Source organism: Oryctolagus cuniculus, unplaced genomic scaffold, assembly GCF_964237555.1.
Source record: "Oryctolagus cuniculus unplaced genomic scaffold, mOryCun1.1 SCAFFOLD_175, whole genome shotgun sequence".
Classification (NCBI taxonomy): domain Eukaryota; kingdom Metazoa; phylum Chordata; class Mammalia; order Lagomorpha; family Leporidae; genus Oryctolagus; species Oryctolagus cuniculus.
In genome coordinates this window covers 20500-82079 of record NW_027208209.1, presented here as the reverse complement: position 1 = coordinate 82079, position 61580 = coordinate 20500, and the positions used below count along the sequence as shown (strand labels likewise).

General features: G+C 49.2%; 1 protein-coding gene and 1 pseudogene across 1 annotated transcript; both read right to left on the bottom strand.

Moving 5' to 3' along the window:
• Window positions 1-863: 863 nt before the first annotated feature.
• Window positions 864-30328, bottom strand: LOC138847926 (collagen alpha-1(I) chain-like; the record flags this gene model as incomplete). The annotated part of the gene is made up of 29 exons (XM_070067674.1): window positions 30194-30328; window positions 28123-28243; window positions 27774-27927; window positions 26048-26167; window positions 25734-25866; window positions 23971-24092; window positions 23657-23789; window positions 21903-22015; window positions 21589-21721; window positions 19835-19947; window positions 19521-19653; window positions 17767-17879; window positions 17453-17585; window positions 15699-15811; window positions 15385-15517; window positions 13631-13743; window positions 13317-13449; window positions 11563-11675; window positions 11249-11381; window positions 9494-9606; window positions 9180-9312; window positions 7426-7538; window positions 7112-7244; window positions 5358-5470; window positions 5044-5176; window positions 3281-3402; window positions 2967-3099; window positions 1213-1325; window positions 864-1031 (listed from the first exon to the last, which is right to left on the bottom strand). Coding segments are annotated over exons 1-29 (3668 nt in total), but the record flags the coding sequence as incomplete, so codon positions are not given.
• Window positions 30329-50018: 19690 nt separating this feature from the next.
• LOC138847925 (nucleus accumbens-associated protein 1 pseudogene) lies at window positions 50019-61510 on the bottom strand (annotated as a pseudogene).
• Between the last annotated feature and the right edge of the window lie 70 nt (window positions 61511-61580).

The window sequence follows — 61580 nt, the reverse complement described above, 5'->3', positions numbered from 1 at the left end:
AGCCAGAGACTGGCGGACACCAGGTACAGAACAGTGTTTTGGGCTGGCACCGCTGCTCACAAGGCTAATCCTCCGCCTGCGATCAGTGCGGTGCACCGGCTGCAGCGGCCATTGGGGGGTGAACCAACGGCAAAGGAAGACCTTTCTCTCTATCTCTCTCTCTCACTGTCCACTCTGCCTGTCAAAAAAAAAAAAAAAAAAACAACATAATTTAAAGGAAAAAAATCAGGCTTATGGAGTCAGGCAAAGTCTTTACAATGTTGCAACTGTCTGTAAAAAGATACTATGTAATTTGATTAATTCTTAAAATTTTGGAACTTCCTTAAAAAAATCAGGTTGCTTACTCTATCAATAGAATCCTGACAACCCTGGAAACATGAATGAAATGACAGCATAGAAACATGAATGAAAGGTCTAAAGATTTTTAGATGACTGTTCTCTTTTATAAAGCCACACTCACAATGAGAGTGAATTAGGAACCGACTCATGCAGTTAGGGGAATGATGCAGATCTGAGACAGAATCCGAGGTCCATGGGTGACTGGCACCCAACCATCCATTTGGGGGGTCCCAGTAAAATGTACTGAGTAGGATGACCTTCAGGGAAAGCTTAATTAGCTGCAGATGCCGGAAGACCCGGAGACCAAGCAACGGCCGCGAGCAGGAACGTCCTGGCTGAGCAAGTGACTAGAACCATTTTTTACAACTCTTGTCCACTAAGTACAACCGTAACCCGCCGAAATACCACGGACACACCAAAATAAGAACACTGGCATGTGGTAGGACCCGTAGTACAATGGCAGGGCACCTTGTTCCCACCCACCAACAGGAGGAGGAGACCAACTTGTGGGACCCCCCACCTACCGCCACGAAGGTGCTTCCTCCGGGATCCGCCTGACCACACCAGGCGCCCTCAGCGTCCGCGCCCCGCGGGCACCGCCGGGACCCCGGGCCACCAGGGGCCGCGCCGCTCCCTCCTCAGAGGCCGAGGCCGCCGGGCGGCGTCTCCGCAGGAGCCCTGCCCGGCCGGGGCTGACCGAGAGGAGCCACGCGGACGCCGGGTCCTCGCTCTCCCTTCCCGGCTCCCGCTCCGGGACGGGGTCAGGGCCGACGGCGCCGCTCCGGCCGCGGACACCGGGACTCGCCAGGCCTGAGGAGCCGGCGCCGCGCAGACGCGGGAAAGCTCTCCGCCCGGCCGAACCCGCGCCCTCACCTGGCGCACGGCTGCGCTGCGGGCCCGCCCTTCCCGCCGGCGTCCGCCGCTGCCCCTCGCTCGCCGCCCTGTCCGGGATCGGGGCTGGGGCTCCGACGGCCCTCGGGCTGTAACTGAAAACAGCACCCGAACCGTCGCTTGAAGTCAAACGGCGGTTGCAACGCTAAGTAGCCTATTTATAGACTCACTATTCAAATGAGGGCTCCAGAGAGGGAGTCAGATTGGATGGAACGAAACAGTACCAACCAATCAGAAAGCAAAGGTTGCGCCTATGCAAATGTGGACCATCGCTGGTCTGCTCTGCTGCCCCTTGTGGCCAAGTACAGAAATGCAGAGCTGAGCCCCTTGCGCCTGCGCCTTGTGGCCACCAGAGTCTGGTGCTCGCAGGTGCGGTCCCTTCAAGTAGAGTGATGTGCAGGATCTTGCTGTCAGCATCACTGAAGACGTGCTGCCTTCCAAAGCCCAAGGACACGGGGCCCTAGGCAGTGGCGTCACCCAGATCTTGTTTTAAGAGCCAGTTTTCCATCCAGCACTGTGGCGTGGCAGGTTCGAGTCCCACCTGCTCCACTTCCCATCCAGCATGCTGCTAATGGCCTGAGAAAAACAGAGGAAGATATCCCAAATATTGGGGTCCCTGCCACCCACGTGGGAGACCCAGAAGCTCCTGGCTTCTGTCTGGCCCAGACCAGGGCCATTGCAGCCATTTTGGGAGTGAAGCAGAGGATGGAAGCTCTCTCTCACTCCCTCTCTCTCTCTCTTGCTCTCTCTCTCTCTCTCTTCCTCCCTCCCTCCCTCCCTCCCCCCTTTCTGTCTCTGCAACTCTTTTAAATAAAAAAAAAGACACAGTTCCCAACTGAGCCAGAGACTGGCGGACACCAGGTACAGAACAGTGTTTTGGGCTGGCACCGCTGCTCACAAGGCTAATCCTCCGCCTGCGATCAGTGCGGTGCACCGGCTGCAGCGGCCATTGGGGGGTGAACCAACGGCAAAGGAAGACCTTTCTCTCTATCTCTCTCTCTCACTGTCCACTCTGCCTGTCAAAAAAAAAAAAAAAAAAACAACATAATTTAAAGGAAAAAAATCAGGCTTATGGAGTCAGGCAAAGTCTTTACAATGTTGCAACTGTCTGTAAAAAGATACTATGTAATTTGATTAATTCTTAAAATTTTGGAACTTCCTTAAAAAAATCAGGTTGCTTACTCTATCAATAGAATCCTGACAACCCTGGAAACATGAATGAAATGACAGCATAGAAACATGAATGAAAGGTCTAAAGATTTTTAGATGACTGTTCTCTTTTATAAAGCCACACTCACAATGAGAGTGAATTAGGAACCGACTCATGCAGTTAGGGGAATGATGCAGATCTGAGACAGAATCCGAGGTCCATGGGTGACTGGCACCCAACCATCCATTTGGGGGGTCCCAGTAAAATGTACTGAGTAGGATGACCTTCAGGGAAAGCTTAATTAGCTGCAGATGCCGGAAGACCCGGAGACCAAGCAACGGCCGCGAGCAGGAACGTCCTGGCTGAGCAAGTGACTAGAACCATTTTTTACAACTCTTGTCCACTAAGTACAACCGTAACCCGCCGAAATACCACGGACACACCAAAATAAGAACACTGGCATGTGGTAGGACCCGTAGTACAATGGCAGGGCACCTTGTTCCCACCCACCAACAGGAGGAGGAGACCAACTTGTGGGACCCCCCACCTACCGCCACGAAGGTGCTTCCTCCGGGATCCGCCTGACCACACCAGGCGCCCTCAGCGTCCGCGCCCCGCGGGCACCGCCGGGACCCCGGGCCACCAGGGGCCGCGCCGCTCCCTCCTCAGAGGCCGAGGCCGCCGGGCGGCGTCTCCGCAGGAGCCCTGCCCGGCCGGGGCTGACCGAGAGGAGCCACGCGGACGCCGGGTCCTCGCTCTCCCTTCCCGGCTCCCGCTCCGGGACGGGGTCAGGGCCGACGGCGCCGCTCCGGCCGCGGACACCGGGACTCGCCAGGCCTGAGGAGCCGGCGCCGCGCAGACGCGGGAAAGCTCTCCGCCCGGCCGAACCCGCGCCCTCACCTGGCGCACGGCTGCGCTGCGGGCCCGCCCTTCCCGCCGGCGTCCGCCGCTGCCCCTCGCTCGCCGCCCTGTCCGGGATCGGGGCTGGGGCTCCGACGGCCCTGACGGCCCTCGGGCTGTAACTGAAAACAGCACCCGAACCGTCGCTTGAAGTCAAACGGCGGTTGCAACGCTAAGTAGCCTATTTATAGACTCACTATTCAAATGAGGGCTCCAGAGAGGGAGTCAGATTGGATGGAACGAAACAGTACCAACCAATCAGAAAGCAAAGGTTGCGCCTATGCAAATGTGGACCATCGCTGGTCTGCTCTGCTGCCCCTTGTGGCCAAGTACAGAAATGCAGAGCTGAGCCCCTTGCGCCTGCGCCTTGTGGCCACCAGAGTCTGGTGCTCGCAGGTGCGGTCCCTTCAAGTAGAGTGATGTGCAGGATCTTGCTGTCAGCATCACTGAAGACGTGCTGCCTTCCAAAGCCCAAGGACACGGGGCCCTAGGCAGTGGCGTCACCCAGATCTTGTTTTAAGAGCCAGTTTTCCATCCAGCACTGTGGCGTGGCAGGTTCGAGTCCCACCTGCTCCACTTCCCATCCAGCATGCTGCTAATGGCCTGAGAAAAACAGAGGAAGATATCCCAAATATTGGGGTCCCTGCCACCCACGTGGGAGACCCAGAAGCTCCTGGCTTCTGTCTGGCCCAGACCAGGGCCATTGCAGCCATTTTGGGAGTGAAGCAGAGGATGGAAGCTCTCTCTCACTCCCTCTCTCTCTCTCTTGCTCTCTCTCTCTCTCTCTTCCTCCCTCCCTCCCTCCCTCCCCCCTTTCTGTCTCTGCAACTCTTTTAAATAAAAAAAAAGACACAGTTCCCAACTGAGCCAGAGACTGGCGGACACCAGGTACAGAACAGTGTTTTGGGCTGGCACCGCTGCTCACAAGGCTAATCCTCCGCCTGCGATCAGTGCGGTGCACCGGCTGCAGCGGCCATTGGGGGGTGAACCAACGGCAAAGGAAGACCTTTCTCTCTATCTCTCTCTCTCACTGTCCACTCTGCCTGTCAAAAAAAAAAAAAAAAAAACAACATAATTTAAAGGAAAAAAATCAGGCTTATGGAGTCAGGCAAAGTCTTTACAATGTTGCAACTGTCTGTAAAAAGATACTATGTAATTTGATTAATTCTTAAAATTTTGGAACTTCCTTAAAAAAATCAGGTTGCTTACTCTATCAATAGAATCCTGACAACCCTGGAAACATGAATGAAATGACAGCATAGAAACATGAATGAAAGGTCTAAAGATTTTTAGATGACTGTTCTCTTTTATAAAGCCACACTCACAATGAGAGTGAATTAGGAACCGACTCATGCAGTTAGGGGAATGATGCAGATCTGAGACAGAATCCGAGGTCCATGGGTGACTGGCACCCAACCATCCATTTGGGGGGTCCCAGTAAAATGTACTGAGTAGGATGACCTTCAGGGAAAGCTTAATTAGCTGCAGATGCCGGAAGACCCGGAGACCAAGCAACGGCCGCGAGCAGGAACGTCCTGGCTGAGCAAGTGACTAGAACCATTTTTTACAACTCTTGTCCACTAAGTACAACCGTAACCCGCCGAAATACCACGGACACACCAAAATAAGAACACTGGCATGTGGTAGGACCCGTAGTACAATGGCAGGGCACCTTGTTCCCACCCACCAACAGGAGGAGGAGACCAACTTGTGGGACCCCCCACCTACCGCCACGAAGGTGCTTCCTCCGGGATCCGCCTGACCACACCAGGCGCCCTCAGCGTCCGCGCCCCGCGGGCACCGCCGGGACCCCGGGCCACCAGGGGCCGCGCCGCTCCCTCCTCAGAGGCCGAGGCCGCCGGGCGGCGTCTCCGCAGGAGCCCTGCCCGGCCGGGGCTGACCGAGAGGAGCCACGCGGACGCCGGGTCCTCGCTCTCCCTTCCCGGCTCCCGCTCCGGGACGGGGTCAGGGCCGACGGCGCCGCTCCGGCCGCGGACACCGGGACTCGCCAGGCCTGAGGAGCCGGCGCCGCGCAGACGCGGGAAAGCTCTCCGCCCGGCCGAACCCGCGCCCTCACCTGGCGCACGGCTGCGCTGCGGGCCCGCCCTTCCCGCCGGCGTCCGCCGCTGCCCCTCGCTCGCCGCCCTGTCCGGGATCGGGGCTGGGGCTCCGACGGCCCTCGGGCTGTAACTGAAAACAGCACCCGAACCGTCGCTTGAAGTCAAACGGCGGTTGCAACGCTAAGTAGCCTATTTATAGACTCACTATTCAAATGAGGGCTCCAGAGAGGGAGTCAGATTGGATGGAACGAAACAGTACCAACCAATCAGAAAGCAAAGGTTGCGCCTATGCAAATGTGGACCATCGCTGGTCTGCTCTGCTGCCCCTTGTGGCCAAGTACAGAAATGCAGAGCTGAGCCCCTTGCGCCTGCGCCTTGTGGCCACCAGAGTCTGGTGCTCGCAGGTGCGGTCCCTTCAAGTAGAGTGATGTGCAGGATCTTGCTGTCAGCATCACTGAAGACGTGCTGCCTTCCAAAGCCCAAGGACACGGGGCCCTAGGCAGTGGCGTCACCCAGATCTTGTTTTAAGAGCCAGTTTTCCATCCAGCACTGTGGCGTGGCAGGTTCGAGTCCCACCTGCTCCACTTCCCATCCAGCATGCTGCTAATGGCCTGAGAAAAACAGAGGAAGATATCCCAAATATTGGGGTCCCTGCCACCCACGTGGGAGACCCAGAAGCTCCTGGCTTCTGTCTGGCCCAGACCAGGGCCATTGCAGCCATTTTGGGAGTGAAGCAGAGGATGGAAGCTCTCTCTCACTCCCTCTCTCTCTCTCTTGCTCTCTCTCTCTCTCTCTTCCTCCCTCCCTCCCTCCCTCCCCCCTTTCTGTCTCTGCAACTCTTTTAAATAAAAAAAAAGACACAGTTCCCAACTGAGCCAGAGACTGGCGGACACCAGGTACAGAACAGTGTTTTGGGCTGGCACCGCTGCTCACAAGGCTAATCCTCCGCCTGCGATCAGTGCGGTGCACCGGCTGCAGCGGCCATTGGGGGGTGAACCAACGGCAAAGGAAGACCTTTCTCTCTATCTCTCTCTCTCACTGTCCACTCTGCCTGTCAAAAAAAAAAAAAAAAAAACAACATAATTTAAAGGAAAAAAATCAGGCTTATGGAGTCAGGCAAAGTCTTTACAATGTTGCAACTGTCTGTAAAAAGATACTATGTAATTTGATTAATTCTTAAAATTTTGGAACTTCCTTAAAAAAATCAGGTTGCTTACTCTATCAATAGAATCCTGACAACCCTGGAAACATGAATGAAATGACAGCATAGAAACATGAATGAAAGGTCTAAAGATTTTTAGATGACTGTTCTCTTTTATAAAGCCACACTCACAATGAGAGTGAATTAGGAACCGACTCATGCAGTTAGGGGAATGATGCAGATCTGAGACAGAATCCGAGGTCCATGGGTGACTGGCACCCAACCATCCATTTGGGGGGTCCCAGTAAAATGTACTGAGTAGGATGACCTTCAGGGAAAGCTTAATTAGCTGCAGATGCCGGAAGACCCGGAGACCAAGCAACGGCCGCGAGCAGGAACGTCCTGGCTGAGCAAGTGACTAGAACCATTTTTTACAACTCTTGTCCACTAAGTACAACCGTAACCCGCCGAAATACCACGGACACACCAAAATAAGAACACTGGCATGTGGTAGGACCCGTAGTACAATGGCAGGGCACCTTGTTCCCACCCACCAACAGGAGGAGGAGACCAACTTGTGGGACCCCCCACCTACCGCCACGAAGGTGCTTCCTCCGGGATCCGCCTGACCACACCAGGCGCCCTCAGCGTCCGCGCCCCGCGGGCACCGCCGGGACCCCGGGCCACCAGGGGCCGCGCCGCTCCCTCCTCAGAGGCCGAGGCCGCCGGGCGGCGTCTCCGCAGGAGCCCTGCCCGGCCGGGGCTGACCGAGAGGAGCCACGCGGACGCCGGGTCCTCGCTCTCCCTTCCCGGCTCCCGCTCCGGGACGGGGTCAGGGCCGACGGCGCCGCTCCGGCCGCGGACACCGGGACTCGCCAGGCCTGAGGAGCCGGCGCCGCGCAGACGCGGGAAAGCTCTCCGCCCGGCCGAACCCGCGCCCTCACCTGGCGCACGGCTGCGCTGCGGGCCCGCCCTTCCCGCCGGCGTCCGCCGCTGCCCCTCGCTCGCCGCCCTGTCCGGGATCGGGGCTGGGGCTCCGACGGCCCTCGGGCTGTAACTGAAAACAGCACCCGAACCGTCGCTTGAAGTCAAACGGCGGTTGCAACGCTAAGTAGCCTATTTATAGACTCACTATTCAAATGAGGGCTCCAGAGAGGGAGTCAGATTGGATGGAACGAAACAGTACCAACCAATCAGAAAGCAAAGGTTGCGCCTATGCAAATGTGGACCATCGCTGGTCTGCTCTGCTGCCCCTTGTGGCCAAGTACAGAAATGCAGAGCTGAGCCCCTTGCGCCTGCGCCTTGTGGCCACCAGAGTCTGGTGCTCGCAGGTGCGGTCCCTTCAAGTAGAGTGATGTGCAGGATCTTGCTGTCAGCATCACTGAAGACGTGCTGCCTTCCAAAGCCCAAGGACACGGGGCCCTAGGCAGTGGCGTCACCCAGATCTTGTTTTAAGAGCCAGTTTTCCATCCAGCACTGTGGCGTGGCAGGTTCGAGTCCCACCTGCTCCACTTCCCATCCAGCATGCTGCTAATGGCCTGAGAAAAACAGAGGAAGATATCCCAAATATTGGGGTCCCTGCCACCCACGTGGGAGACCCAGAAGCTCCTGGCTTCTGTCTGGCCCAGACCAGGGCCATTGCAGCCATTTTGGGAGTGAAGCAGAGGATGGAAGCTCTCTCTCACTCCCTCTCTCTCTCTCTTGCTCTCTCTCTCTCTCTCTTCCTCCCTCCCTCCCTCCCTCCCCCCTTTCTGTCTCTGCAACTCTTTTAAATAAAAAAAAAGACACAGTTCCCAACTGAGCCAGAGACTGGCGGACACCAGGTACAGAACAGTGTTTTGGGCTGGCACCGCTGCTCACAAGGCTAATCCTCCGCCTGCGATCAGTGCGGTGCACCGGCTGCAGCGGCCATTGGGGGGTGAACCAACGGCAAAGGAAGACCTTTCTCTCTATCTCTCTCTCTCACTGTCCACTCTGCCTGTCAAAAAAAAAAAAAAAAAAACAACATAATTTAAAGGAAAAAAATCAGGCTTATGGAGTCAGGCAAAGTCTTTACAATGTTGCAACTGTCTGTAAAAAGATACTATGTAATTTGATTAATTCTTAAAATTTTGGAACTTCCTTAAAAAAATCAGGTTGCTTACTCTATCAATAGAATCCTGACAACCCTGGAAACATGAATGAAATGACAGCATAGAAACATGAATGAAAGGTCTAAAGATTTTTAGATGACTGTTCTCTTTTATAAAGCCACACTCACAATGAGAGTGAATTAGGAACCGACTCATGCAGTTAGGGGAATGATGCAGATCTGAGACAGAATCCGAGGTCCATGGGTGACTGGCACCCAACCATCCATTTGGGGGGTCCCAGTAAAATGTACTGAGTAGGATGACCTTCAGGGAAAGCTTAATTAGCTGCAGATGCCGGAAGACCCGGAGACCAAGCAACGGCCGCGAGCAGGAACGTCCTGGCTGAGCAAGTGACTAGAACCATTTTTTACAACTCTTGTCCACTAAGTACAACCGTAACCCGCCGAAATACCACGGACACACCAAAATAAGAACACTGGCATGTGGTAGGACCCGTAGTACAATGGCAGGGCACCTTGTTCCCACCCACCAACAGGAGGAGGAGACCAACTTGTGGGACCCCCCACCTACCGCCACGAAGGTGCTTCCTCCGGGATCCGCCTGACCACACCAGGCGCCCTCAGCGTCCGCGCCCCGCGGGCACCGCCGGGACCCCGGGCCACCAGGGGCCGCGCCGCTCCCTCCTCAGAGGCCGAGGCCGCCGGGCGGCGTCTCCGCAGGAGCCCTGCCCGGCCGGGGCTGACCGAGAGGAGCCACGCGGACGCCGGGTCCTCGCTCTCCCTTCCCGGCTCCCGCTCCGGGACGGGGTCAGGGCCGACGGCGCCGCTCCGGCCGCGGACACCGGGACTCGCCAGGCCTGAGGAGCCGGCGCCGCGCAGACGCGGGAAAGCTCTCCGCCCGGCCGAACCCGCGCCCTCACCTGGCGCACGGCTGCGCTGCGGGCCCGCCCTTCCCGCCGGCGTCCGCCGCTGCCCCTCGCTCGCCGCCCTGTCCGGGATCGGGGCTGGGGCTCCGACGGCCCTCGGGCTGTAACTGAAAACAGCACCCGAACCGTCGCTTGAAGTCAAACGGCGGTTGCAACGCTAAGTAGCCTATTTATAGACTCACTATTCAAATGAGGGCTCCAGAGAGGGAGTCAGATTGGATGGAACGAAACAGTACCAACCAATCAGAAAGCAAAGGTTGCGCCTATGCAAATGTGGACCATCGCTGGTCTGCTCTGCTGCCCCTTGTGGCCAAGTACAGAAATGCAGAGCTGAGCCCCTTGCGCCTGCGCCTTGTGGCCACCAGAGTCTGGTGCTCGCAGGTGCGGTCCCTTCAAGTAGAGTGATGTGCAGGATCTTGCTGTCAGCATCACTGAAGACGTGCTGCCTTCCAAAGCCCAAGGACACGGGGCCCTAGGCAGTGGCGTCACCCAGATCTTGTTTTAAGAGCCAGTTTTCCATCCAGCACTGTGGCGTGGCAGGTTCGAGTCCCACCTGCTCCACTTCCCATCCAGCATGCTGCTAATGGCCTGAGAAAAACAGAGGAAGATATCCCAAATATTGGGGTCCCTGCCACCCACGTGGGAGACCCAGAAGCTCCTGGCTTCTGTCTGGCCCAGACCAGGGCCATTGCAGCCATTTTGGGAGTGAAGCAGAGGATGGAAGCTCTCTCTCACTCCCTCTCTCTCTCTCTTGCTCTCTCTCTCTCTCTCTTCCTCCCTCCCTCCCTCCCTCCCCCCTTTCTGTCTCTGCAACTCTTTTAAATAAAAAAAAAGACACAGTTCCCAACTGAGCCAGAGACTGGCGGACACCAGGTACAGAACAGTGTTTTGGGCTGGCACCGCTGCTCACAAGGCTAATCCTCCGCCTGCGATCAGTGCGGTGCACCGGCTGCAGCGGCCATTGGGGGGTGAACCAACGGCAAAGGAAGACCTTTCTCTCTATCTCTCTCTCTCACTGTCCACTCTGCCTGTCAAAAAAAAAAAAAAAAAAAACAACATAATTTAAAGGAAAAAAATCAGGCTTATGGAGTCAGGCAAAGTCTTTACAATGTTGCAACTGTCTGTAAAAAGATACTATGTAATTTGATTAATTCTTAAAATTTTGGAACTTCCTTAAAAAAATCAGGTTGCTTACTCTATCAATAGAATCCTGACAACCCTGGAAACATGAATGAAATGACAGCATAGAAACATGAATGAAAGGTCTAAAGATTTTTAGATGACTGTTCTCTTTTATAAAGCCACACTCACAATGAGAGTGAATTAGGAACCGACTCATGCAGTTAGGGGAATGATGCAGATCTGAGACAGAATCCGAGGTCCATGGGTGACTGGCACCCAACCATCCATTTGGGGGGTCCCAGTAAAATGTACTGAGTAGGATGACCTTCAGGGAAAGCTTAATTAGCTGCAGATGCCGGAAGACCCGGAGACCAAGCAACGGCCGCGAGCAGGAACGTCCTGGCTGAGCAAGTGACTAGAACCATTTTTTACAACTCTTGTCCACTAAGTACAACCGTAACCCGCCGAAATACCACGGACACACCAAAATAAGAACACTGGCATGTGGTAGGACCCGTAGTACAATGGCAGGGCACCTTGTTCCCACCCACCAACAGGAGGAGGAGACCAACTTGTGGGACCCCCCACCTACCGCCACGAAGGTGCTTCCTCCGGGATCCGCCTGACCACACCAGGCGCCCTCAGCGTCCGCGCCCCGCGGGCACCGCCGGGACCCCGGGCCACCAGGGGCCGCGCCGCTCCCTCCTCAGAGGCCGAGGCCGCCGGGCGGCGTCTCCGCAGGAGCCCTGCCCGGCCGGGGCTGACCGAGAGGAGCCACGCGGACGCCGGGTCCTCGCTCTCCCTTCCCGGCTCCCGCTCCGGGACGGGGTCAGGGCCGACGGCGCCGCTCCGGCCGCGGACACCGGGACTCGCCAGGCCTGAGGAGCCGGCGCCGCGCAGACGCGGGAAAGCTCTCCGCCCGGCCGAACCCGCGCCCTCACCTGGCGCACGGCTGCGCTGCGGGCCCGCCCTTCCCGCCGGCGTCCGCCGCTGCCCCTCGCTCGCCGCCCTGTCCGGGATCGGGGCTGGGGCTCCGACGGCCCTCGGGCTGTAACTGAAAACAGCACCCGAACCGTCGCTTGAAGTCAAACGGCGGTTGCAACGCTAAGTAGCCTATTTATAGACTCACTATTCAAATGAGGGCTCCAGAGAGGGAGTCAGATTGGATGGAACGAAACAGTACCAACCAATCAGAAAGCAAAGGTTGCGCCTATGCAAATGTGGACCATCGCTGGTCTGCTCTGCTGCCCCTTGTGGCCAAGTACAGAAATGCAGAGCTGAGCCCCTTGCGCCTGCGCCTTGTGGCCACCAGAGTCTGGTGCTCGCAGGTGCGGTCCCTTCAAGTAGAGTGATGTGCAGGATCTTGCTGTCAGCATCACTGAAGACGTGCTGCCTTCCAAAGCCCAAGGACACGGGGCCCTAGGCAGTGGCGTCACCCAGATCTTGTTTTAAGAGCCAGTTTTCCATCCAGCACTGTGGCGTGGCAGGTTCGAGTCCCACCTGCTCCACTTCCCATCCAGCATGCTGCTAATGGCCTGAGAAAAACAGAGGAAGATATCCCAAATATTGGGGTCCCTGCCACCCACGTGGGAGACCCAGAAGCTCCTGGCTTCTGTCTGGCCCAGACCAGGGCCATTGCAGCCATTTTGGGAGTGAAGCAGAGGATGGAAGCTCTCTCTCACTCCCTCTCTCTCTCTCTTGCTCTCTCTCTCTCTCTCTTCCTCCCTCCCTCCCTCCCTCCCCCCTTTCTGTCTCTGCAACTCTTTTAAATAAAAAAAAAGACACAGTTCCCAACTGAGCCAGAGACTGGCGGACACCAGGTACAGAACAGTGTTTTGGGCTGGCACCGCTGCTCACAAGGCTAATCCTCCGCCTGCGATCAGTGCGGTGCACCGGCTGCAGCGGCCATTGGGGGGTGAACCAACGGCAAAGGAAGACCTTTCTCTCTATCTCTCTCTCTCACTGTCCACTCTGCCTGTCAAAAAAAAAAAAAAAAAAACAACATAATTTAAAGGAAAAAAATCAGGCTTATGGAGTCAGGCAAAGTCTTTACAATGTTGCAACTGTCTGTAAAAAGATACTATGTAATTTGATTAATTCTTAAAATTTTGGAACTTCCTTAAAAAAATCAGGTTGCTTACTCTATCAATAGAATCCTGACAACCCTGGAAACATGAATGAAATGACAGCATAGAAACATGAATGAAAGGTCTAAAGATTTTTAGATGACTGTTCTCTTTTATAAAGCCACACTCACAATGAGAGTGAATTAGGAACCGACTCATGCAGTTAGGGGAATGATGCAGATCTGAGACAGAATCCGAGGTCCATGGGTGACTGGCACCCAACCATCCATTTGGGGGGTCCCAGTAAAATGTACTGAGTAGGATGACCTTCAGGGAAAGCTTAATTAGCTGCAGATGCCGGAAGACCCGGAGACCAAGCAACGGCCGCGAGCAGGAACGTCCTGGCTGAGCAAGTGACTAGAACCATTTTTTACAACTCTTGTCCACTAAGTACAACCGTAACCCGCCGAAATACCACGGACACACCAAAATAAGAACACTGGCATGTGGTAGGACCCGTAGTACAATGGCAGGGCACCTTGTTCCCACCCACCAACAGGAGGAGGAGACCAACTTGTGGGACCCCCCACCTACCGCCACGAAGGTGCTTCCTCCGGGATCCGCCTGACCACACCAGGCGCCCTCAGCGTCCGCGCCCCGCGGGCACCGCCGGGACCCCGGGCCACCAGGGGCCGCGCCGCTCCCTCCTCAGAGGCCGAGGCCGCCGGGCGGCGTCTCCGCAGGAGCCCTGCCCGGCCGGGGCTGACCGAGAGGAGCCACGCGGACGCCGGGTCCTCGCTCTCCCTTCCCGGCTCCCGCTCCGGGACGGGGTCAGGGCCGACGGCGCCGCTCCGGCCGCGGACACCGGGACTCGCCAGGCCTGAGGAGCCGGCGCCGCGCAGACGCGGGAAAGCTCTCCGCCCGGCCGAACCCGCGCCCTCACCTGGCGCACGGCTGCGCTGCGGGCCCGCCCTTCCCGCCGGCGTCCGCCGCTGCCCCTCGCTCGCCGCCCTGTCCGGGATCGGGGCTGGGGCTCCGACGGCCCTCGGGCTGTAACTGAAAACAGCACCCGAACCGTCGCTTGAAGTCAAACGGCGGTTGCAACGCTAAGTAGCCTATTTATAGACTCACTATTCAAATGAGGGCTCCAGAGAGGGAGTCAGATTGGATGGAACGAAACAGTACCAACCAATCAGAAAGCAAAGGTTGCGCCTATGCAAATGTGGACCATCGCTGGTCTGCTCTGCTGCCCCTTGTGGCCAAGTACAGAAATGCAGAGCTGAGCCCCTTGCGCCTGCGCCTTGTGGCCACCAGAGTCTGGTGCTCGCAGGTGCGGTCCCTTCAAGTAGAGTGATGTGCAGGATCTTGCTGTCAGCATCACTGAAGACGTGCTGCCTTCCAAAGCCCAAGGACACGGGGCCCTAGGCAGTGGCGTCACCCAGATCTTGTTTTAAGAGCCAGTTTTCCATCCAGCACTGTGGCGTGGCAGGTTCGAGTCCCACCTGCTCCACTTCCCATCCAGCATGCTGCTAATGGCCTGAGAAAAACAGAGGAAGATATCCCAAATATTGGGGTCCCTGCCACCCACGTGGGAGACCCAGAAGCTCCTGGCTTCTGTCTGGCCCAGACCAGGGCCATTGCAGCCATTTTGGGAGTGAAGCAGAGGATGGAAGCTCTCTCTCACTCCCTCTCTCTCTCTCTTGCTCTCTCTCTCTCTCTCTTCCTCCCTCCCTCCCTCCCTCCCCCCTTTCTGTCTCTGCAACTCTTTTAAATAAAAAAAAAGACACAGTTCCCAACTGAGCCAGAGACTGGCGGACACCAGGTACAGAACAGTGTTTTGGGCTGGCACCGCTGCTCACAAGGCTAATCCTCCGCCTGCGATCAGTGCGGTGCACCGGCTGCAGCGGCCATTGGGGGGTGAACCAACGGCAAAGGAAGACCTTTCTCTCTATCTCTCTCTCTCACTGTCCACTCTGCCTGTCAAAAAAAAAAAAAAAAAAACAACATAATTTAAAGGAAAAAAATCAGGCTTATGGAGTCAGGCAAAGTCTTTACAATGTTGCAACTGTCTGTAAAAAGATACTATGTAATTTGATTAATTCTTAAAATTTTGGAACTTCCTTAAAAAAATCAGGTTGCTTACTCTATCAATAGAATCCTGACAACCCTGGAAACATGAATGAAATGACAGCATAGAAACATGAATGAAAGGTCTAAAGATTTTTAGATGACTGTTCTCTTTTATAAAGCCACACTCACAATGAGAGTGAATTAGGAACCGACTCATGCAGTTAGGGGAATGATGCAGATCTGAGACAGAATCCGAGGTCCATGGGTGACTGGCACCCAACCATCCATTTGGGGGGTCCCAGTAAAATGTACTGAGTAGGATGACCTTCAGGGAAAGCTTAATTAGCTGCAGATGCCGGAAGACCCGGAGACCAAGCAACGGCCGCGAGCAGGAACGTCCTGGCTGAGCAAGTGACTAGAACCATTTTTTACAACTCTTGTCCACTAAGTACAACCGTAACCCGCCGAAATACCACGGACACACCAAAATAAGAACACTGGCATGTGGTAGGACCCGTAGTACAATGGCAGGGCACCTTGTTCCCACCCACCAACAGGAGGAGGAGACCAACTTGTGGGACCCCCCACCTACCGCCACGAAGGTGCTTCCTCCGGGATCCGCCTGACCACACCAGGCGCCCTCAGCGTCCGCGCCCCGCGGGCACCGCCGGGACCCCGGGCCACCAGGGGCCGCGCCGCTCCCTCCTCAGAGGCCGAGGCCGCCGGGCGGCGTCTCCGCAGGAGCCCTGCCCGGCCGGGGCTGACCGAGAGGAGCCACGCGGACGCCGGGTCCTCGCTCTCCCTTCCCGGCTCCCGCTCCGGGACGGGGTCAGGGCCGACGGCGCCGCTCCGGCCGCGGACACCGGGACTCGCCAGGCCTGAGGAGCCGGCGCCGCGCAGACGCGGGAAAGCTCTCCGCCCGGCCGAACCCGCGCCCTCACCTGGCGCACGGCTGCGCTGCGGGCCCGCCCTTCCCGCCGGCGTCCGCCGCTGCCCCTCGCTCGCCGCCCTGTCCGGGATCGGGGCTGGGGCTCCGACGGCCCTCGGGCTGTAACTGAAAACAGCACCCGAACCGTCGCTTGAAGTCAAACGGCGGTTGCAACGCTAAGTAGCCTATTTATAGACTCACTATTCAAATGAGGGCTCCAGAGAGGGAGTCAGATTGGATGGAACGAAACAGTACCAACCAATCAGAAAGCAAAGGTTGCGCCTATGCAAATGTGGACCATCGCTGGTCTGCTCTGCTGCCCCTTGTGGCCAAGTACAGAAATGCAGAGCTGAGCCCCTTGCGCCTGCGCCTTGTGGCCACCAGAGTCTGGTGCTCGCAGGTGCGGTCCCTTCAAGTAGAGTGATGTGCAGGATCTTGCTGTCAGCATCACTGAAGACGTGCTGCCTTCCAAAGCCCAAGGACACGGGGCCCTAGGCAGTGGCGTCACCCAGATCTTGTTTTAAGAGCCAGTTTTCCATCCAGCACTGTGGCGTGGCAGGTTCGAGTCCCACCTGCTCCACTTCCCATCCAGCATGCTGCTAATGGCCTGAGAAAAACAGAGGAAGATATCCCAAATATTGGGGTCCCTGCCACCCACGTGGGAGACCCAGAAGCTCCTGGCTTCTGTCTGGCCCAGACCAGGGCCATTGCAGCCATTTTGGGAGTGAAGCAGAGGATGGAAGCTCTCTCTCACTCCCTCTCTCTCTCTCTTGCTCTCTCTCTCTCTCTCTTCCTCCCTCCCTCCCTCCCTCCCCCCTTTCTGTCTCTGCAACTCTTTTAAATAAAAAAAAAGACACAGTTCCCAACTGAGCCAGAGACTGGCGGACACCAGGTACAGAACAGTGTTTTGGGCTGGCACCGCTGCTCACAAGGCTAATCCTCCGCCTGCGATCAGTGCGGTGCACCGGCTGCAGCGGCCATTGGGGGGTGAACCAACGGCAAAGGAAGACCTTTCTCTCTATCTCTCTCTCTCACTGTCCACTCTGCCTGTCAAAAAAAAAAAAAAAAAAAAAACATAATTTAAAGGAAAAAAATCAGGCTTATGGAGTCAGGCAAAGTCTTTACAATGTTGCAACTGTCTGTAAAAAGATACTATGTAATTTGATTAATTCTTAAAATTTTGGAACTTCCTTAAAAAAATCAGGTTGCTTACTCTATCAATAGAATCCTGACAACCCTGGAAACATGAATGAAATGACAGCATAGAAACATGAATGAAAGGTCTAAAGATTTTTAGATGACTGTTCTCTTTTATAAAGCCACACTCACAATGAGAGTGAATTAGGAACCGACTCATGCAGTTAGGGGAATGATGCAGATCTGAGACAGAATCCGAGGTCCATGGGTGACTGGCACCCAACCATCCATTTGGGGGGTCCCAGTAAAATGTACTGAGTAGGATGACCTTCAGGGAAAGCTTAATTAGCTGCAGATGCCGGAAGACCCGGAGACCAAGCAACGGCCGCGAGCAGGAACGTCCTGGCTGAGCAAGTGACTAGAACCATTTTTTACAACTCTTGTCCACTAAGTACAACCGTAACCCGCCGAAATACCACGGACACACCAAAATAAGAACACTGGCATGTGGTAGGACCCGTAGTACAATGGCAGGGCACCTTGTTCCCACCCACCAACAGGAGGAGGAGACCAACTTGTGGGACCCCCCACCTACCGCCACGAAGGTGCTTCCTCCGGGATCCGCCTGACCACACCAGGCGCCCTCAGCGTCCGCGCCCCGCGGGCACCGCCGGGACCCCGGGCCACCAGGGGCCGCGCCGCTCCCTCCTCAGAGGCCGAGGCCGCCGGGCGGCGTCTCCGCAGGAGCCCTGCCCGGCCGGGGCTGACCGAGAGGAGCCACGCGGACGCCGGGTCCTCGCTCTCCCTTCCCGGCTCCCGCTCCGGGACGGGGTCAGGGCCGACGGCGCCGCTCCGGCCGCGGACACCGGGACTCGCCAGGCCTGAGGAGCCGGCGCCGCGCAGACGCGGGAAAGCTCTCCGCCCGGCCGAACCCGCGCCCTCACCTGGCGCACGGCTGCGCTGCGGGCCCGCCCTTCCCGCCGGCGTCCGCCGCTGCCCCTCGCTCGCCGCCCTGTCCGGGATCGGGGCTGGGGCTCCGACGGCCCTCGGGCTGTAACTGAAAACAGCACCCGAACCGTCGCTTGAAGTCAAACGGCGGTTGCAACGCTAAGTAGCCTATTTATAGACTCACTATTCAAATGAGGGCTCCAGAGAGGGAGTCAGATTGGATGGAACGAAACAGTACCAACCAATCAGAAAGCAAAGGTTGCGCCTATGCAAATGTGGACCATCGCTGGTCTGCTCTGCTGCCCCTTGTGGCCAAGTACAGAAATGCAGAGCTGAGCCCCTTGCGCCTGCGCCTTGTGGCCACCAGAGTCTGGTGCTCGCAGGTGCGGTCCCTTCAAGTAGAGTGATGTGCAGGATCTTGCTGTCAGCATCACTGAAGACGTGCTGCCTTCCAAAGCCCAAGGACACGGGGCCCTAGGCAGTGGCGTCACCCAGATCTTGTTTTAAGAGCCAGTTTTCCATCCAGCACTGTGGCGTGGCAGGTTCGAGTCCCACCTGCTCCACTTCCCATCCAGCATGCTGCTAATGGCCTGAGAAAAACAGAGGAAGATATCCCAAATATTGGGGTCCCTGCCACCCACGTGGGAGACCCAGAAGCTCCTGGCTTCTGTCTGGCCCAGACCAGGGCCATTGCAGCCATTTTGGGAGTGAAGCAGAGGATGGAAGCTCTCTCTCACTCCCTCTCTCTCTCTCTTGCTCTCTCTCTCTCTCTCTTCCTCCCTCCCTCCCTCCCTCCCCCCTTTCTGTCTCTGCAACTCTTTTAAATAAAAAAAAAGACACAGTTCCCAACTGAGCCAGAGACTGGCGGACACCAGGTACAGAACAGTGTTTTGGGCTGGCACCGCTGCTCACAAGGCTAATCCTCCGCCTGCGATCAGTGCGGTGCACCGGCTGCAGCGGCCATTGGGGGGTGAACCAACGGCAAAGGAAGACCTTTCTCTCTATCTCTCTCTCTCACTGTCCACTCTGCCTGTCAAAAAAAAAAAAAAAAAAACAACATAATTTAAAGGAAAAAAATCAGGCTTATGGAGTCAGGCAAAGTCTTTACAATGTTGCAACTGTCTGTAAAAAGATACTATGTAATTTGATTAATTCTTAAAATTTTGGAACTTCCTTAAAAAAATCAGGTTGCTTACTCTATCAATAGAATCCTGACAACCCTGGAAACATGAATGAAATGACAGCATAGAAACATGAATGAAAGGTCTAAAGATTTTTAGATGACTGTTCTCTTTTATAAAGCCACACTCACAATGAGAGTGAATTAGGAACCGACTCATGCAGTTAGGGGAATGATGCAGATCTGAGACAGAATCCGAGGTCCATGGGTGACTGGCACCCAACCATCCATTTGGGGGGTCCCAGTAAAATGTACTGAGTAGGATGACCTTCAGGGAAAGCTTAATTAGCTGCAGATGCCGGAAGACCCGGAGACCAAGCAACGGCCGCGAGCAGGAACGTCCTGGCTGAGCAAGTGACTAGAACCATTTTTTACAACTCTTGTCCACTAAGTACAACCGTAACCCGCCGAAATACCACGGACACACCAAAATAAGAACACTGGCATGTGGTAGGACCCGTAGTACAATGGCAGGGCACCTTGTTCCCACCCACCAACAGGAGGAGGAGACCAACTTGTGGGACCCCCCACCTACCGCCACGAAGGTGCTTCCTCCGGGATCCGCCTGACCACACCAGGCGCCCTCAGCGTCCGCGCCCCGCGGGCACCGCCGGGACCCCGGGCCACCAGGGGCCGCGCCGCTCCCTCCTCAGAGGCCGAGGCCGCCGGGCGGCGTCTCCGCAGGAGCCCTGCCCGGCCGGGGCTGACCGAGAGGAGCCACGCGGACGCCGGGTCCTCGCTCTCCCTTCCCGGCTCCCGCTCCGGGACGGGGTCAGGGCCGACGGCGCCGCTCCGGCCGCGGACACCGGGACTCGCCAGGCCTGAGGAGCCGGCGCCGCGCAGACGCGGGAAAGCTCTCCGCCCGGCCGAACCCGCGCCCTCACCTGGCGCACGGCTGCGCTGCGGGCCCGCCCTTCCCGCCGGCGTCCGCCGCTGCCCCTCGCTCGCCGCCCTGTCCGGGATCGGGGCTGGGGCTCCGACGGCCCTCGGGCTGTAACTGAAAACAGCACCCGAACCGTCGCTTGAAGTCAAACGGCGGTTGCAACGCTAAGTAGCCTATTTATAGACTCACTATTCAAATGAGGGCTCCAGAGAGGGAGTCAGATTGGATGGAACGAAACAGTACCAACCAATCAGAAAGCAAAGGTTGCGCCTATGCAAATGTGGACCATCGCTGGTCTGCTCTGCTGCCCCTTGTGGCCAAGTACAGAAATGCAGAGCTGAGCCCCTTGCGCCTGCGCCTTGTGGCCACCAGAGTCTGGTGCTCGCAGGTGCGGTCCCTTCAAGTAGAGTGATGTGCAGGATCTTGCTGTCAGCATCACTGAAGACGTGCTGCCTTCCAAAGCCCAAGGACACGGGGCCCTAGGCAGTGGCGTCACCCAGATCTTGTTTTAAGAGCCAGTTTTCCATCCAGCACTGTGGCGTGGCAGGTTCGAGTCCCACCTGCTCCACTTCCCATCCAGCATGCTGCTAATGGCCTGAGAAAAACAGAGGAAGATATCCCAAATATTGGGGTCCCTGCCACCCACGTGGGAGACCCAGAAGCTCCTGGCTTCTGTCTGGCCCAGACCAGGGCCATTGCAGCCATTTTGGGAGTGAAGCAGAGGATGGAAGCTCTCTCTCACTCCCTCTCTCTCTCTCTTGCTCTCTCTCTCTCTCTCTTCCTCCCTCCCTCCCTCCCTCCCCCCTTTCTGTCTCTGCAACTCTTTTAAATAAAAAAAAAGACACAGTTCCCAACTGAGCCAGAGACTGGCGGACACCAGGTACAGAACAGTGTTTTGGGCTGGCACCGCTGCTCACAAGGCTAATCCTCCGCCTGCGATCAGTGCGGTGCACCGGCTGCAGCGGCCATTGGGGGGTGAACCAACGGCAAAGGAAGACCTTTCTCTCTATCTCTCTCTCTCACTGTCCACTCTGCCTGTCAAAAAAAAAAAAAAAAAAAAAACATAATTTAAAGGAAAAAAATCAGGCTTATGGAGTCAGGCAAAGTCTTTACAATGTTGCAACTGTCTGTAAAAAGATACTATGTAATTTGATTAATTCTTAAAATTTTGGAACTTCCTTAAAAAAATCAGGTTGCTTACTCTATCAATAGAATCCTGACAACCCTGGAAACATGAATGAAATGACAGCATAGAAACATGAATGAAAGGTCTAAAGATTTTTAGATGACTGTTCTCTTTTATAAAGCCACACTCACAATGAGAGTGAATTAGGAACCGACTCATGCAGTTAGGGGAATGATGCAGATCTGAGACAGAATCCGAGGTCCATGGGTGACTGGCACCCAACCATCCATTTGGGGGGTCCCAGTAAAATGTACTGAGTAGGATGACCTTCAGGGAAAGCTTAATTAGCTGCAGATGCCGGAAGACCCGGAGACCAAGCAACGGCCGCGAGCAGGAACGTCCTGGCTGAGCAAGTGACTAGAACCATTTTTTACAACTCTTGTCCACTAAGTACAACCGTAACCCGCCGAAATACCACGGACACACCAAAATAAGAACACTGGCATGTGGTAGGACCCGTAGTACAATGGCAGGGCACCTTGTTCCCACCCACCAACAGGAGGAGGAGACCAACTTGTGGGACCCCCCACCTACCGCCACGAAGGTGCTTCCTCCGGGATCCGCCTGACCACACCAGGCGCCCTCAGCGTCCGCGCCCCGCGGGCACCGCCGGGACCCCGGGCCACCAGGGGCCGCGCCGCTCCCTCCTCAGAGGCCGAGGCCGCCGGGCGGCGTCTCCGCAGGAGCCCTGCCCGGCCGGGGCTGACCGAGAGGAGCCACGCGGACGCCGGGTCCTCGCTCTCCCTTCCCGGCTCCCGCTCCGGGACGGGGTCAGGGCCGACGGCGCCGCTCCGGCCGCGGACACCGGGACTCGCCAGGCCTGAGGAGCCGGCGCCGCGCAGACGCGGGAAAGCTCTCCGCCCGGCCGAACCCGCGCCCTCACCTGGCGCACGGCTGCGCTGCGGGCCCGCCCTTCCCGCCGGCGTCCGCCGCTGCCCCTCGCTCGCCGCCCTGTCCGGGATCGGGGCTGGGGCTCCGACGGCCCTCGGGCTGTAACTGAAAACAGCACCCGAACCGTCGCTTGAAGTCAAACGGCGGTTGCAACGCTAAGTAGCCTATTTATAGACTCACTATTCAAATGAGGGCTCCAGAGAGGGAGTCAGATTGGATGGAACGAAACAGTACCAACCAATCAGAAAGCAAAGGTTGCGCCTATGCAAATGTGGACCATCGCTGGTCTGCTCTGCTGCCCCTTGTGGCCAAGTACAGAAATGCAGAGCTGAGCCCCTTGCGCCTGCGCCTTGTGGCCACCAGAGTCTGGTGCTCGCAGGTGCGGTCCCTTCAAGTAGAGTGATGTGCAGGATCTTGCTGTCAGCATCACTGAAGACGTGCTGCCTTCCAAAGCCCAAGGACACGGGGCCCTAGGCAGTGGCGTCACCCAGATCTTGTTTTAAGAGCCAGTTTTCCATCCAGCACTGTGGCGTGGCAGGTTCGAGTCCCACCTGCTCCACTTCCCATCCAGCATGCTGCTAATGGCCTGAGAAAAACAGAGGAAGATATCCCAAATATTGGGGTCCCTGCCACCCACGTGGGAGACCCAGAAGCTCCTGGCTTCTGTCTGGCCCAGACCAGGGCCATTGCAGCCATTTTGGGAGTGAAGCAGAGGATGGAAGCTCTCTCTCACTCCCTCTCTCTCTCTCTTGCTCTCTCTCTCTCTCTCTTCCTCCCTCCCTCCCTCCCTCCCCCCTTTCTGTCTCTGCAACTCTTTTAAATAAAAAAAAAGACACAGTTCCCAACTGAGCCAGAGACTGGCGGACACCAGGTACAGAACAGTGTTTTGGGCTGGCACCGCTGCTCACAAGGCTAATCCTCCGCCTGCGATCAGTGCGGTGCACCGGCTGCAGCGGCCATTGGGGGGTGAACCAACGGCAAAGGAAGACCTTTCTCTCTATCTCTCTCTCTCACTGTCCACTCTGCCTGTCAAAAAAAAAAAAAAAAAAACAACATAATTTAAAGGAAAAAAATCAGGCTTATGGAGTCAGGCAAAGTCTTTACAATGTTGCAACTGTCTGTAAAAAGATACTATGTAATTTGATTAATTCTTAAAATTTTGGAACTTCCTTAAAAAAATCAGGTTGCTTACTCTATCAATAGAATCCTGACAACCCTGGAAACATGAATGAAATGACAGCATAGAAACATGAATGAAAGGTCTAAAGATTTTTAGATGACTGTTCTCTTTTATAAAGCCACACTCACAATGAGAGTGAATTAGGAACCGACTCATGCAGTTAGGGGAATGATGCAGATCTGAGACAGAATCCGAGGTCCATGGGTGACTGGCACCCAACCATCCATTTGGGGGGTCCCAGTAAAATGTACTGAGTAGGATGACCTTCAGGGAAAGCTTAATTAGCTGCAGATGCCGGAAGACCCGGAGACCAAGCAACGGCCGCGAGCAGGAACGTCCTGGCTGAGCAAGTGACTAGAACCATTTTTTACAACTCTTGTCCACTAAGTACAACCGTAACCCGCCGAAATACCACGGACACACCAAAATAAGAACACTGGCATGTGGTAGGACCCGTAGTACAATGGCAGGGCACCTTGTTCCCACCCACCAACAGGAGGAGGAGACCAACTTGTGGGACCCCCCACCTACCGCCACGAAGGTGCTTCCTCCGGGATCCGCCTGACCACACCAGGCGCCCTCAGCGTCCGCGCCCCGCGGGCACCGCCGGGACCCCGGGCCACCAGGGGCCGCGCCGCTCCCTCCTCAGAGGCCGAGGCCGCCGGGCGGCGTCTCCGCAGGAGCCCTGCCCGGCCGGGGCTGACCGAGAGGAGCCACGCGGACGCCGGGTCCTCGCTCTCCCTTCCCGGCTCCCGCTCCGGGACGGGGTCAGGGCCGACGGCGCCGCTCCGGCCGCGGACACCGGGACTCGCCAGGCCTGAGGAGCCGGCGCCGCGCAGACGCGGGAAAGCTCTCCGCCCGGCCGAACCCGCGCCCTCACCTGGCGCACGGCTGCGCTGCGGGCCCGCCCTTCCCGCCGGCGTCCGCCGCTGCCCCTCGCTCGCCGCCCTGTCCGGGATCGGGGCTGGGGCTCCGACGGCCCTGACGGCCCTCGGGCTGTAACTGAAAACAGCACCCGAACCGTCGCTTGAAGTCAAACGGCGGTTGCAACGCTAAGTAGCCTATTTATAGACTCACTATTCAAATGAGGGCTCCAGAGAGGGAGTCAGATTGGATGGAACGAAACAGTACCAACCAATCAGAAAGCAAAGGTTGCGCCTATGCAAATGTGGACCATCGCTGGTCTGCTCTGCTGCCCCTTGTGGCCAAGTACAGAAATGCAGAGCTGAGCCCCTTGCGCCTGCGCCTTGTGGCCACCAGAGTCTGGTGCTCGCAGGTGCGGTCCCTTCAAGTAGAGTGATGTGCAGGATCTTGCTGTCAGCATCACTGAAGACGTGCTGCCTTCCAAAGCCCAAGGACACGGGGCCCTAGGCAGTGGCGTCACCCAGATCTTGTTTTAAGAGCCAGTTTTCCATCCAGCACTGTGGCGTGGCAGGTTCGAGTCCCACCTGCTCCACTTCCCATCCAGCATGCTGCTAATGGCCTGAGAAAAACAGAGGAAGATATCCCAAATATTGGGGTCCCTGCCACCCACGTGGGAGACCCAGAAGCTCCTGGCTTCTGTCTGGCCCAGACCAGGGCCATTGCAGCCATTTTGGGAGTGAAGCAGAGGATGGAAGCTCTCTCTCACTCCCTCTCTCTCTCTCTTGCTCTCTCTCTCTCTCTCTTCCTCCCTCCCTCCCTCCCTCCCCCCTTTCTGTCTCTGCAACTCTTTTAAATAAAAAAAAAGACACAGTTCCCAACTGAGCCAGAGACTGGCGGACACCAGGTACAGAACAGTGTTTTGGGCTGGCACCGCTGCTCACAAGGCTAATCCTCCGCCTGCGATCAGTGCGGTGCACCGGCTGCAGCGGCCATTGGGGGGTGAACCAACGGCAAAGGAAGACCTTTCTCTCTATCTCTCTCTCTCACTGTCCACTCTGCCTGTCAAAAAAAAAAAAAAAAAAACAACATAATTTAAAGGAAAAAAATCAGGCTTATGGAGTCAGGCAAAGTCTTTACAATGTTGCAACTGTCTGTAAAAAGATACTATGTAATTTGATTAATTCTTAAAATTTTGGAACTTCCTTAAAAAAATCAGGTTGCTTACTCTATCAATAGAATCCTGACAACCCTGGAAACATGAATGAAATGACAGCATAGAAACATGAATGAAAGGTCTAAAGATTTTTAGATGACTGTTCTCTTTTATAAAGCCACACTCACAATGAGAGTGAATTAGGAACCGACTCATGCAGTTAGGGGAATGATGCAGATCTGAGACAGAATCCGAGGTCCATGGGTGACTGGCACCCAACCATCCATTTGGGGGGTCCCAGTAAAATGTACTGAGTAGGATGACCTTCAGGGAAAGCTTAATTAGCTGCAGATGCCGGAAGACCCGGAGACCAAGCAACGGCCGCGAGCAGGAACGTCCTGGCTGAGCAAGTGACTAGAACCATTTTTTACAACTCTTGTCCACTAAGTACAACCGTAACCCGCCGAAATACCACGGACACACCAAAATAAGAACACTGGCATGTGGTAGGACCCGTAGTACAATGGCAGGGCACCTTGTTCCCACCCACCAACAGGAGGAGGAGACCAACTTGTGGGACCCCCCACCTACCGCCACGAAGGTGCTTCCTCCGGGATCCGCCTGACCACACCAGGCGCCCTCAGCGTCCGCGCCCCGCGGGCACCGCCGGGACCCCGGGCCACCAGGGGCCGCGCCGCTCCCTCCTCAGAGGCCGAGGCCGCCGGGCGGCGTCTCCGCAGGAGCCCTGCCCGGCCGGGGCTGACCGAGAGGAGCCACGCGGACGCCGGGTCCTCGCTCTCCCTTCCCGGCTCCCGCTCCGGGACGGGGTCAGGGCCGACGGCGCCGCTCCGGCCGCGGACACCGGGACTCGCCAGGCCTGAGGAGCCGGCGCCGCGCAGACGCGGGAAAGCTCTCCGCCCGGCCGAACCCGCGCCCTCACCTGGCGCACGGCTGCGCTGCGGGCCCGCCCTTCCCGCCGGCGTCCGCCGCTGCCCCTCGCTCGCCGCCCTGTCCGGGATCGGGGCTGGGGCTCCGACCCCTGACGGCCCTCGGGCTGTAACTGAAAACAGCACCCGAACCGTCGCTTGAAGTCAAACGGCGGTTGCAACGCTAAGTAGCCTATTTATAGACTCACTATTCAAATGAGGGCTCCAGAGAGGGAGTCAGATTGGATGGAACGAAACAGTACCAACCAATCAGAAAGCAAAGGTTGCGCCTATGCAAATGTGGACCATCGCTGGTCTGCTCTGCTGCCCCTTGTGGCCAAGTACAGAAATGCAGAGCTGAGCCCCTTGCGCCTGCGCCTTGTGGCCACCAGAGTCTGGTGCTCGCAGGTGCGGTCCCTTCAAGTAGAGTGATGTGCAGGATCTTGCTGTCAGCATCACTGAAGACGTGCTGCCTTCCAAAGCCCAAGGACACGGGGCCCTAGGCAGTGGCGTCACCCAGATCTTGTTTTAAGAGCCAGTTTTCCATCCAGCACTGTGGCGTGGCAGGTTCGAGTCCCACCTGCTCCACTTCCCATCCAGCATGCTGCTAATGGCCTGAGAAAAACAGAGGAAGATATCCCAAATATTGGGGTCCCTGCCACCCACGTGGGAGACCCAGAAGCTCCTGGCTTCTGTCTGGCCCAGACCAGGGCCATTGCAGCCATTTTGGGAGTGAAGCAGAGGATGGAAGCTCTCTCTCACTCCCTCTCTCTCTCTCTTGCTCTCTCTCTCTCTCTCTTCCTCCCTCCCTCCCTCCCTCCCCCCTTTCTGTCTCTGCAACTCTTTTAAATAAAAAAAAAGACACAGTTCCCAACTGAGCCAGAGACTGGCGGACACCAGGTACAGAACAGTGTTTTGGGCTGGCACCGCTGCTCACAAGGCTAATCCTCCGCCTGCGATCAGTGCGGTGCACCGGCTGCAGCGGCCATTGGGGGGTGAACCAACGGCAAAGGAAGACCTTTCTCTCTATCTCTCTCTCTCACTGTCCACTCTGCCTGTCAAAAAAAAAAAAAAAAAAACAACATAATTTAAAGGAAAAAAATCAGGCTTATGGAGTCAGGCAAAGTCTTTACAATGTTGCAACTGTCTGTAAAAAGATACTATGTAATTTGATTAATTCTTAAAATTTTGGAACTTCCTTAAAAAAATCAGGTTGCTTACTCTATCAATAGAATCCTGACAACCCTGGAAACATGAATGAAATGACAGCATAGAAACATGAATGAAAGGTCTAAAGATTTTTAGATGACTGTTCTCTTTTATAAAGCCACACTCACAATGAGAGTGAATTAGGAACCGACTCATGCAGTTAGGGGAATGATGCAGATCTGAGACAGAATCCGAGGTCCATGGGTGACTGGCACCCAACCATCCATTTGGGGGGTCCCAGTAAAATGTACTGAGTAGGATGACCTTCAGGGAAAGCTTAATTAGCTGCAGATGCCGGAAGACCCGGAGACCAAGCAACGGCCGCGAGCAGGAACGTCCTGGCTGAGCAAGTGACTAGAACCATTTTTTACAACTCTTGTCCACTAAGTACAACCGTAACCCGCCGAAATACCACGGACACACCAAAATAAGAACACTGGCATGTGGTAGGACCCGTAGTACAATGGCAGGGCACCTTGTTCCCACCCACCAACAGGAGGAGGAGACCAACTTGTGGGACCCCCCACCTACCGCCACGAAGGTGCTTCCTCCGGGATCCGCCTGACCACACCAGGCGCCCTCAGCGTCCGCGCCCCGCGGGCACCGCCGGGACCCCGGGCCACCAGGGGCCGCGCCGCTCCCTCCTCAGAGGCCGAGGCCGCCGGGCGGCGTCTCCGCAGGAGCCCTGCCCGGCCGGGGCTGACCGAGAGGAGCCACGCGGACGCCGGGTCCTCGCTCTCCCTTCCCGGCTCCCGCTCCGGGACGGGGTCAGGGCCGACGGCGCCGCTCCGGCCGCGGACACCGGGACTCGCCAGGCCTGAGGAGCCGGCGCCGCGCAGACGCGGGAAAGCTCTCCGCCCGGCCGAACCCGCGCCCTCACCTGGCGCACGGCTGCGCTGCGGGCCCGCCCTTCCCGCCGGCGTCCGCCGCTGCCCCTCGCTCGCCGCCCTGTCCGGGATCGGGGCTGGGGCTCCGACGCCCTGACGGCCCTCGGGCTGTAACTGAAAACAGCACCCGAACCGTCGCTTGAAGTCAAACGGCGGTTGCAACGCTAAGTAGCCTATTTATAGACTCACTATTCAAATGAGGGCTCCAGAGAGGGAGTCAGATTGGATGGAACGAAACAGTACCAACCAATCAGAAAGCAAAGGTTGCGCCTATGCAAATGTGGACCATCGCTGGTCTGCTCTGCTGCCCCTTGTGGCCAAGTACAGAAATGCAGAGCTGAGCCCCTTGCGCCTGCGCCTTGTGGCCACCAGAGTCTGGTGCTCGCAGGTGCGGTCCCTTCAAGTAGAGTGATGTGCAGGATCTTGCTGTCAGCATCACTGAAGACGTGCTGCCTTCCAAAGCCCAAGGACACGGGGCCCTAGGCAGTGGCGTCACCCAGATCTTGTTTTAAGAGCCAGTTTTCCATCCAGCACTGTGGCGTGGCAGGTTCGAGTCCCACCTGCTCCACTTCCCATCCAGCATGCTGCTAATGGCCTGAGAAAAACAGAGGAAGATATCCCAAATATTGGGGTCCCTGCCACCCACGTGGGAGACCCAGAAGCTCCTGGCTTCTGTCTGGCCCAGACCAGGGCCATTGCAGCCATTTTGGGAGTGAAGCAGAGGATGGAAGCTCTCTCTCACTCCCTCTCTCTCTCTCTTGCTCTCTCTCTCTCTCTCTTCCTCCCTCCCTCCCTCCCTCCCCCCTTTCTGTCTCTGCAACTCTTTTAAATAAAAAAAAAGACACAGTTCCCAACTGAGCCAGAGACTGGCGGACACCAGGTACAGAACAGTGTTTTGGGCTGGCACCGCTGCTCACAAGGCTAATCCTCCGCCTGCGATCAGTGCGGTGCACCGGCTGCAGCGGCCATTGGGGGGTGAACCAACGGCAAAGGAAGACCTTTCTCTCTATCTCTCTCTCTCACTGTCCACTCTGCCTGTCAAAAAAAAAAAAAAAAACATAATTTAAAGGAAAAAAATCAGGCTTATGGAGTCAGGCAAAGTCTTTACAATGTTGCAACTGTCTGTAAAAAGATACTATGTAATTTGATTAATTCTTAAAATTTTGGAACTTCCTTAAAAAAATCAGGTTGCTTACTCTATCAATAGAATCCTGACAACCCTGGAAACATGAATGAAATGACAGCATAGAAACATGAATGAAAGGTCTAAAGATTTTTAGATGACTGTTCTCTTTTATAAAGCCACACTCACAATGAGAGTGAATTAGGAACCGACTCATGCAGTTAGGGGAATGATGCAGATCTGAGACAGAATCCGAGGTCCATGGGTGACTGGCACCCAACCATCCATTTGGGGGGTCCCAGTAAAATGTACTGAGTAGGATGACCTTCAGGGAAAGCTTAATTAGCTGCAGATGCCGGAAGACCCGGAGACCAAGCAACGGCCGCGAGCAGGAACGTCCTGGCTGAGCAAGTGACTAGAACCATTTTTTACAACTCTTGTCCACTAAGTACAACCGTAACCCGCCGAAATACCACGGACACACCAAAATAAGAACACTGGCATGTGGTAGGACCCGTAGTACAATGGCAGGGCACCTTGTTCCCACCCACCAACAGGAGGAGGAGACCAACTTGTGGGACCCCCCACCTACCGCCACGAAGGTGCTTCCTCCGGGATCCGCCTGACCACACCAGGCGCCCTCAGCGTCCGCGCCCCGCGGGCACCGCCGGGACCCCGGGCCACCAGGGGCCGCGCCGCTCCCTCCTCAGAGGCCGAGGCCGCCGGGCGGCGTCTCCGCAGGAGCCCTGCCCGGCCGGGGCTGACCGAGAGGAGCCACGCGGACGCCGGGTCCTCGCTCTCCCTTCCCGGCTCCCGCTCCGGGACGGGGTCAGGGCCGACGGCGCCGCTCCGGCCGCGGACACCGGGACTCGCCAGGCCTGAGGAGCCGGCGCCGCGCAGACGCGGGAAAGCTCTCCGCCCGGCCGAACCCGCGCCCTCACCTGGCGCACGGCTGCGCTGCGGGCCCGCCCTTCCCGCCGGCGTCCGCCGCTGCCCCTCGCTCGCCGCCCTGTCCGGGATCGGGGCTGGGGCTCCGACGGCCCTCGGGCTGTAACTGAAAACAGCACCCGAACCATCGCTTGAAGTCAAACGGCGGTTGCAACGCTAAGTAGCCTATTTATAGACTCACTATTCAAATGAGGGCTCCAGAGAGGGAGTCAGATTGGATGGAACGAAACAGTACCAACCAATCAGAAAGCAAAGGTTGCGCCTATGCAAATGTGGACCATCGCTGGTCTGCTCTGCTGCCCCTTGTGGCCAAGTACAGAAATGCAGAGCTGAGCCCCTTGCGCCTGCGCCTTGTGGCCACCAGAGTCTGGTGCTCGCAGGTGCGGTCCCTTCAAGTAGAGTGATGTGCAGGATCTTGCTGTCAGCATCACTGAAGACGTGCTGCCTTCCAAAGCCCAAGGACACGGGGCCCTAGGCAGTGGCGTCACCCAGATCTTGTTTTAAGAGCCAGTTTTCCATCCAGCACTGTGGCGTGGCAGGTTCGAGTCCCACCTGCTCCACTTCCCATCCAGCATGCTGCTAATGGCCTGAGAAAAACAGAGGAAGATATCCCAAATATTGGGGTCCCTGCCACCCACGTGGGAGACCCAGAAGCTCCTGGCTTCTGTCTGGCCCAGACCAGGGCCATTGCAGCCATTTTGGGAGTGAAGCAGAGGATGGAAGCTCTCTCTCACTCCCTCTCTCTCTCTCTTGCTCTCTCTCTCTCTCTCTTCCTCCCTCCCTCCCTCCCTCCCCCCTTTCTGTCTCTGCAACTCTTTTAAATAAAAAAAAAGACACAGTTCCCAACTGAGCCAGAGACTGGCGGACACCAGGTACAGAACAGTGTTTTGGGCTGGCACCGCTGCTCACAAGGCTAATCCTCCGCCTGCGATCAGTGCGGTGCACCGGCTGCAGCGGCCATTGGGGGGTGAACCAACGGCAAAGGAAGACCTTTCTCTCTATCTCTCTCTCTCACTGTCCACTCTGCCTGTCAAAAAAAAAAAAAAAACAACAACATAATTTAAAGGAAAAAAATCAGGCTTATGGAGTCAGGCAAAGTCTTTACAATGTTGCAACTGTCTGTAAAAAGATACTATGTAATTTGATTAATTCTTAAAATTTTGGAACTTCCTTAAAAAAATCAGGTTGCTTACTCTATCAATAGAATCCTGACAACCCTGGAAACATGAATGAAATGACAGCATAGAAACATGAATGAAAGGTCTAAAGATTTTTAGATGACTGTTCTCTTTTATAAAGCCACACTCACAATGAGAGTGAATTAGGAACCGACTCATGCAGTTAGGGGAATGATGCAGATCTGAGACAGAATCCGAGGTCCATGGGTGACTGGCACCCAACCATCCATTTGGGGGGTCCCAGTAAAATGTACTGAGTAGGATGACCTTCAGGGAAAGCTTAATTAGCTGCAGATGCCGGAAGACCCGGAGACCAAGCAACGGCCGCGAGCAGGAACGTCCTGGCTGAGCAAGTGACTAGAACCATTTTTTACAACTCTTGTCCACTAAGTACAACCGTAACCCGCCGAAATACCACGGACACACCAAAATAAGAACACTGGCATGTGGTAGGACCCGTAGTACAATGGCAGGGCACCTTGTTCCCACCCACCAACAGGAGGAGGAGACCAACTTGTGGGACCCCCCACCTACCGCCACGAAGGTGCTTCCTCCGGGATCCGCCTGACCACACCAGGCGCCCTCAGCGTCCGCGCCCCGCGGGCACCGCCGGGACCCCGGGCCACCAGGGGCCGCGCCGCTCCCTCCTCAGAGGCCGAGGCCGCCGGGCGGCGTCTCCGCAGGAGCCCTGCCCGGCCGGGGCTGACCGAGAGGAGCCACGCGGACGCCGGGTCCTCGCTCTCCCTTCCCGGCTCCCGCTCCGGGACGGGGTCAGGGCCGACGGCGCCGCTCCGGCCGCGGACACCGGGACTCGCCAGGCCTGAGGAGCCGGCGCCGCGCAGACGCGGGAAAGCTCTCCGCCCGGCCGAACCCGCGCCCTCACCTGGCGCACGGCTGCGCTGCGGGCCCGCCCTTCCCGCCGGCGTCCGCCGCTGCCCCTCGCTCGCCGCCCTGTCCGGGATCGGGGCTGGGGCTCCGACGGCCCTCGGGCTGTAACTGAAAACAGCACCCGAACCGTCGCTTGAAGTCAAACGGCGGTTGCAACGCTAAGTAGCCTATTTATAGACTCACTATTCAAATGAGGGCTCCAGAGAGGGAGTCAGATTGGATGGAACGAAACAGTACCAACCAATCAGAAAGCAAAGGTTGCGCCTATGCAAATGTGGACCATCGCTGGTCTGCTCTGCTGCCCCTTGTGGCCAAGTACAGAAATGCAGAGCTGAGCCCCTTGCGCCTGCGCCTTGTGGCCACCAGAGTCTGGTGCTCGCAGGTGCGGTCCCTTCAAGTAGAGTGATGTGCAGGATCTTGCTGTCAGCATCACTGAAGACGTGCTGCCTTCCAAAGCCCAAGGACACGGGGCCCTAGGCAGTGGCGTCACCCAGATCTTGTTTTAAGAGCCAGTTTTCCATCCAGCACTGTGGCGTGGCAGGTTCGAGTCCCACCTGCTCCACTTCCCATCCAGCATGCTGCTAATGGCCTGAGAAAAACAGAGGAAGATATCCCAAATATTGGGGTCCCTGCCACCCACGTGGGAGACCCAGAAGCTCCTGGCTTCTGTCTGGCCCAGACCAGGGCCATTGCAGCCATTTTGGGAGTGAAGCAGAGGATGGAAGCTCTCTCTCACTCCCTCTCTCTCTCTCTTGCTCTCTCTCTCTCTCTCTTCCTCCCTCCCTCCCTCCCTCCCCCCTTTCTGTCTCTGCAACTCTTTTAAATAAAAAAAAAGACACAGTTCCCAACTGAGCCAGAGACTGGCGGACACCAGGTACAGAACAGTGTTTTGGGCTGGCACCGCTGCTCACAAGGCTAATCCTCCGCCTGCGATCAGTGCGGTGCACCGGCTGCAGCGGCCATTGGGGGGTGAACCAACGGAAAAGGAAGACCTTTCTCTCTGTCTCTCTCTCTCTCACTGTCCACTCTGCCTGTCAATAAATAAATAAATAAATAAACAAACAGTGTTTTGACCTGGTGGTGTTCACAAGAGGGTAAGAGCGAGAGCAGAGGGCTGGAATGAAGAAGGTGGCGCTGCGTGAAAGTAGCCCCCTAAAACAAGGTGGCTCCCGCTTGGACAACAGGAGGACCTGGGCCTCTGTGTTGGAATGAAAATCTGCCAGTGTGGCAGTCAGAGACAGTCAGATCCTCGACGTGGACCCATCATCCTGAGAGGCAGCCACCAGGGACCTCCCACCTGGCTTTGCAGGCTTACGCTGGGGCCCAGGAGACTGCAGGGACAGACAGGGCAGTGTCCAGCACACAAGAAATTACCATGAAGCTGATGGATGAATTCTACTCACCCAAAATCAAGAGATCGCCATAAAAGAAGGGGGAGCCGGCTGAGGTGTCTGTGAAGATCCCAGAGAACCTGGGAACAAGGATCTGAGCTGGCTGGAACAGAAGGAGAAGGAGGTTGCCAATGCCTTGCCCTGCTTTAAGACCATTGTGAGCCGGCGCCACGGCTCACTAGGCTAATCCTCCGCCTTGTGGTGCCGGCACACCAGGTTCTAGTCCCGGTCGGGGCGCCGGATTCTGTCCCGGTTGCCCCTCTTCCAGGCCAGCCCTCTGCTGTGGCCAGGGAGTGCAGTGGAGGATGGCCCAGGTGCTTGGGCCCTGCACCCCATGGGAGACCAGGAGAAGCAGCTGCTTCTTGCCTTCAGATCAGCGCGGTGCGCCGGCCACAGCAGCCATTGGGGGGTGAACCAATGGAAACGGAAGACCTTTCTCTCCGTCTCTCTCTCTCTCTCACTGTCTACTCTGCCTGTCAAAAAAAAAAAAGACCATTGTGGACAAAATGGCCATTGACAAGAAGATCCTGGAGATCCTTCCGGGGTCAGCCAGCAAGGTGCTGGGGGCCATCTTACCCCTGGTGCAGAGCGACCTTCGCAGTCGGCACAGCTCAGCCCTCTCCTGCTATGGCCGAGGGTTCCAAAGGCTCAGAACCTCATTCGCTGGTCTGACCAAGAGATGCTGGAAGGTATGAACTCAGAAGATAAAGAGACAGTGACGACTATGAAGGGGGGTCATCACGGCTGTGCTGGACGGAGTGAAGGAGCTGGTCACACTGACCATCGAGGGACAGGGGTGGCTGTCTCAAACAAGCCCAGTGAAGCCCAGTTCCCCAGCTGGTAAACCTAATTAATATTTTAAATTATAACAATTGTAAAATATAAAACTAAAAATAACTTACCTTAGGTTAAATGAATTGGGATAAACAAGTGCATTTCCTCTAGCAACCTCCCCTATGCCTGTAGAGATTGATGTTAGGACATTTAAGAAGCCATATTGTGCTGGAGCAGAGAGAAGAGGAAAAGAATAAACAGAAGTCAGGAGATGTTAATAGTTCTGGGTATTGGGAGGAGCAGTAAGACTAAGACAGAATTCTGTAACTAATTTAGAATTTGCAATCCAAATTTGTGAAGGCTATGGTGAGTACTTAGATTTAAGGGTCATAAACTCTTATTCCTTTTTTTTTTTTTTTGACAGGCAGAGTGGATAGTGAGAGAGAGAGAGAGAGAGAGAGAAAGGTCTTCCTTTGCCATTGGTTCACCCTCCAATGGCCGCTGCGGCCAGCGCGCTGCAGCCAGTGCACTGCGCTGATCCGATGGCAGGAGCCAGGTACTTATCCTGGTCTCCCATGGGGTGCAGGGCCCAAGAACTTGGGCCATCCTCCACTGCACTCCTTGGCCACAGCAGAGAGCTGGCCTGGAAGAGGGGCAACCGGGACAGAATCTGGCGCCCCGACCGGGACTAGAACCCGGTGTGCCGGCGCCGCAAGGCGGAGGATTAGCCTAGTGAGCCACGGCGCTGGCAACTCTTATTCCTTTCAACAACCTTATTCAACAACATGATTGCTGATTCTTCATTCCAACAGGAGATTTAGAGATTTGCTCTCAGGAAAGAAAGACAAAGAAAGTCTTCACAGAGGACTGCACTATCAAAGATGAGACACTATTTGCAACAATTTCTCTCCAGAGAATTGGTTTCAATAGATGATGTGACCTATACTGACTGACATTTGGACATCTGTCAACAAAGGATCTCAGGTTCTACATAGTCCCCTACAGTGGGCTAGCCATATGACAATCCTGCATAGAATTTATAAACAGTTTTTTTGTGTGTGTGTTCACTTTTAACTGTTTACAGAATCTCTTTCTGCTTGGAAAATAACCTATTAAAGTGAAATTTGGGGCATTAATCTTATTTACTTTATCTAGTCAACCCTGCGCTTCATTGAAAAGTGCTCTTGAGATCCAGAGGTGTTCTTTTTTAATAATCCCCTTCCTAGTATTTTCACCATTTGAAATGTATAAATATCCAACTATAATGAGATCATTTTCAGGTAGAATCACATAGTTGTGTTCCTTATAGATGTTTTATTTTCCCTTTCTGATTAATAGTACTTAATTCTGGAAATTAAGCTTTCTCTGAAATGCTTTCAAAATTGGCACCAAATATTTCTTGCTCAAGATCATAGTTCATAATAGTATGTGTGTAGATATTTGTAAAAGGTGAAAGATTAAATGATTGGAAGAGAAACCAGAGTATATGTGTGTAGATATTTGTAATATTTTACTATTCTAACTAGTTTCCTACTTGTTTGCTACTTTCATAGAAAAGTTAGGATTAGAAGAATAGTATCTGAGAAGCAGTGAATTTAATAAATTTGCTTCATGTCATATGCATAAATTTGATTGCATTGTACATTAATTTATATGGTTTCTGTTTTATCAAAATGCTGTATTCTATTTATTAAAATTTATAGTTATTCTCTTGTTTTATCTCTAATTCATTTTCAAAACATCACCTTATGTTTGCTTTTAGCTGAGGAACCTATGCTCATGCATAAGAAAACAAAAACTTAAAGAGAATTCATATAAGCATTCAGATAGTTCTGTAGGTTATTTCCTTTCAGATATTTTTCATAGTCTACCATGTAAGGTTTAGTTGAAAGCGTTTTATCATGTATTTGCAGTTCTAATCCTTGATATCTCAATTCTTTATATGATTTATTTAACATGCCTAATTATTTCCATCTGCTGAGGCCACTGAGCAAGAAAATAATCCTCTTGGAGGCTTCAAAAATTATAGTATATTATAAGTACTCCAACTAGTCTCAGATCAGGAAAGACTTCTTAGAAGAAAGTGATATTTGGACTGGTCTTTAAGAATGAAATGAAATTCGCTAAGAAATAGATGAACACACTGTGCAAAGTGGACCATATAGTCCTATGCCTACGGACAGCAGAATGAAGTGCACAATTCATGTACATACAGTTCAGCATAGCTCAAGTCACATAGGTCTATGAAAATAGGGGATAGATTAGAAAGAGTAAGATATTAGAGTATCTTGTATGCCAACTCAGGAATTTGCATTTTACTCTAAATGCTATTGATGAAATTGTAAAGCAGTATGTGACTGGATAAGATTTACATTTTGAGAAAGAGTAATGCAGTGGCATTGAAGGTTGGAGATTGAAGGTGGGCAAATCATGCCAGAGATCCTGTGATTACTTTAAGTCCATGCAATAAACAAATCCTTAAAAATAAAAGTGATAAAAATAGCTGTTCCCAATCTTTCATAAAAGATAGGATTTCATTCTTTTTTATTGCTGAATAGTATTCCATTGTGTATACATACAATAATTTGTTTATCCAGGCATTGGTTGATTCCATAACTAAGCTATTGTGAATTGAGCAGAAATAAACTTAGTGGTACAGATAACTTTTCCATATGCTGATTTCATTTCATTTGGATAAATTCCAATAAGTGGAATAGATGGGTCATATAGTAGATCTATTTTCAGATTCTGAGGAATCTCCATAGTGTCTTCCACAATGTCCATACTAGTTTATGTTCCCACAAATAGTGTATTAGGGAACATTTTCCCAACATCCTCACCATCATTTATGTTTTGTTGATTTCTATGTGATTTCCCTTCTAACTGCGGTTAAGAGAAACCTCATTATGGTTTTCAATTCACATTTCCATGATGACTAGTGATTCTGAGCATTTTTTCATGTATTTGTTGGCCATTTGAATTTCCTCTTTTGCAAAAAGCCTGTTCAAGTCCTTTGCACATTTCTTAACTGGTTTCTTTGTTTTGTTGTTGAGTTACTTAAAATTATGATGATTTCAGCCTCATAGAAGGAGTTGGGGAGGACTCCCTCCCTTTCAGTTGTTTTAAATAGTTTGAAAAGAATAGAATTAGTTCTTGGCACCATGGCTCACTAGGTAATCCTCTGCCTGCAGCACCGGCATCCCATGTGGGCACCGAGTTCTAGTCCCGGTTGCTCCTCTTCCAGTCCAGCTCTCTGCTGGGTCTCTGCAACCACATGGGAGACCAGGAGAAAGCTCCAGGCTCCTGGCTTCAGATTGGCACAATGCCGGCCATATTGGACATTTGGGGGGTGAACCAATGGAAGGAAGACTTTTCTCTCTGTCTCTCTCTCACTGTCTATAACTCTATCTGTCAAATAAAAAAAAGTTAAAAAAAAAGAAAAAAGAATAGAATTAGTTCTTTAAAAGTCTGGTAGAATTGAACAGTGAAGTTATTTGGTGCTGGGCTTTTCTTGTTGGGAGGATCTTTATTACTGATTCAGTCTTCATCTTGGTTATTGGTCTGGTTAGATTTTCTGTCTTTATGTCTCAGTTTGGGTAGATGGTATGTTTCCAGACAGCTATCCATCTCTTCTAGATTTTCCAGTTTGTTGGCATATTTTTTATTAGTCATTTCTTTTTTTATAATTATTTGACAGGTAGAGTTATAGACAGCGAGAGAGAAAGACAGAAAGAAAGGTCTTCCATCCATTGGTTCACTCCCCAAATGGCCACTACGGCCAGCGCTGTGCCAATCCAAAGCCAGGAGCCTCCTCCCAGTCTCCCATGTGGGCACTGGGGCCCAAGCACTTGGGTTGTTCTCCACTGCCCTCCCGGGCCACAGCAGAGAGCTGGACAGGAAGAGGAGAAACCAGGACTAGAACCCCGTGCCCATGAGGGATGCTGGTGCTGCAGGCAGAGGATCAACCAAGTGAGCCATGTCACTGGCCCCCATGTTAGTCATTACTGTGGACTCTCTTATGGAACTATTGGCATCTGACTGAAAGAACCTACACAAGAATAAATGATGTAAAATATTGTGACACTATATACACCTTTTTTTAAAAAAATTATTGATTTGAAAAGCAGATTTGTAGAGAGGAGAGACAGAGATAGACACAGAGAGATATTCCATTCAGTGGTTCAATCCTCAAATTACTACAATGGCCAGGTTTCAGACAGGCTGAAGCAAGGAGCCATGAGTTTGTCTTGGGTCTCCCATATGGGTGGCAGGGGCTGAAGCACTTGAGGCATCATTTCCAAGTACATTAGTAGGGAGCTGGATTGGAACTGGAACAGGCAGAACACAAACAGGCTGCTATACGGTATGCCAACATGTTAGATGGCCCTTTAAGCCATTATGGCACAATGTCAGCCTCACTATATACAAATATTAAATAAAATTTATTTATGGAGCAATTACCGAGATATGTTTTATGAAAATCCAGTTGTACCCTAGATAAAAGTTGGTAATGTAAAATGATTTGGTCATAATTTTAAAATCTACATAGTCTCTTTCCTCCACAGTATTTTTAGTTGGAGTAAGAGAACCTGGAATGACTGAATTTTTTTCTTATCTAGCAAAATGACATTAAACTATAAGGTTTCTGATCTGGTCAGCTCTTGCATTGCATTTTGTAGATATCCCTTAACATTCTGTGACATAATTGTTCACCTGTAAAAGAGAAAATGTCTAACTTGAGAGACAGGGTAATAATGCATTTTTCCCTGCCCTAGCACATCTGTTTGATATATTGGAACTATTAGAAATCCATGAAACAATAGAAATATTCTCTTCCTTCTTAGAACCTTCTAAATTTCAAGATTTTTTTTAATCTAGGTAGAAGTTTGGGATAATTCTTTTTCACACAGGTTGGTATAGGAGATAATTGAGATTTAAAGGAAGATTGAAGGCATATGGTAATTATCTTGCAATAATAAAAGGAATTATCCTGACCTTGAAAATATCATTCTAATAACTTCCTTGGTCTATTATAATAGCTTTAGCTTTAAGTTCTCTGTTGATGTGCTAGTATTATTTGATTTTATTCAAAGTACTTTAATGTCTTATTTTTTTGTTCTAAGAAGTTTATAAAGATTTGTCTTCTAGCTCAGATATACTTTCTTCTGCCTTTCCAAGTCTGTTGCTAAAGCTCTCCTCTGTATTTTTATTTGACACATTGAATTCTTCATTTCTAATATTTCCTTTGATTTTTTTCATAATCTCAATCCCATGGTAGGATCTTTCTTCCATGTCATGTATGGATTTCTATTACCCATGATCTTGCTTCTCATTGCTTCTGAGTAATGGTATGACTAACATTTTGAACTCATTTGACGTATTCATCTGAAAGGCAAAGAGAGAGATGGGGGGGAGAAAAAAAGAGAGAGGGGGAGAGAGAGAGACAGAGAGAGATTCTCCATCTGCTGTTTCACTGCCCTGAGGGTTGCAAAAGCTGGGTCTTGATCTGGTTGAAGCCAAGGGCCAGGAGATCTATCTGGATCTCCCACCTGTGATAGTGGCCCAAGGACTTAAGCCATCTTATGCTGCTTTCCCAGGTACATTAGTAGGGAGCTGGGTTAGAAGTGAAGCAGCTGGGACTTGAACTAGCATTCATATGGGATGGCAACATCGCAGGTGGTGGCTTAACCCGGAACTGAACCATAATGCTGGCCTCAGAAGTTAAGATTTTCAGTAGTTTTTATTGAATTTTAAGTTAATATAAAGTTTAATTTTAAATAAGAGCTATGTTCAACAACTGACTACCAAAGTTTCAAAAACTTGAGCAATGATCAAGATGAATATAAATTGATTTCAGAAAAAATAATTAGTATTTCTCTACTGTTATGTCTTACTAACATTGTTACATATTTTCTATGAAATCTGGTGGTACAATTACCTTAAAACACTATACTTAAGGTCAGTGCCATGGTTCAATAGGCTAATCCTCTGCCTAGCAGCGCCAGCACATCGGGTTCTAGTCCCAGTCGGGGTGCCGGATTCTGTACCGGTTGCCCCTCTTCCAGGCCAGCTCTCTGCTGTGGCCAGGGAGTGCAGTGGAGGGTGGCCCAAGTGCTTGGGCCCTGCACCCCACAGGAGACCAGGATAAGTACCTGGCTCTTGCCTTCAGATCAGCGTGGTGCGCCGGCCGCAGCACGCCGGCCTCGGTGGCCATTGGAGGGTGAACCAATGGCAAAGGAAGACCTTTCTCTCTCTCTCTCTCTCTCACTGTCCATTCTCCTTGTAAAAAAAAAAAAACAAAAAACAAAAAAACAAAACACTATACTTAATTTGTTACCAGCTTAGTTGCTAAAACAGTCTGCTTCTGTTACTCAGGTAATCATTTTATTGGGGCCTATCTTACAAAAGCATTATAATATGTTCTTATTGATTATATAACTAAGACATTTTACTATATTAAATTTGCAACTCTTCCACTCCAGCTCTCTGCTATGGCCCAGGAGGGCAGTGGAGGATGGCTCAAGTGCTTGGGCCCCTGCACCTGCATGGGAGACCAAGAGGAAGCACCTGGCTCCTGGCTTCAGATCAGTGCAGTGCCAGCCATAGTGGCCATTTGGGGAGTGAATCAGGGGAAAGAAGATCTTTCTCTCTGCCTCTCTCTCTCTCACTGTCTATAACCCTACCTGTCAAATAAAAAAAAATTACCAAGAATTAATTTTATCTTCTCTGTGATAATTTTCTTAATTACTTCAGAATTTTGTCGACTAGTCTTAACTACAGGAAACCAAATAATAATTTCATATTTTATAGTTTGTTTCTTAACCTAAAAGTACATATCTATATCTATATATACATAGGCTGAGGCCAGAGTTAACTATTCTTGCCGATTTCTAACAGGCCTGATGTTAATCTGCAGCAGCAACATGCCTATTTTCAGGTGTCATAATATTTAAACAAGCAATTACAATCATTTTGTCTCTATTTCCAGTCTTCCTTGAGAATGGGGACTGCCTAAGATACTCAGATTATTCAACAGATACAATGGGTAGTATGGACAATGGTTTTCAGGGTGAAGTTTTATTTTCATTATCAATGCTGATAGATGAATAAAATAAGTGTGATTTTTCATCTTCTGGATTTAATCATAGTTGTCTGGAGTTACTGCAGACAATCAATGAAGATGCAGCGGGAGGAACATAGGAAAAGTCAAAAGAAATTTCAGAGATGCCAGCCTTGATATCCTTGAGCCACTGAACTAAACTCTCCATAATTCTGAAGAGACAAAAATATATTTTTTTGTGTTTAATCCACTATTTACTAGATGTTTCTCTCTGATATGCTTGCTTGCTCTATTCATAGCCTAAACTGCAGACATACTGAGCCAGGCTGTATTATGCTTCCAAGCTTTGACTAACACAGGGCCCTGTGACTAGATGTGCCTTTTCTCTTTGATCACCTAGCTTTATGAATAAGGTAGAGTATACTTTATTACATAATTTTATTCCTCATTTAATCATCTGTCACTTCAGTATTACAAATAATTTATCTTTGATCCTTATTATAACTTGTATATTCCTCATACTGCTTATAGCACTGACATTTGTTTGCATATGCATTTCTCTGAATTTCTCCTTAACTTTATTCCATTATTGTCCTCTACTGAAAACTTGATTGTATAATTTCACCCCTAATTGTTCCCTTTCCTTCACTAAATTTTAATACTACCAATATGTTCTAGATCTCTTTATATATTGCATGCATATCTATGTTAATACATAAAAACAGTAAGATTTTTCAATCCTGAGACAAATCAATTTTGCCCAGTTTGGGCAGTACCATCTCTGTCAAGAATGTATGTTCATAGTCAGCATTTTATAGGCATATGTTCAAATAATAATACAATCTTGACTTTTAGAAATTTAACACAAAAGCTCTGCATGAGGCCAACATTAAAAATAAGTACACTTTTCCAATTTATATTTCAACCTATTCCTTGGTTTGACTTTTCCCTTTCATCTATGTAAGACACTTATCCTAATTCAAATTATTTCTATTAAGAATGGCAGGTGGACAGACTCAAATGGTTAAGACAAAAAGGTTAATATTGACTGATGAAACAGATTGGGAAAAATCTTGACTTCAGACATAGTTTAATTCAGAGTCTTAAAAAGCATCACCACAATTCAGTTCTTTCATTCTTTTGGGTCTGCCATGTTCTCTAACTTTGCCTTATCCCCAAATTTGTATTCTGTAGCCCATGGGTCACAATTTTGTAAATTTCTCTTCAGAGTGTATTTATTGAAATCAGAAACCTCCTGCTACAGTGTTAGGAAGGGAATGCCAAGAAAGGAAGGCCTGAGAAACTTCTCAAAGTGGATTCTTTTAAGTACAATTCAAGGGAGGAGCAGAACACAGCTTTGTAATCTTGATATCAAAAAAGAACAAAGCAAGAAAAATATATTAGATATGCTGCAGAATGGTATTAGAATAAAAAGAAATAAATAGGCCAATGGAATGCAATAAAGACCTAGAAATAAATGCATGCATCTACAGGAAACTGATCTTTGACAAAGGTGCTCAGAATATGCATTAGAGAAAGGGATATATTCTCAATAAATGATGCAGGGAGAATTGGATTTCCAAAGGGAGAAGAATGAAAATAGACTATCTTTCACTATGCATAAAGGCCTACATGTAAGACTTGAAACTATGAAACTACTAAAAGAAATCATAGGATATGATTAGACACAGATTATAGCAAGGTTAATATAAAATCAGGCTGCAAATGCACAAGAAACAAAAGCAAAAACATACAAATAGGACTTCCTTAAACTGAAGTGCCACAAAGGAAACAATCAACAGAGTAAACAGACATCCTACAGAATGGGAACAACCTAAATGCCCATGAAGTGTTGAATGGGTGAAAAAAATGTTGCTTATACATACAAATACAATAGATTGTCAGTGAGCACAGTTATCTGTGACAACATGGATGGAACTGTAGGTCATAAGGTTAAGTGAAATAGGTCAGGCACAGAAAGACAACTACAATATAATCTCACTCATATGTGGAATCTAAAGTTCATTTAAAAGTTGAAAGTAGGAACTGGCACAGTAGAATGGTGGGTAAAGACACCGCTTGCAGTGCCAGCATCCCATATGGGTACCAGTTTGAGTCCTGGCTACTCCACTTCTGATCCAGCTCCCTGCTATGGCCTGCAATTCCCTCGTGTCTGCTTTTGATTCTGTCATTTCCTTTTTGAAATTACTCATTTCTCAAATTGATTACAATATTGTTTGTTAGACAACATATTTATCCTTTTTCCATTTTTTGTTTTCAAGTTAGAATTTACAAGTATCACTTCTTTTTTTTAACTTTTATTTAATGAATATAAATTTCCAAAGTACGGCTTATGGATTACAATGGCTTCCCCCCCATAACGTCCCTCCCACCCGCAACCCTCCCCTTTCCCATTCCCTCTCCCCTTCCATTCACATGAGGATTCATTTTCAATTCTCTTTATATACAGAAGATCAGTTTAGCATACATTAAGTAAAGATTTCAACAGTTTGCTCCCACACAGAAACATAAAGTGAAAAATAATAGATGATTTTTTAAATGATGAAATCAGATCAGACCTATTGTCATGTTTAATCCCAGTGAGAGTCAAGTTGGGAATTGATAATTTCTTCTCTTTTTTTTTTAACAGAAGATCAGTTTAGTATGCATTAAGTAAAGATTTCAACAGTTTGCACCCCCATAGAAACACAAAGTGAAATATACTGTTTGAGTACTCGTTATAGCATTAAGCCTCAATGTACAGCACATTAAGGACAGAGATCCTACATGAAGAGTAAGTGCACCGTGACTCCTGTTGTTGACTTTACAAATTGACACTCCTGTTTATGGCATCAGTAATCTCCCTATGCACCAGTCATGAGTTTCCAAGGCTATGGAAGCCCCTTGAGTTCTCCAACTCTTATCTTGTTTAGAAAAGGTCATAGTCAAAGTGGAGGTTCTCTCCTCCCTTCAGAGAAAGGTACCTCCTTCTTTGAAGACCTGTTCTTTCCACTGGGATCTCACTCACAGAGATCCTTCATTTAGGTGTTTTTTTTTTTTTTTGCCAGAGTGTCTTGGCTTTCCATGCCTGAAATACTCTCATGGGCTTTTCAGCCAGATCCGAATGCCTTTAGGGCTGATTCTGAGGCCAGAGTGCTGTTTAGGACATCTGCCATTCTATGAGTCTGCTGAGTATCCTGCTTCCCATGTTGGATCACTCTTCCCTTTATTTATTCTATCAGTTAGTATTAGCAGGTACTAGACTTGTTTATGAGCTCCCTTTGACTCTTAGTCCTTTCATTATGATCAATTGTGAACTGAAATTGATCACTTGGACTAGTGAGATGGCATTGGTACATGCCACCTTGATGGGATTAAATTGGAGTCCCCTGGTATGTTTCTAACTCTACCATTTGGGGCAAGTCAGCTTGAGCATGTCCCAAATTGTACACCTCTTCCCTCTCTTATTCCTACTCTTATGTTTAACAGGGATCACATTTCAGTTAAATTTCAACACTTAAAAATAACTGCGTATTAATTACAAAATTAAACCAGTCATATTAAGTAGAACAGACAAAAAAATACTAAGAGGGATAATGTATTAAGTTGTTCATTAACAGTCAGGGCTATGCTGATCCAGTCACCATTTCACATAGTGTCCATTTCACTTCAACAGGTTTCCTTTTTGGTGTTCAGTCAGTTGTCACCGATCAGGGCAAACGTATGGTATTTGTCCCTTTGGGACTGGCTTATTTCACTCAGCATGATGTGTTCCAGATTCCTCCATTTTGTTGCAAATGACTGGATTTCGTTGTTTCTTACTGAGGTATAGTATTCTAAAGAGTACATATACCATAATTTCTTTATCCAGTCTACCGTTGATGGGCATTTAGGTTGGTTCCAGGTCTTGGCTATTGTGAATTGTGCTGCAATAAACATTAGGGTGCAGACCGCTTTTTTGTTTGCCAATTTAAATTCCTTTGGGTAAATTCCAAGGAGTGGGATGGCTGGGTCGAACGGTAGGGTTATATTCAGGTTTCTGAGGAATCTCCAGACTGAACTTCCATAGTGGCTTGACCAGTTTGCATTCCCACCAACAGTGGGTTAGTGTCCCTTTTTCCCCACATCCTCGCCAGCATCTGTTGTTGGTAGATTTCTGCATGTGAGCCATTCTAACTGGGGTGAGGTGGAACCTCATTGTGGTTTTGATTTGCATTTCCCTGATTGCTAGTGACCTTGAACATTTTTTCATGTGCCTGTTGGCCATTTGGATTTCCTCTTTTGAAAAATGTCTATTGAGGTCCTTGGCCCATCTCTTAAGTGGGTTGTTGGTTTTGTTTTTGTGGAGTTTCTTGATCTCTTTGTAGATTCTGGTTATTAACCCTTTATCTGTTGCATAGTTTGCAAATATTTTTTCCCATTCTGTCGGTTGTCTCTTCACTCTCCTGACTGTTTCTTTTGCAGTACAGAAACTTCTCAATTTGAGGCAATCCCAATAGTTGATTTTGGTTTTGACTGCCTGTGCCTCCCGGGTCTTTTCCAGAAATTCTTTACCTGTGCCAATATCTTGAAGGGTTTCTCCAATGTTCTCTAGTAACTTGATGGTGTCAGGTCATAGATTTAGGTCTTTAATCCATGTTGAGTGGATTTTTGTGTAAGGTGTAAGGTAGGGGTCTTGCTTCGTGATTCTGCATGTGGAAATCCAGTTTTCCCAGCACCATTTATTGAATAGACTGTCCTTGCTCCAGGAATTAGTTTTAGATCCTTGATCATAAATATAAGTTGGCTGTAGATGTTTGGATTGATTTCTGGTGTTTCAATTCTGTTCCATTGGTCTATCCATCTGTTTCTGTACCAGTACCATGCTGTTTTGATTACAACTGCCCTGTAGTATGTCCTGAAATCTGGTATTGTGATGCCTCCAGCTTTGTTTTTGTTGTACAAGATTGCTTTAGCTATTCAAAGTCTCTTGTGCCTCCATATATATTTCAGCATCATTTTTTCCAGATCTGAGAAGAAGGTCTTCGGTATCTTGATTGGTATTGCATTGAATTTATAAATTGCTTTTGGAAGAATGGACATTTTGATGATATTGATTCTTCCAATCCATGAGCATGGAAGATTTTTCCATTTCTTGGTATCCTCTTCTATTTCTTTCTTTAAGGTTTTGTAATTTTCATCGTAGAGATGGTTAAGTTTATTCCAAGGTATTCCTTGGTTAAGTTTATTCCAAGGTATTTGATTGTTTTTGTAGCTATTGTGAATGGAATTGATCTTAGAAGTTCTTCTTCAGCCATGGCATTGTCTGTGTATACAAAGGCTGTTGATTTTTGTGCATTGATTTTATACCCTGCTACTTTGCCAAAATCTTCTATGAGTTCCAACAGTCTCTTAGTAGAGTTCTTTGGGTCCCCTAAATAAAGAATCATGTCCTCTGCAAAGAGGGTAGTTTGAGTTCTTCCTTCCCAATTTGTATCCCTTTAATTTCTTTTTCTTGCCTAATAGCTCTGGCTAGAACCTCGAGAACTATATTGAATAGCAGTGGTGAGAGTGGGCATCCCTGTCTGGTACCAGATCTCAGTGGAAATGCTTCCAACTTTTCCCCATTCAATAGGATGTTGGCTGTGGGTTTTTCATAGATTGCTTTGATTGTATTGAGGAATGTTCCTTCCAAACCCAGTTTGCTTAGAGTTTTCATCATGAACGGGTGTTGTATTTTATCAAATGCTTTCTCTGCATCTATTGAGATAATCATATGGTTTTTCTTCTGCAGTCTGTTAATGTGGTTTATCACATTGATTGTCTTGCGCACATTAAACCATCCCTGCATACCAGGGATAAATCCCACTTGGTCTGGGTGGATGATCTTCCTGATGTGTTGTTGCATTCTATTGGCGAGAATTTTATTGAGGATTTTTGCATCTATGTTCATCAGGGATATTGGTCTGTAATTCTCTTTCAGTGCTGCATCTTTTTCCGGCTTAGGAATTAAGGTGATGCTGGCTTCATAGAAAGAATTTGGGAGGATTCCCTCTTCTTCGATTGTTCTGAATAGTTTGAGAAGAATTGGAGTTAGTTCTTCATAAATGTCTGGTAGAATTCAGCAGTGAATCCATCTGGTCCTGGGCTTTTCTTTGTTGGGAGGGCCTTTATTACTGTTTCAATTTCTGTCTCAGTTATGGGTCTGTTTAGGTTTTTGATGTCTTCCTGGTTCAATTTAGGTAGGTTGCATGTGTCCAGGAATCTATCCATTTCTGATAGGTTTCCCTGTTTGCTGGCATACAAGTCCTTGTAGTAATTTCTGATGATTCTCTTTATTTCTGTGGTGTCTGTTGTTACATTTCCTTTTTCATCTCTGATTTTATTGATTTGGGTCTTTTCTCTTCTTTTTTTAGTTAGTTGGGCCAATGGGGTGTCAATTTTGTTTATTTTTTCAAAAAACCAGCTCCTCGTTTGGCTGATTTTTTGTAATGTTTTTCTTGATTCAATCCTGTTGATTTCTTCTCTGATTTTAATTATTTCTCTTCTCCTACTAGATTTGGGTCTGGTTTGCTGTAGGTTTTCTAGATCCTTGAGGTGAATTGAAAGCTCATCTATTTGGTGCCTTTCCAATTTCTTGATGTAGGCACCTATTGATATAAACTTTCCTCTTAACACTGCTTTTGCTGCATCCCATAAGTTTTGGTATGTTGTGCTGTTATCCTCATTTACTTCCAGAAAGTTTTTGATTTCTCTTTTGATTTCTTCAATGACCCATTGTTCATTCAGGAGCATGTTGTTCACTCTCCATGTGTTTGCGTATGCTCTAGGGATTCCTGAGTTGCTAATTTCCAACTTCATTCCTTTATGGTCTGAGAAGCTGCATGGTATGATTCTAATTCTTTTGAATTTGCTGAGACTTGCTTTATGGCCTAGTATGTGGTCAATCCTAGAGAAGCTTCCATGTACTGCTGAGAAGAATGTAAAATCTTTAGCTGTAGGATTGAAAGTTCTGTATATATCTGTTAGATCCATTTGGACTATAGTGTCGTTCTAATCTACTGTATCCTTGTTGATCTTCTGTCCTATTGATCTGTCTATTTCTGAGAGTGGAGTATTGATGTCCCCCAGTACTATTGTATTGGGGTCTAAGTCTCCCTTTAAGTCCGTTAACAAATCTTTTAGATAAACCGTTGCCCTGTAGTTAGGTGCATATACATTGATAATTGTTATATCTTCCTGTTGAATTGATCCCTTAATCATTATGTAGTGTCCCTCTTTGTCTCTCCTAACGGTTTTTGTGGTAAAGTTTATGTTGTCTGATATTAAGATGGCTATGCCCGCTCTTTTTTCATTTCTGTTGGCATGGTATATCTTTTTCCAGCCTTTCACTTTCAGTCTGTATGGATCTTTGTTGGAAAGATGTGTTTCTTGTAAGCAGCAAATAGATGGGTTTTGTTCCTTAACCCAATCAGCCAATCGGTGTCTTTTAACTGAACAGTTCAGGCCATTCACTTTCAATGTGACTAATGATAAGTGGTAACTTTGCCCTGCCATTTGCCAAAGATAAGTTCTAATATATGCTTTGAATTCCCTGTGATCTTTTGCTGTGAGGTTTCCTTCCTTGGTTTCCTTCCTTTACCTTCTTTCATATTGATGACCGTGTTTCTGTGTTTCTGTGTGTTACACATCTTTAAGCATCTTTTGCAGGGCTGGACGAGTGGCAACAAATTCTTTCAATTTCTGTTTGCTATGAAAAGTCTTTATTTCACCTTCATTCACAAATGATAGCTTTGCAGGATATAATATTCTGGGCTGGCAGTTGTTCTCTCTTAGTACCTGGGCTATATCTCACCATTCCCTCCTAGCTTGTAGAGTTTCTGATGAGTAGTCAGCTGTGAGTGTGATTGGAGATCCTCTGAGAGTAATCTGACGTTTCTCTCTTACACATTTTAGGATCTTTTCTTTATGTTTCACTGTGGAGAGTTTAATTATAACGTGTCGTGGTGAGGATCTCTTTTGGTCGTGTTTATTAGGGGTTCTGTGAGCTTCCTGTACTAGGATTTCTCTGTCCTTCTCCAAACCTGGGAAATTTTCTGCTAATATCTCACTAAAAAGGCCTTCTAATCCTTTCTCCCTCTCCATGCCTTCAGGAACTCCTAGAACACGAGTGTTGGGTTTTTTAATAGTATCCTAAAGATTCCCGACAATATGTTTTAGATTTCTTTTTTTTATGCTTTTTTTTAAATTTTATTTAATGAATATAAATTTCTAAAGTACGATTTATGGATTACAATGGCTTCCCCCACATACCGTCCCTCCCACCCACTACCCTCCCCTTTCCCACTCCCTCTCCCCTTCCATTCACATCAAGATTCATTTTCGATTCTCTTAATATACAGAAGATCAGCTTAGTATATATTAAGTAAGGATTTCAACAGTTTGCTCTCACACAGAAACATAAAGTGAGAAATAATAGATGATTTTTTTAAATGATGATGAAATCAGATCAGACCTATTGTCATGTTTAATCCCAGTGAGAGTCAAGTTGGGAGTTGATAATTTCTTTCTTTTTTTTTTTTTTTTTTTTTTTTTTTTTTTTTTTTACAGAGGATCAGTTTAGTATGCATTAAGTAAAGATTTCAACAGTTTGCACCCACATAGAAACACAAAGTGAAATATATTGTTTGAGTACTCGTTATAGCATTAAATCTCAATACACAGCACATCAAGGAGAGAGATCCTACATGAGGAGTAAGTGCACAATGACTCCTGTTGTTGACTTTACCAATTGACACTCCTGTCTATGGCATCAGTAGTCTCCCTATGCTCCGGTCATGAGTTTCCAAGGCTATGGAAGCCCTCTGAGTTCTCCGATTCTTATCTTGTTTAGACAAGGTCATAGTCAAAGTGGAGGTTCTCTCCTCCCTTCAGAGAAAGGTATCTCCTTCTTTGAAGACCTGTTCTTTCCACTGGGATCTCACTCGCAGAGATCTTTTGCCAGAGTGTCTTGGCTTTCCATGCCTGAAATACTCTCATGGGCTATTCAGCCAGATCCGAATGCCTTTAGGGCTGATTCTGAGGCCAGAGTGCTGTATACTGTAGATTCCCAACAATATGTTTTAGATTTCTAATTTCCTCTTCTTTTCTTTGGTCTGACTGTATCCTTTCCTGTTCTCTGTCTTCTAAGTCCGATATTCTCTCTTCTGCTTCACCCATTCTGTTTGTAAGGCTCTCTATTGTGTTTTTCATTTGATTTATTGAATTCTTCACTTCAGTCACTATCACAGTTTCCTGTTGTACTAGTTGTTTTGTTTCATTTTGATTCCTCCTTAATATTTCATTTTCACAAGAGAGATTGTCTATCTTGTCCATTAAGGATTTCTGTAGTTCAAGAATTTGTGTTTGAGAACTTCTTAATGTTCTTTTCAATTTTTTGAGATCTGCTTCTTGCATTTCTTCTATCTCATCATCTTCATAATCTTGAATTGGGGTGTCTTTTTCATTTGAGGGTGTCATGGTGACTTCCTTGTTTTTATTACCTCGGTTTTTGCGTTTGTTTTTGGGCATATTGGAGATATTTGGTTTCTTCACTGTGGTGCTTTTTCTTGTTATACTATGACTCTAGATTAAGTGGACTATCTGTTTTTGATGGAGCCTTAGGGCTTGAGATGGGTGTGGCCTGAGAGCTCTGTTTGGTGTGCCAAAGGTGACACTCCCAGGTTAGGCGTGGTAAACCTCTTTCTCTCTCTCTCTTTCTTTTTTTTTTTTTTTGATTCAAAAGGGAAGTAATTCTGCACAGCTGAACGAAGTTGGAGGTAGTTAGCAGGCAAATGATATACCCACAGGAGCCAGAGATCAGAAGCTCTTTCCCAAGGACCACACAGGGAATCTGTTCAGCCCTCAGAGTGGGCTCAAATTCTCCTTCAGTCTCCCACTGGGTTGCCAAAGTTACGGAATTGTAGCATCTCTGGAGAGTGCTCACGTGAATTCCGTGAGTTCTCTCCCCCACCGTCTCTTTTTTCACAGTCTCAGTTCAGTAGCACCACAAATTTACTAGGTCCTAATCTCCTGTTAATTCGCCCCGCCCAGAGTCAGGTTTTTCTGCTAGGCTCAGGGCGGTGCAGACCTGAGGTCACTCTGCTTATGACGTATGTCCAAGATGGCGCCTGCTCTTTGTCTTGCTCGCCCTTGAGAGGTGAGCGGAGAGAAACCCGTGTCCGTACCAGTCACCTTTTTTTTCTTTTTTTTTTTCTTTTTTTTTTTTTTAGATTTATTTATTTATTTACTTATTTATTTGTTTTTTTTTTTTTTTTTGACAGGCAGAGTGGACAGTGAGAGAGAGAGACAGAGAGAAAGGTCTTCCTTTGCCGTTGGTTCACCCTCCAATGGCCGCCGCGGCTGGCGCGCTGCGGCCGGCGCACCGCGCTGATCCGATGGCAGGAGCCAGGAGCCAGGTGCTTTTCCTGGTCTCCCATGGGGTGCAGGGCCCAAGCACCTGGGCCATCCTCCACTGCACTCCCTGGCCACAGCAGAGGGCTGGCCTGGAAGAGGGGCAACCGGGACAGAATCCGGCGACCCGACCGGGACTAGAACCCGGTGTGCCGGCGCCGCTAGGCGGAGGATTAGCCTAGTGAGCCGCGGCGCCGGCCTCAGTCACCTTTTTTTTCTTTCTCTCTCTCTCTCTCTTCCAGTTAGCCTGGTGAACTTCCCCCCTCCCCGGGGGTCGTTCCCTCTAGTCTCTCTCCGCTTGCCTGCTGGTGTCTCGGGCTATTGAGGTTCGGCTCACCTCGCGTTCCAGCGCTGGTGTGTTGAGTCTGCCGCTGGTGTCCCGACTGTGGGCTCCCACGCTCTCCACGCAGGTCCGCTGTGAATCACGTGTTCCGGAAGAGTTTCTTCTGCTGTTTCCTCCCCTACTCTTCCTTGAACCTGCAGTATCTCCACTTTTATTAAACTATCTCTCCCCAGACTATCAGTGTGCTCCCTTCCTATTCCGCCATCTTGCCTCGTCCCCTGATCTAATAATTTTATTATCAATGTACTCAATTATGTTTTAATAATAGGAAAAGTAAAACACTTCATAAATACTTGTTTGGAAATTTGATGGACTTCAAAGAAGAACATAGATTTCAATTGGACCCCCAAACTGGACTGACAAATTTGAAATTAGGTACAATCAAAAATTGTAAAAGTGAATTTCAAGGTGTTGTTAATAACGTTTATTTTTCCCATTCAATCGAATGCATAGCAGAAAATTCATGGATGCATGTGACATGGAAAAGGAAAACTGGTTTATAAATGAGTTATTCTCATTTATAAACTTTGGTTTATAAATGAGTACTTTGGTTTATAAATGAGTTATTCTCATGCATTGGCATTCCTTCCAGTTTGTGAAATTCCAGGAGTTATTAATCAATTAAGGCTGCATTGTTTGAAGTAGCCAGCAAAGTTATTTTCAGGTTTGAGGGTTTCATAAAGAGCAGAATAAGAAGACACGCAATGAGTGTTGTTGCTCTCCTGTCACCGGTATTCTTCCTGCCAAATGTGTGGTCAGTGTGTCAGTACATACAGAATGGATTTTGTGGACCCAATTCAATTTAGAAATACAGAGTAGATGATGGAAAAAATTTCACAATTTATGAAGAATGCTCTTGAGAGTGAATATCAAATAGAATAATTTCCTAAAGGACCAGTTCCATATAGAATATGAGTCTTAATTGTTCTCCAAAGAAGGTCATGCCCTACTAGGATAAAAGCAACTGTTCATCACAATGCAAGACTTCAAATTACAGTTAATGTCCATGCGCATAAGCCTGCTCTTACAGATAACCTGGATGCAGTTACCAATACTCTATACAATAACTTTTTCATATATCAACTTTTCTCTCTATGTTTTCTTTCCATTTTTTTCCTTTTTTCCCACTGTTTCAAATTTACAACACTTTTTTCATGCTTCACTATGATGAGTATTTCAGCTTTGCATCACTTGCAATACTGGAGATATAAATATGGTAGACTTTTTAGAGAGTTCAGATTTGTTTAATGCATTTTTTTCAAATTTAGCTGATTCAGAGTACATTCTCATAATGTAGACTTTGTGTTTAAGGACAGTGTATGCACATAAAAACATTCAATCTTCCTCAATAAATGAAAAGAAATCCTTTTGTACATCTGTGTTTGAGAAAGACAAAATTTCTTGATATTTCTATTCTTTGGGTGACTGCATACATAATCATATATTTCTTTCTTAATTTGCTTTTTTATTTGTAAAGGAAAGAGAGAAAGAGGGACAGAGATAGATGGAGGGAGGGGGAAAGAGAAAGAGAATAAGAAAAGAGAGAGAAGGGAAGGAAAAGGCAAGGTGAGGTGAGGCAAGGGATTGGAAGGGAACAGGCATTTGTTCATACTCCAAATGCCCTTGACTGCTAGGACAGGAGTATGCTAAATCCAGGAGCTGGGAACTCAATCTGGATCTCCAACATGGGTTGTAGAGACCTAACTACTTGAACCATCATCTGTTGCATCTAAAAATACACTTTAGCATGTGGCTTGAATCATGAATAGTGCCAGGAACTGATCCCAGGAACTCTGGTAAGGTATACAGGCATCCCAAGCTTTTTCTTAATAGCTATGTCAAAATGCTCACCCCACCATTCTAAGTCCCTTAAGACTTAGATTGTCAATATTTCAGATTACCAAAGTAACTAAGTTGGTTACACAAAATTTCCTACCAGTATGTCATGCTTTTATATATTTCATTTATAGACATATATATTATATATATATTTATATGTAAAGAGAGATGATTCATTAGTTTATAATTGTTATACCCATGTGACTATCATTTGTACACTTGAATGATTATGCATGAGAAAACATGCATAATTATTGCCTGTTTTATTGTGTAAAGTGGCTTATGAAGTGTTCTGCTGTGCTTTTATATGTTCCTTTTAATTAATATTTTAAAAATGAAAACCAATGTCTTTTAAAGAATTAGCTTCTTTTATTCAGAATTATAGTTCTCAGATTTCCATCTTTAGAGACATTCATAGCAACATTTGGGATTATTGTCTTTGGAATTGATGTCTTTTAGGATTACCACCAAATCATATACAGTTACAGAAACCACAAGCTTGAAAACCATTGTTGCAGTTGTGTGACTGAAGGACAATTTATTTTTCCATTATGTTTTTGTTGACAATTTGGGTTATTTCCAGTCTTTGGCTATTCCGTATACTGCTTTATGAGAATGTCGTTTGTAGGACATAAAGACATTTCTGTTGGGTATATATATCTAGGAAATAGATTACTGGCATATAAAGTACATATTTAGTTTCTAGTAGCTGACAACAAGTTTTCTAGGGTATCTGTAAAACATTGTAGTTTATATTCCTGCAAACAGTTTATAGGAGTTGCAGTAGTTTAGCCTTCTTACCAACAGTAGGAATTGCTTATCTTTCTTCTTTTAGATGTTCTCTTGGTTGTATAGTGGAATTAGGTCCTGTTTTAAATTTGCATATCTGTGGCAAGTGAAATTGAGCACAATTACATATTAATATTGATCAAGCAATATTTTTTAACTTGTTCACTTATTTTCCTCAAATTAGGCATAATTTACAAATAAAATCTATATAAAATATACAGTGTGAGGTTTTGATATGTATACATTGTAAAATGCTCACAATTACAATCACCATCATATTCAATAACTGACATAGTCACCCTTTGTTTCTTTGTGTATGAGTGTAAAAATACTTAAAATCTATCATCTTGTCCAATTTCAGGTATATTCATGCTGTATTGTTAACTATAGTTTCCATGTTATGCAATAGATTTCCAGAATTTCTCCTTCTTTCTATTTTAAATTTGTACCATTTAACCAGTAAGATCTTGGCTTCTGTGAGTAGTTTTGTTTATATTTTTTCATATAACTGAAACAATAATTTCTGACTTATTTTGCTTAGCATAATATCCATAAGATTTATCTCTGTTGTTGCATATGGTACAATTTCCATATGTTGTTCATTTATTCATTTTGCTTAGCATAATATCCATAAGGTTTATCTCTGTTGTTGCATATGGTACAATTTCCATATGTTGTTCATTTATTCATTTGTCCAGCCATGTAGGTTTGCTCCATATCTTGAATATTGTTAAACATGCAATAACAAATGAGAGTACAGACACCTCTTCAACATAGTTATTTTATTTCCTTTAAATGCGCACACAGAACTAAGATAGCTAGATCAGTTTACTTTCTCATTGGCTTTTCTCAAAACTTTGCCTTTCTCAACATCCTCTGAAACATTTATCTTTGTTCTTTTTCATAATAGCCATTCTAACCGGTGAGCAGTGATATTGCATGATATGATTTATAATTTCTAAAGATGAGTGGTAGACTGTCTTTTCATTCAGCTATCAGCCATTTTGATGTCTGCTGTGAAAAATATTTTTCAAATATTTTTTATTTAGTTCCTTTTTCAATTTCATTTGGTTTATTTCATTTTAGCTATTTTTTTTAAAAATTACTTTTACTTATTTACTTATTTACTTATTTGTGAGGCACAGAAATGAACACAATGTGCCCACAAAAACAGAGAGGCCAAAGCCTGGACCAAAGATCCAGAAACCCAATCAAAGTTAGTATCAGGAACCCAATTACTTGAACCATCGTTATTGCTTTCCAGGTTCTTCATTTTGAGAGAGCAGGAACTGGGAGCAAAAGCTAGGAATTCAACCTAGTTACTCAGATATGAAAACAGGAATTATAAGAAACAATTTAACTGCCAGGCCAAATGCCTGCCATGAATTTTTACTGTTGTTTGAGCCTCTTACATATTTTGGCTATTAACAGTTTCTCAGATGTATGATTTCCAACTATTTTCTCCCATTCCATAGATCTTTTTTGTTTACTTTGCTGATTATTTCCTTTGCTGTGCACAATGTATAGTCTGATGCAATTCTATCTACATGTTTTTGCTTTTGTTGCTTGTCATAGCCCAACATCATTGTCCAGAACAAGGTCAAGGAGCTTTTTCTTTGTTTTCTTTTCAGTGTTTTGATGGTTTCAGTGCTTCTTTTTAAGTCTCTCAACCATCTTGAGTTGATTTTTGTATATGATATGAAATATGTGCTTAATTTTATTCTTCCAAACATGGTTATACAGTTTTCCCAACATCATTTGTTGAAGAGACTATCCCATTCCCATTGTGTTTTCTCGGTATCTTTGTGAAATATCAATTAACAATAAACATGTAGATTTATTTCTGAGCTCTTTATTCTGTACCATTGGTGTACATGTATAATTTTATTCCAGTATCATACTATCTTGATGATTATGTCTTTTTAATATATCTTAAAATTGGGAAGTGTGCTGCCTCTACCTTTATTTTTCTTACTCAAGATTACTTGGAGTATATAAAATAAATTTAGGGCTTTTTTCTATCTCTGTGAAAAATGCCACTTGAATTAGAAAGAAATTGAGTAATGCAGGAATGTTGAAAATTTAATTCTTCTAATCCATGAACACTATCTGTCTTCCTATTTGCTAATATCTATTTCATTAATGCTTATAATTTTCAGTACATAGGTCTTTAATCTCTTTTTTGTTTATTCCTATATATTTATTCATTTGAGCACTGCTATGAGTGAAATGTTTTCTTAATTTCATATTATAGAATTTTGCTGTATATACTGATTTTTGCATGTTAATTGTACAATAAGATCATCTCTTGCGCAAAGAGATATAATTTTATTTCTTAAGAATTTTGTGTCTTTGATTTCTTTATTGTGAAATTCTTGTAGCAGTTCTTTCAATACTATTTTTTATTTAAGTTCTGAGATTAAGCACCCTTACCTTGAGCCAGAACTTACAGGAAAAATTTCGGTTTCTCTTTATTGATATCCACCCTAGCTTTTGCTCATCATATGTTACCTTTTTGTATTGCGGTACATTCCTTCTGTAAGTAATTTGCTGAGGAAATTTTTTGAATCATAAAATGATGTTGAATTTTGTCAAACCCTTCTTCTACATCTTTTGATAAGATTACATTATTTTTTGCCTTTATTATGTTAATGTAGTACATCACAATCCATAGCTTTCTGTATGTTCACAGATCTTTTGGATAAATCCAACTTGATCATGATGAATAATTCTGGTAATTTGCTATTGAAATTGTGAATATTTTGGTGAGAATGTGTGCATCTATAGTCATTAGGAATATTGGCCTATTTTCTTGACATGCCTTTATGTGGCTTGCATATCAAACTGATACTAGCCAAATTCAGGCTTTCATAACAAAAATCTCATGGGAACTAATTTCAAAGGGCACACCCCCAGCACCCAAGTACCTCCCATTAAAATCCATCATGTAAGTGTTTAAGCACCGCTGAATAGCATCCTGCTGCAGACCAAATATTTAACACAAGGACCTTTGAGGGATATTCAGCCTCCAAAACATAGAACAAAGTCACCTCTCTCCTGAAGACTGGGGTGCTAACATGTCTGTATCAGTAGTGACTCTATGTCTGAAGCATGGTCATAGATGGTATAGTTCAGTAATCTGGGTCCAGAGTATGGGTACATGTGGAACATTAGTGACTTTAGGGTCTAGTTTCAATGTGGTTCACTGTGGAGGTGGTTTACATACCTGAGGCACAGGTGCTCATGTGGCAGCAGCATTGAGGTCCATGACACAGACGCCTGCAGAGTGACCATGACTCTGAGACCCAGAGTAGGAAAGAAGCTGTAACAATGCTTGCGGCACTTTTACCCATGTTTATAGCTTTAGGGACATAGAGTAGAATACATGTGAGATTGGGAGAATGGCTACCCCAATCAAGAGTGGCACAAAAGGGGCTCCTTCTTGGTGTTGGGCATAGCAGCAGCTCCATCTCCTGAAAGATTTTGGCAGCAATGGCTATTCATTTTCAGTGAGCTCAGTGACAAAGCTTAACACCAGGGGTGATGGTGGCGGTCACCACATGGCTGATATTGGTATCTTTGCCCTTCTTTGTTTCTTGAAATCTCCAGATGTCTCAGATATGTTGATCTATCCATTGATCTTTTCTTTATTACTTATAATCATTGTTTCTCCACCTTGATGCTACAGATTCTTAAATAAATATCTGGGCAAACTCAAGGCTGTTTTTAATAATGAAAGGCTTTCTTGCTTGCTTGCTGCCTTCTTTTTTTTTTCTTTTTGGATGAGTGAAAAAGCTTGGGCATCTACTTTGTCATCCTTTTGATGTCACTGTTAATTGTAACTTATTTATGGACATTACTTGTCCCAGCTAGTTTGGGTGGCTATAACAAAATATCATAAACTAGGTGACTTAAATACTAAATATTTTTTCTTACTTTTCTGGAAAGTGGGAACTATAAGACAAGGTGCCAGCAGATCTAGTATTTGGTAGGTCTTTGTTTTGGTTTGAAGATAGTATTCTCTCTGTATCCTTGCAGGGACATTTTTCCTGTATTCTGATAAGGATACAAGTCCTGTTTAGTGCTCTATCCTCATGATATAATCAGTAAAGGCCTCATATCCTAATAAAATTATATTGCATGCTAATATTTTTCAATATACAAATTTTGGGAGCAGAACAATATTCGGTTCATAACATGACTAATTTTCAAAAGAAACTAGGAAATAAGGAATGGAGAAAGTGTGGAACGTGTGAAGAAGGAAAGAGGAAGGAAAGGGAAAGGATTCAAAAATTTCATTCAAAGAATTACAATTCAAGATCATAATATTCATTTAAAAATGAATGAATTCCGCCAGCAGGCTCCTGCCCCGTGCCCGAATTAGTGAGTGAGGGGGCACAACGCTTGGGGTGAGGGAAGGGGGGAACCCTGTGTGGAAGAAGGAAACTCGGGCCTGCCCCCGACCCGCCTGCCCGCCATTGCGGCTCCTCCTGGCCTCTCACAGTGGGGAAGGGGCTGAGAGCTGAGACAGGGGAGAGGGGCCCAGGAGCATGCAGCGCCCCCCGCGGGGACTGGGGAGAGACAGAGAGTAGCTCCTGACCAAGGTGTCTGTGACAGGACATGGGGGTGGGGGGGAGTGACGGCCCCCCCGGGTGGGGTGGAGGGAGTGTGACAGCCCCCCTGGGTGGGGTGTGGGGCGCGGTTACTGCAGAGCCTCCGCCTAGGGGCCTCTGGCCCTCGTGCCTGGCCGGCTGGAAGCCATGCTCCACGCCCTTCACCTCAGGCTCTGTCTTACCCCAGTCGCTGATGCAGGCAGTGTAGGGTCGCCCTCAGGTGAGCAGCTTCAGCTTGGGCATCCAGCTCTGGCGCACGACCCGGCTTGCGTTGGAGTACACGCTGGCTCCGATGGCGTTCCTCTCGCTCTCCTTGAAGTTCCGGCAGCGGTCCTTGAGGCCGCGGCTGTCCAGTGGTTTGCCGGTGCCACAGCTGGGGGCCAGTGCGTTCCTGTCAAAGGAGGAGGCGAGGAGCGGCCGGCAAGACCTGGTGCCGGGTTCCTGAGCTGCGCCCTCGTGATGCACACCTTGGCGCCTGCCACCAGCTGTGGCTTCTCGGAGGGGCCACCTTCGTCCTGGAGCTTGGGGTGACAACAGGTGCTGATCTGGTCGAGGAGCTGGGCTGGGAGCGACGCCAATCTTGCCGCACCCGGATCCGACTGCGGGTTCCGGGAGGGCCTCAACCTTCTCGGCTGTCGGGCCCAAGTTCATCGAGCTGTGCACGGTGCACCTGTTGCAGATCTGCCGGCACTGCTCATCCAAGTCTTCCTCCCCGCGTCCTCCTCCTCGTGGTAGGAGCCGGGCTGTTGCTGGTGTAGGGGCTCCAGGTGCCCGGGCTCCTGCGCTCTGACTTGCTGGGCCCGCTTTGCACACCCACAGCTGCCGCCACTGCCCGGCTGGCTGGCTGCCCTGCCCCACCCCCCGCGGCCAAGGCCACCCCGGCGGGGGCCTGCTGCCAGGGCTGCCGGTTGGCCGCCAGGTCCAGCATGGAGAACTTGGCCATCTTGCGGCTACTGCCACTGCCGCCGCCGCCCCCGGCCACCTTGGGGCCACCGTCTCACAGCCGCTTGGCCCCGGGCGTGCACTGCAGAGTCCGACTCCTGCTGCTCCGTCCTGACCCGTGACACGAGGGGCAGTGGCGAGCTGCAGGCCGGCCAGCCGAAAGTCTGCATCACGGGGCTCTGTGGCTAGGAGGAGGGCGCCCCTAGGTGTGCAGACCCTGCGAGTCGCCGCTCCGGGAGCTCACCTTCAGGAAGAACTCAGCGCCTTTCTCCAGGATCTCCTGGATCTGCAGGAAGCCCGCCGTGTACGTGAGCAGGAACTGGTCCTCTACGTTCGTGCTCAGCGGCCCGTGTAGCAGAAGCTCAGGGTCTGCTGGAACGACTGCAGCTGCACGGCCGCCGGCAGCTCCACCAGGGCGCTGCGGCTGCTGTTGCACAGGTCCCAGGAGTAAGAGCTACTGGTGGCCAGCACGGCCCTTGACCACCACCGACACGTCACAGGGCAGGCCCTGCAAGCGCTGTTGGCTGAGGCACTCCAAGATGCCATTGCTAGGCCGGCGCCGCGGCTCACTAGGCTAATCCTCCGCCTTGCGGCGCCGGCACACCGGGTTCTAGTCCCGGTCAGGGCGCCGGATTCTGTCCCGGTTGCCCCTCTTCCAGGCCAGCTCTCTGCTGTGGCCAGAGAGTGCAGTGGAGGATGGCCCAGGTGCTTGGGCCCTGCACCCCATGGGAGACCAGGAAAAGCACCAGGCTCCTGGCTCCTGCCATCGGATCAGCGCGGTGCGCTTGCCGCAGCGCGCCGGCCGCGGCGGCCATTGGAGGGTGAACCAACGGCAAAAGGAAGACCTTTCTCTCTCTGTCTCTCTGTCACTGTCCACTCTGCCTGTCAAAAAAAAAAAAAAATGCCATTGCTGAAGTTGGGGATCTCCATCTGCAGGCTCTGCGCCATGGCGGGGCTGCACGGTGGCCGCGCTCCGGGGGCTCCTGGACAGGATCTGCAGCAGCGGTTGCGGCCCCCGTCAGGGGCCTCGGCCTCCGCCTCTGCAGCCTCTGCGGCCTCCATGGCCTCCGCCTAAGCAGCTGCGGCAGCCGCGGCGGCCACTCATTGTTGAATTTAATTGTTTTAAAAAATG